The following is a 72,089-nucleotide window of genomic DNA, read 5'->3' on the forward strand; positions in this document are numbered from 1 at the left end:
CTGGCATAGCCAATCTTTTCCACTAGCTATAAATAAGCTTATATCCAAGACCTGTGGCTCAACTGTGGCTCAGAGTAGTAAAAATGAACAGAAATAAGAGATACAGAATTCAAGTATATTAAAACTAACACAGGCAGCCAAGCATACAAAGACTTCAATACATGGCAAAAATCCCTAGATGGAATGCAGCTGAAAATGAAAATGTTTGCATTTTTAATCCTCATTCAATTAAGTAGAATAGGTTAGTAAACAATTAACATCTGACTAAATATGAACTAAGTAATCTCTAGCAACGTAATATGATTTCCCCCCACTTTTTTAGTATTTTTTTCCTGAAGTGTAAAAACCCAATATTTGAATAATATCCAGTACTGATTTTTAAGAAAGACACAGTTTCTAATTTGTGTCCAATATGAATGTTGCATGATTAATTTTTAACGGGATATACTTATCTTTTATTAATTCTATATATTGCGTAACTAACTTGGTATTTTGCAACTAACAGCAGGGAATGCTATTTGACTGCACAAACATCTTTTCATTAACGTGAATTTCAAGTGTGGCTGTTAAAACAAAGTGCGTTCATATAATTGCATTAGTGGTGTAATTGCATTCCACTAATGCAACCCCTGCCTTTGCTCATGTAAACACGTATATTACCATTATCGCTAACGGAAAGAATTACTTATTTAATTATCTCTAGTCAACATTATCTTTGGGCTTGATGACTGGCTGTAGTTTACTGGAATACTCCAGAGCACACAAACAAAACATAACACCATTGTATATTAAATTAGTAATGGATAAGAATGGATAAACATTGGATAAAAATGGTACCAGCTGAGTCCAGGCAACAAATACTAGCCCAAACAGTCTTAAGAACATAAGAAGAGCCCCGCTGGATCAGGCCAAAGGCCCATCTAGTCCTGCTGCCTGTATCTCACAGTGGCCCACCAAATGCCCCAGGGAGCACACAAGACAACAGACACAACCGGCGTCCCAGTGCCTCCCCTGCATCTGGCAATCTGAGGCAGCCTGCCTCTAAAACCAAGAGCTTGCACATACCTACTATGACTTGTAACTCGTAATGAACTTTTCCTCCAGAAATTTGTCCAATTCCATCTTAAAGACATCCAGACAAGATGCCTGCTAAATTCTAGACCAGTCCTAAATTTATTTGTAAAAACAGTTCAGACTTGTTGACTCACAGTGTAGCTGCTTAGTATAGTGTACTACAGTACCCTGTAGTCAGGGTACAGACAACCCGCTATAATCCTTTAACTGTCCAGCACTTGTTAGAGAGAAATTTACCTTTTCCTGTTTCTTTTTGCTGAGCAGCCAATTAGAATGACAAAGATATATATGCTGTTCTTCAGAACATCTTTATTCTCCAGCAGATTTAACATACAGGACAAAACAGATCCATCTCAGGACATAGGACCAACCTCCCCTTACATGCAGATTTTATAGCATTGTGTAAACAAGTGCATCCCTTCTCCAATGAGACCCTCTTATGCAAGCTTTGGTTCTCATCCCTGGACTTTCTGCAATTCTCAAATCAGGAGGTCACTTTGCCCTGTACATCCTGACATGTTTCCCGTATCTTGCCATTAGAGCAAAAAGTCCCTGGCCCACAGTTGACTGGTGCCTTGGTCATAAACATGTTTTTCACTTTATCAGCTGAGTAAGTAGGCTTGAAGCTGAAACCATAACCCTCTGGCTGCTGCCATGACACTAGGCCTCATTTGTCCTATCTGCAGAGTTATATTCATTTCTGGCTCCTTAAAATATAGAATAACTCACTGAGTATATGATTTATCTATAAGGGTATATAAAAACAGGTAAAACCACTAAATTTACACACACACCGAACAAGCTGTACCGAAGAGGTGTGTGTCACATCCTGTGATGGGGGTGCAGTCATGGAGACCTCCATGACAAAGGGAATGTTTGTTCCCTTACCTTGGGGATGCACTGTAGCTGCATCTGCACTGGAATGTTGGATAGAGCTGGGGCCTTGGTGCCATTGCATGCATAGCAGGGCACTAGTCTCATGTATAACCACAATTTTTGTGCAATGTATCATATTACTCAGTCATCCATCAAAATGATCCATGTACAATATGCCTGCAGGAGGGTACTTCTCCTTTTTTTAAAGGCATCCACATCAGATGCTGAATGAAAGGAGGAAAGAAGGAGACTACATCTTCTGGCCATATCCCCAACACTCACATAGTCCCATTGGTCATGACCCTCACATTTTCAGCTGAATGTATGAAAGGGATCTCTATGTGCAAATATTCTGCACTTGTATAAGATCCTTACAGGAGTTCTGAGAAATGCAGAGAGATACTAGGGATCAAGGGCAACACCACTACAGTGAGCAGAAGCCAGGACTGCAAGTATAGTCCCCCTCCCACTCCAGATATTCATGGAGTGTGAGGTGTGTAAGGACAAAATGGCCTACTGTGACATAATGCAATAGGGGTGTACATGGGAGCCAACTGTCCCTCCAGCATGTGAGATATTGCCAGCACGCATAGATCAGCCTTGAGATTCTTCTGCATTCTAGTCATTTTCTTTTTAGCGATTGGGTTGTTAGGCCTATATAAGAAAGGCATAAAAGATTCTGAGCATTTACAGCAGTAACACACTCTTCTCATGGCTTATTTTGCTTTCCCTTTTGAATTTCATCCAAACATTCCAAGCAGGTTTTGGTTTCCAATACCACAACTTATTTTAACACTGCTATGCTGCTTTCCTTCCTGCAGTAACCATATTTAAATGTAATAAACCCAACTGAAGCAATCAAAGCTTGCACACACAGGTTTCACTTTGTTGGCAATGTGCACTAAGACTTGCATTGCTGTCATAATTATTTTATGGGCACAACCCTAACCAGCTCTACTCAGAAGTAAGTTCTATTTTGTTTAATGGGGCTTTCTCTCAGGAAAGTGTGGTTAGGATTGCAGCCTTTATCACTTATCTGTTCATTATTCAGGCCCAGCTAGGCTTGAAGCATTAAATACTGATTTTTGAATAAGGAGCTCAATACTTGACCCTCTTTCAAAGCTCTCCAGGGACACTTGTGTGAGAGCACAGAGGTCCTGGGAAATCTGGGGTCTTCTCCATGCAGCACAATTTTTGGAATAGCTCTGTATGGACAATAAAGCTGCATGTCCAAAGCTTTTTCGGTCACCACAGTTGGCTGGGAAAGTCATGCAGGCACAGGAGCGGTATGCAAGCAAAAGGAAGACAGGTCTCAGTGAAGGCAAACCAATATGAACTTTGGCATGTCATATTTGTGAAGTATTGTCATGTATTATAAGGATTTCCATTTTGAATAGGTCCAATGACTCAGATGGGGTCTAGTGATGTGACAAGACTGCCACTCACTGAAAAACTTGTGGGGGGGGGCTATTTTGCAATAGCGAAAGTGCCTTCAACTGTTACAGTGCACTTCACCTGGCATTGGGCTGTTGCAATGCGCTAAGCCTGTTTGCAATCCAATGCAAATCTACTCAGAAGATTTGAGAGTCATTGATTTAGGATTTAAGAGTCATTGTGTTCAGTGGGGTTTACTCCCAGGAAAGCGTTAAAGGATTGCAGACTGGTTCTTTTTTCCTACTGAATTAAAAACTTGGGTCAAAACACACTCTGAGCCTGGGAAACAACACCAGAGAACTGCAGTTTAAAAACCAAGCTGTTGTGTACAATCTGTTAACACTCAGTTTTTACCCTTATTTTTTTATGCCTCATTGCTTTTTTTTGATCATGTGTTTCTTTTATACGTGCCCAGGCTTTGTATTATTGGACATACCTGTTGATCAGAAAGGATTGTACAGCTCAAGAAGCACAAGGTATCATCACACAGCTGAGATGAGTAAAAGCACATTATTGTAAGAGCACTTCAAGGGTGCTTTCCGTGGAGCCCTGAAAAAGTGAGAATACAAAGAATCAACTGATGTCTTTTAAAACCAATGTTAACTTCACACACTAACAGTCAATATTGACACAAACTATAATATTAAGCAGCCTCTGTGAGATATAAAACAAATCTAAATAATTGTATATTTTGCATGAGATATTTTTGAACATACTGTGTTTGTACATGTTGGAGTATATGTGTAAAAACCTATTCTCAAGGCTTGACAACCCTTTACCATAAGCAAATGTCACCACAGTGACAGCCTCTTCCTCCTGCCAGGGACAAGTTTGATGTCAAATAGGTTGATGAAAGCCATATCTGGGTACATGGAGTTTAGGAGCTGTAGTAAGAGGGCTAACAGTCTACGAGTCTCGTATTTATTAGGCTTTCGCTTATCATGGTAAGGTGGGATAATACAACTGAAGAACAAGGGTAACCAACATTCCATTTGGTTCCTTCATTCTCTGGTTTCCTCAGGTGACATTCCCTTGGCCAGTGCTGCCTTGTGTGGAGGCTTGCTAGCCCAGCCTCTTAAATGGCCAGTGTGGGTATTGCAAGGCCCACCCCAACCAGTACCAGAGAAGACCTTCCATCCTCTGGTTCTCCTTCCACATTTCTGTGCCTCAGCACCCCAATGGTCCAGCCCTTTCAAAGCCCCTGGATCAAGGGCATCTGGGGCTTCCCTGGCTCTCGCATTATTTGCTGCTTTGTCTGGCTGTCTGGCATCTGCATGTGATATCATCAACGGCCCTGGTGTTCAGTTGACAACTGCCTCTTCCCCCTTCTGGCTTCTCTGCAAGTGGTCATAGAGGAGATGACAGGAAGAAATAGGGCCAGGGTGGGGATATGCTGATAAAGGCAGGTTTGATGCTCAATGATTGTATCCCGAGGGAAAGATAGCAGGTTCATTCCCCACTACAGCAGTGTCTATGAGTGCATGCTTTTACTTTCTCATATATAATCGAATGGTTGATGATGCAGCTGTCACTACCCACTCTGCCAAAGATCTCCAGCAGCTCATGGATCGTTTTAGCAAGGCCTGCCAAGATTTTGGACTGACGATCAGCCTGAAGAAAACACAGGTCATGGTTCAGGATGTGGACTCACCTCCCTGCATTACAATCTCTGCGCATGAACTGGAGGTCATCCATTTCTTCGTGTACCTTGGCTCAACGATCTCTGACACTCTTTCTCTCGATACCGAACTAAACAAACGCATCGGTAAAGCAGCTACCACGTTTTCCAGACTCACAAAGAGAGTCTGGTCCAACAAGAAGCTGACGGAACATACCAAGATCCGGGTCTACAGAGCTTGCGTCCTGAGTACACTTCTGTATTGCAGCGAGTCATGGACTCTTCGCTCACAACAGGAGAGGAAACTGAACGCTTTCCACATGCGCTGCCTCCGACGCATTCTCAGCATCACCTGGCAGGACAAAGTTCCAAACAACACAGTCCTGGAACGTGCTGGAATCCCTAGCATGTATGCACTGCTGAAACAGAGATGCCTGCGTTGGCTCGGTCATGTCGTGAGAATGGATGATGGCCGGATCCCAAAGGATCTCCTCTATGGAGAACTCGTGCAAGGAAAGTGCCCTACAGGTAGACCACAGCTGCGATACAAGGACATCTGCAAGAGGGATCTGAAGGCCTTAGGAGTGGACCTCAACAAGTGGGAAACCTTGGCCTCTGAGCGGCCCGCTTGGAGGCAGGCTGTGCAGCATGGCCTTTCCCAGTTTGAATAGACACTTTGCCAACAGTCTGAGGCTAAGAGGCAAAGAAGGAAGGCCCATAGCCAGGGAGACAGACCAGGGACAGACTGCACTTGCTCCCGTTGTGGAAGGGATTGTCACTCCCGAATTGGCCTTTTTAGCCACACTAGATGATGTTCCAAAACCACCTTTCAGAGTGCGATACCATAGTCTCTTGAGACTGAAGGTTGCCAACATGATGTTTGCTCCAATAGTGGGAAATATTAGGGGTGTGTCTGCTAAAGAATTGAATTTCCATTTGTTTTTGAGGATCCTGTTGATGTTCATTTCATGTCCATTCAGAGGGTTCCAATTAGTTTTGTGCCCCATTGGTTTTTAGGAGTTTGTTTGTAGCAAATGGTCTTTCTTTTAATTCAATTTTTGTGGCCACCTGAGTCACGGGGTGGCAAGAGTTCCAAAGTGCTGCTGACTCCAGGAAGGTAAATACCTATAACTGCTCAGGAGGCAGTGTCATCCTAAGGTAGCATGGGTAAGAAAGTGCTGCCACCATGACAAAATATGCAGGCACTGAAAACTTGAAAACAAATGGGCAATGAATTATGAGACTCTCCTTGGGCCAATCCACCGGTATTCATGTACCAGCACATTCCTTTCCAAACAAATGCTTTAAGTTTCATTCATTCTGAAAATAGCCATTCTTATACTCAGGGTGGGGATATGTTTGTGGGGAGGGCAACACTTGTTCTCTATTCTTGACACTGTGTCCCACAGAATGTGCCTGTGTTTGCATGTATGTGTATTTGTAAAATGTGCATTTTACAGTGGTGCTTCCGGAAGCACAATGGTGTTTTGCAGGCACCCCAACATGCCATGTAAGCAGCCTGTCCCCCTCGCCTCCGAAGTCATTATGACGATGATAGCAATGCGGAGGAGACACCTCCATGTTGCTCTTGCTGCCCAGAATGGCTCCAAAGGCAGGGGGCCCACTTACACACCATGTTGTGGCACCTGGAAAGCTTACTGTCCCCCTCCCCCTGGAATGCCACTGGCATTTCATCTCCTGGGATCCTTTTAATAGAAAAACTTTTATCCACATATGCCCTGCATGTCACAATCATGGAAATTTTGCTAGTATGAATAGATGAGCCAGAATCTGAATGGCATTCAGTCTGAAAGCATTTGCCTATAATAGCTATTTAGTTCCCAGCCACAAATTATAACATTCCCAATGATAAAATATAGATTATTGATAATTGCACATTAATTATCTTTTCATGTTAGATATTAAATATTGAGTGCCAGCTACTGGAAATTAGTAGCTGTCTGATGTTAGACCTCAAAATGTGCAAAAGAGAATTTATGGAGGAACAAAATGGTTTCAGTTGTACAGAGTATGCTTGCACAGTGGTTACTACTCCAAGTTCAGACAGAAGGACAGAAGAGATGACTTTCAAGTACATTTTGCTTGCATATTACTAGGAATCTTTTGCTGTTCAATCAATTAATATCATGGTCAAACAGTCAATTATTTCCTCCCCACCACCCAACCCCAGCATGTATCACAATAATTGCATTAGCAGTAATCACTTCTACCATTTGTCCTGCCATCACAAGCTTTTCAACCCAGAAAAAGAAAACCTTCATTTATTTTTTGTCAGAATGATTAACAGTGCAAAATCAGTAACTTCCCTGCTGTTTTAAAAAACATTAGTTTGAAAACAGAAAGTATCTCTCTGACTGGTAGGTTTCAAATTCAAGATTTACCATGGGAAGTCAGATGCCAGGCAGATAGAATCAAGTGTGCTGCATTAATGGGGATCCATCCATGACTGTGGAGGGATTCTTCCTGTGCAGTTCCTTCTCCCTGTACATGACAAGCCTGGCTACCATTCGGCAAGCTGGAAGGTGAGGTCTTTGTCAGGCTGCTTTGCAGCACCAAGGCAATACCTGCAATAGGCTCACTCACCTGCCCAGTAAAAAGTGAGATCAGGTAGCCTACATGCAGGGCCAGATAAGAATTTTTGCTCCTTTCCAGATTGGCTGGGGAGGGGGAGTGTTTTTTGTTTTTGTTTGTTTGTTTTTTTGCCTATCCAGGTTTAGGTTTAGGCTTTAGCCAAGTTGTCCATGTCTGGCAGATTGTGTGGAGCAAGGAAACGGATTAGGGGTTAGGTGTCTGCTATTAGGCAAGCAATACTCAGGGCAAAACCAATGGCTTCCCAGATCAGAGATGCAGGCTGATTGATCCTCAGGCTTGAATTGTGACACCTATTTCTGAATTTGTCCAGCGCATGGTGGGCAGAGCAAGTCAGCTTTCTTGACCCCTTTCATAGGTGAGGAAGCTAGGTGAGCCATGAGAGACCCAGATTTTGAGCCAAATGGAGGGCTTAGACAGGTCAGTTGTCTCCTCCTACTTAGGTGCCTACAATTAAGGAGGGTGAAGTTTAGTCAGGACCGGCTGCATTTTACCAATTGTTGCCTCGCATTGTAACTTTAAATACATCATGGCCCTGACTAATTCCAAGATCTGTGTCATGCATGTTGGGGGGGGGGAGATATCTGGGCAAAGATATCTCACACCTGTAGTAAATGTCAGTGGCAGAAAAATGGGGAACCATGAAGAAGTTGCTTCAGGGAACTGACTTCAGAGATAGCGACCTTTGAGGGTCTTTTTAAACTTAGTACAAAATGCACACAGATTCCATGAATGGTGAATGCCTGTATATGTCATTTGTTCCATTTATATTCACAATGTACGTTAATGGAAACAATGAGCTCCTAAGGGTATAAAGAAATCGGTAATACTTGAATGCACCATTTTGCAGTAGACTTTCTCCCTGTGTAATTAGTAATGGGCTGGGCACATACAAAAAGTGTCCCAAATGTCATTTAAACAACACCAATCCACCAACCAACCCACCACAAGGTAAGATATCATTTTCACTATTTACTGCAGATACAAAACTTTCTGAGCTTGGAATTGTCAGATATAACCTAAGAGAAGATTTTGCCCTTAAGCAACCATTCTCCTATTCCATATTTCTGCATTTGAGTGAACAGAAGTGGACAAATCAAATAACTGTTGGAACTGGTGACAGCTGGGAAATGTTACAAAAAATGTAGATGTTTAAACAGACTTCCTCTCCATAGGATGACGAGTGCAGGGTACTTTTCACTTCTTTACCTGAAAAGGTCAAACACAATGCTTGTCAAGGTGCTCAAGAAGCAACCCAGATCCACCATCCTTCCTTTGCTGCTGCAGTTTCATCTATATTCCAAAAGCATACATGAACCTGTCATCAGTTTCAAGTCACCGTCCCATGCTGACATTTCTCTTGCAAACATGGTGCCGTTTCCTCAGCCACTGTAATTTAGCATGGCAGTCTTGATTGTCAATTTAACTGTTAATTTACAGCTGCTTCACCCAGGCTTAGTGAGCCCCAGCAAATGTACTATCCTCCCAACCTCAGATATTTTTCTATATGCAAGAACATCTTAACCTGCTAAAATCTACAGTGGTGATTGGGAGACAGAGGCTGAATTCCCCCAAGAGGTCTGTGCTGCCCTGAAGACCCCTTTGGTTGCTGTATGATGACATAGCAGTATCTTTCAGCTATTAGCAATGGGGTCATACATCATCATTGACTTCTGGTTCTGTCAAGCTTTGAACCGTGAGGAGCTCAGCTTCTAGCTGTACAGCTTTGTGACCTCAGAGCTTACTGGGAACAAGTTAGAGAAGGAACTGCCCAGGTGACAGCCCAACTCTCATGCTTTCTTTCACTTTAACCTGTGCATGTTCAAATGGAGCTATCTAGAAGTATCATTTTGCCCATGACCGCCTAAACCTGTGTGTGGTTGGTCTTACAACACTGCCTTTTCCTGCTTTTTCTATACCTCTAATAAAACCTGTCTTCTTTTAAAAAACACTATCTCTTGGTTACTGTTAGCCTAAATGGAGGCACTTTGAGGTTGTTCGCTGTGCTATCCAGTGAATGGCACCCAAACAGCTATTCACTGCATGTTGGCCTCTAGTTATAAATTCCCCAGCTGAAAGCACAATCCTAATCTTTCTGGAAGCTGATGCTACAGCTGATGAGCCATCCTAGAGTGTAGCAAATGTGCAGTAAAGTACCCTGAGAGTAAGGAGCACTGACAGGGAGGCCTGCGCCATCCCACTGGTGCTGGATGCAGAGCTGCACCATGGAGCAGGAAGGAGCTGCTCAAAGCAATGCAGGGACAGGGGAGGCGGGGGAGGCATGTATCAGGGCGAAGAAGACAGAGAGGGGGCAGATCAGACCTGGGAGGGGGTGAGATTGATGGAAGAGGCCTCCACCATATCCGATTCCCCCTCCAGTGCCTTTTCCCCCCCAACATGGGGTTTTTCAGACTTGTGCCAGAAATTTAGCTGCTGCAAATCTGAGTAGCCCCTATGGGCAGGCTGGGGCTTAATAGGAGATAAAGGAACAAATGTTCCCTAACCTTGAGAAGACCTCTGGCCTGCTCAGTCCCAGTGTTGGGTTTGGGACTGAGCTGTGTGTTTAATTCTGGGCTGGGCAGACCCAGATCATGGATTGTGTATTTATACATGTGTTTTGGTAGACACTTGTGCACATGTATGTTTAGCAGCCAGGCTAGCATAGCATAACACCTCATTAGCATGACTTGGATCTTAGCATGTGTGAATTTTGACTTTAAAGGATGAGTGTTCTTGATGGACAGTTTATAGCAACAGTGATTTATTCCATGTGAAACAAATTGAGACACACCATACTCTGGAGGCTTGCAATAAAGAAGCACCCTATTCATTTATAAGCCTAGTTGTAGCTACTGGACATAAATTCAGTATTGATTCAAGTCATTTGAGTGGCTAAAGGATTCATTGTATCAGTCATTCATTGCTTATAGCTTCCAAGCCACCAAACCCTTTTGGTAGTTTTCCTTCTCAAACAAAGCACTGGCATGTCTAATTATAATATAATCAATTGGTTACAACAAGCTTACATCTTCCCATTCAAGTGATCTTTTTATCTGAACCACTAAAACACTCAAACTCTCCAACAGCAGAATTCGACTATTTCACAAATTGCCACTGAACTTACAAGATTGCCGTGTTATGTTGTCATTGACATGAGTATTATTTTTATTAATTTTTAAAATGAATTTTTTAAAACCTCCATAAACAAAAAATATAAATATACTTAACAACAGGAAATTGTGAGCCCCTGGAGCCCAATTAAAAAGTCTATTATTGATTTTCCACAGAAGAGCTCTAATTCAGATTGTAATGCTACTACAGTCATTGGCAGAACACCTATTAAATAAAATGAAGCCATAATTATCCCTTTATTTTCCTAGACAACACTCTCAACAGAAAACACTAGTTTTTCAAAGATATGCTTCAAAAACCAGAACAAAAATCACAAGTCATTTAGTCCAGAATAGTCAGTGCAGCTTTTATTTCACATCCTCTTCAGGATAAATTTAAAATTGTAAGGGAGCGATCCATAGCTGCCTTTGGGCCAGTGCAAGTCCTTTGATATCGCAAGGCGTTGCAAGGTATTGCAACAGTGCCAAGCCCAAAGGTGTCCCAAAAATTGGGAGGCTCCCTCTAGCGCTATTGCACCAGAGGAGAGATAAGTTTGTGCTGGCTGTGTCAGCCCAGTGCAGGATCTGGGGAGGGCAGAACGGAGGCATTATGGGGTGGGAGGAGGGTAAGCAGCAGGTAGGCTCAAGTGCCGCCCAGGGCTGAGTGGGGGTGGGGCCAGGATCCAGCACTTAGGCCAGATCCTTACCCCACACCGGGGTGACCCAGTGTAGTGCCGGGCTGCTTGAATCTGAGCCATCTCTTTAGGTGGCACAGATCTGAGTAGCCCCATTGAGGCTGCTGTCACATTACCCAGGGTAAGCAGAATCAATTCCTCTTGTTCCAGGCTGAGCCACAGCCAGCCCCAACCCCGTGCTGGATATGGGCCAGGCCCTGTGGCCTGCCCATTCCAGCATGGACTAGGTTTGGGCTGTAAGTGTATTAAAGATTAAGAAAGGGTAATAGGATGAAAAAGCCATCCTTATCTAAGGGTCAACCAGTATATTACAAGAAGCACATGCGTAGTGCTTTTAATATTTGCTTTTAACCCCAGTAACTGGACCCCTCCTCCCCATATCTGGACAGTGGCAGGGGTCTTGATCCCATTTTTGCCCAGCCCACAGGTGTACACATTTGATTGCTGTTGCATATATGCAACATTGGGCAGAAATGTCTTAAAGCAACACCTGTCGGGGTTCCAGTCTGAATTGTGAGTGTCTAATGGCTGCGAACACTTTGGATAAATGACGATTCCGTAAAAGTAAATCAAACACGGGAGATTGCTGCTAAGTGTTTATTGCTGCATTATTGGCAATATTCTGGCAATCAAAATGTTTTATGAGACATTAAGAGCCCAATTCTACACTCCCCTCCCTCCTGCTGATGCAGCTGCATCAAAAAGGTGTGTGCTGTATCCAGTGGGGAGGGGGAGTGGACTGGGAGTCTTTGGAGGGGAAAAGGGAATTCTTTTCCCTTACCCCTCTGTAAGCCTTCTCAGTTGGTCTCCTCAGAAAGGGGGCAAAGAGTTGCAAAAAGAGGGGATAGGATCTGGCATGCACCATTGCCACTGGACCCACCCCATCCCCGGCGTACTGCCCCTGTTCCTCCTCCTCCCCACCCCCCACCACTGTCTTACCTGCACTAATGTCTACAGACAGGTCCGGTGATGAACAGGGAGTGCTGCCACCTCTTAAAGCAGCGTGCAAAAAATGACTGCCATGCTCCATGCTGAGAACTGCATGCTCCATCGGCAGCCATTTTGTGACAGTGGAAGTTTCTTCCATTGTTGCAAATTCGTTCCTCCAACAGCCCAGTTCTGGATAGGATTTGGCTGTTATTCTGTTTATAACTCTGAGTAGACCTTTCTAAAAGAGGATGGAATTATACTTGTTATTGCTAAAAGGCAAGGTCCTTTTGGCATTGAATTATGTACAGTGGTTGCAAGGAGGCCTCTTCCTGGCACAGTGACAGAAGTGATATTTCTTGCTCGTTGAGTAGAGATGAATCTGACCCCCATTAGAACTGCAGTTTCAGAATTTTGAATAAAATTTCCCAAGCAATTGCCTTCTTTGTGACTCACATTTCTCAGCTTCAGAATGGATAAAATGTGGCACCCTAGAAAGGTCCAAATGAAAATAGTAATGAGTCAAATTCCCATGTAAGGCGGCCACTGCAGACTGTAATGAACTTGCTCATTTTCTGAAGGCAGAGTTCACGAGCTCCCTTTGACAGTCTGTTCCTCACTCCTGTCACTTCATTAAGCAGCCATCGCGGAGAGTTACATCACACACTGTTTGGACGTTGTGGTTAGCACGATGAGGTGAGCAAAATCCACCCTGTGCCCTATGGCTAGAAACAATGTTGATGTGTTAAGAACAATATATCTGTTAACCGTGATGGCTGTTCCGTTCATTTTTTTAGGGCAATCACGGGAAAGGACAAATTAAGCATGTGCAAAATTTCCAAGCTATTGTCATTGAATGGGCTACAGTTAAAACATTCCAAGGCCTTTCAAGTCACCAGTGTTATAATAAGGAATTATAAGGAAATATTAGGAATTTCAGAATCTAAGCTGTTTGCAGGGCTAGAGAATGGGCATTGTCAGGATAGGGCAGAGTTTGCTAAGTGGTGAGCTAAGCAACTCTCCTCTTGCACCTTTCCAGACATGCTTCAGGCGGCAGGTTGGGGGAGGTGGCAAAGTGAAGAGGAGTGCACTGTGCCCTCTCCAGCCCTCTGCCCACCCAGCTGCTTCAGTAGGTGCTCAGGTTCTCCTCCAGTTGCTGAGAATGGGGAGAGGGGGAAACAGGGTAGTGGTAATGCATCTCTACTCCCAACATCATCTCTGCAATCAGAAGCAACAGGGCATAACTATCTATTCTAATCACTAACTTCCCCAAGTGATGAAAATGGGATTGATCCACTGCCACCAATTACCTCATTTTCCAAAACATGTAGAGCAAGGGTGTCATCCAGGAACCGGATGTGGCCACAGAAGCTTTATATCTGGCCCCCAGGCTCTCAGCTGCTGAGCAGGGCTAAGGAGTTACTGCTGAAAGGGCAACCCACATGAAAATGGGACTCTCCAATATCTTGAAATATGATCAAGATTTATGTATTTTCTCTTCGGTCATTTGCAGCTAATGAGTTCCTAAGTGAGAAAGAGTGCTTATTTTTGGTTATGACCTTTTGATGACATCACTTCCTGCCTAACAACACCACTTTCGGCTCTCAGCAGGCATCATGAATGCTATTCGGCCCTCTGTACGTAACGAGTTTGACACCCCGATGTAGAGTCTCTCCTAAGCCCATCTTAGTTCTCTAGCTGATATTCCTAAATGGGAATCATCAAAATGGGAATCCCAGGGCTTCATCTGGGAGGGTTGAGGCATGATGCGTTCTAATCAAGATCATGCTAATAAAAGGCCACTGGTTGGAACAGAAGGCAGGACACCTGTGGGCCACCTCTTTGTCCAAGGTCTTGAAAATTCAGGCTTCCCACCTTGGCATAACCTCACTTGCAAGTGCAAATCTTCCTGCCTAAGAAATTAAGCTCAAGTGCAAAGTGGCCTGAGATTGCGTGTGTGCATGTTTATTGACACATGTGTATTGACACATGGCCGACACATGTCTCTGTGTGTGTGTTCGCTCATGCGTGCCAGCTAAATAGCTGGTCCAAGGAGACCTACTGAAGGCTAAGCAGTCAATGGAGAGATAAGTAAGAAAAAGATTTACTTACTGCTCATGGGTCATCTGGTGCCCTCTGCCATAGCATGCAGCGCATGTTCTGTCAGTGGTGCTGTGCACTATGGGCTACATACAGTAACCCTCCATGATCCCATTGCAGAATCACTGCATTCAATACTTGCAGAAGAGCAAACTTACAGTTCCAATTGACAAAAAGTGAGTTCAGAAATTGAGTGTTTTTCTTCTTATACAGCACAGGCATAGATTTCCAATAGCTCACAATAATTCACTGTGAGTAGCATTCAGTTTTGTCTTCTCCTCCAACCCCCTCCCTGCATGACATCTGCCACAGAAAACTATGGAGAAATGCACGTTTTGTGATTGGGCAACAGTTCTCCCCATTTGAGAGTGAGCACCCTCAAGGTCTTTTGCCTGAGAACCTCTCAGAACCTGGAACCATCCTTGATAGCTTGTTTAACCAAACCCTATGGCAACCCTAAACCAGGGGTGTGAAAGAAGGTATATAGATCTGGGAACCAATCAGAGTCTTACTCCAAATGATACATGATCTTGACCAGGGGTGCCCAAACCCCGGCCCTGGGGCCACTTGCGGCCCTCGAGGCCTCTCAATGCGGCCCTCAGGGAGCCCCCAGTCTCCAATGAGCCTCTGGCCCTCTGGAGATTTGTTGGAGCCCACACTGGCCCGACACAACTGCTCTCAGCGTGAGGGCAACTGTTTGACGTCTCATGTGAGCTGTGGATGAGGGTTCTCTCCACTGCTTGTTCTTTCACATCTGTGATGCAGTAGCAGCAGCAAAGGAAAGGCCAGCATTGCTTTGTGCAAGGCCTTTTATAGGCCTTGAGCTATGGCAAGACCTTCATTCATTCATAGAAGTTCCATCTTTAATATATTCATTTATGTAAACTTATGTAAATTTATTCAAATTTTAAATGTAAATTAGTTCTTTTTTTCCCCGACCCCCGACACAGTGTCAGAGAGACCATGTGGCCCTCCTGCCAAAAACTTTGGACACCCCTGATCTTGACAAAGCACATTTGCCAAAATGATATGAAAGTCTCACTGCAGAAAGCTTAAGAATTCTTAGGTATAGTTGCAACCTGTGACCAGAGAGTTTGGACCTGTAATAGTCAACATGTTCACAACAGAATTTACGGTGTAGGAATCTCATAACAGGCACATGCAAAAATGAGGGCTGGCATTATAATGTTTGAATTAAAGCATTAAGATTATAAACAGTGCTTAGACAGATATGCAGAAATGAATATTTATCTAGCAGCAAATCCATCACAGACTGCCGTCTCTCTGAAATTAGTTTAGCTTTCGTAAAATTCCCTATTACAGCCTTTTTTTAAATTAAATTTTGAGATATAAAATATGCAGCTCCATGAACTCTGGTGAAAAGCAATCAGAAAAAGAAAAATCAGTGATGTTGCCTGGATGAGAGATATTCCAATGGACATTTTCAGACAAGGGCTACCAGATGCTATGGTAGAAATGAAACATCATTTTTTTGAAATGGTGTTTCTGGCAAACAGATTCATCATGTGAAACACGGCTGTTTTGTGTAAAGAGATGACGAATGCATCCTCTCTCTCTCTCTCTCTCTCTCTCTCTCTCTCTCTCTCTCTCTCTCTCTCTGTGTGTGTGTGTGTGTGTGTGAGTGAGTGAAATCTCCTTGGTTTCTTACATTCATTCCTAGAGGGGGATTTCCAAATGGATTATGTTCAATGCGTTTAGTGTCGGGGTGTTGGGATCACTTCAGCTGAGACTCAGAACCTATTTTCAGTGCCAGGCCTCAATGGATATTCCATCATCCAGTTAATCTTGCTTCAGCTGGTTTTGTTTCAAGGACTTTTCAGTGCCAAGCATATTCCTGGCTCTATTAAAGACAGAAAGTGGAGTTGCATTACATTTCAACTGTGGAATGGGTCCTCTTGTTTTCCACTGAAAACGCAAAGAGGCCAGGTCAAATGGTTTCTGCATGATTTTAATATTCCTTCTGGAAGGTCAGTGCAGTCTTCAGAACTATTCTATCTGTGGTGACACAGATGTGGGTCATTCCATTTGGCCTTCTTAAAAGTTAAAACAAACGTGAACAACTTTGAAAGCTTTCAGGCTTTCTGTTTTGTTTTTCCATTACCATGTACTCCCCAAATAAATACAGCCAACAACAGGTATTAAAATGGGCCACTTTTATTAAAATACCAAACACTGCAAAAAAGGGCAACAAAAGGGCAACAAAAACAAACCCATCCCAAGTGCGGGGTTCTAGGCGGGGGAAACGGCCCTAGCCATCTACACCCCCCAGTCTCGTAGGGCGTCCACCTGACTCCAGATGTAGCTCAATTGTTATTAAGCCCACCTCTCAACGTCGCCCGAAGAGGGTAAGTCAGCAGAACTGCTATGCCTTCAGGTCACCCCTGCAAAGCCCCCAAGTTCGGACAAACGGCTAGCCAGCCTGCCTCCTCGAGTCGGTCAGGCATCATGGGAGCAGTTCTGGTTCACCCCATGTCCATTGCTGACTTAGATTGGACACCAAGAAGATCTTCTGCTTACCCACCCCACACTTCTACTGCCACAAAGAGAGGACAGCCTAGCACTTGGCCTGCACCCTGCACCCAAAAAGGTTCTCAAACCCTGTTGCAAGTCTGTTTAAAAAAGGCCATAACACATAGGGGAAAGATGCACTCCATCGCCATGGTAAAGTGCAGAGCAGGCTGCCCAAAACAAATTCCAGGATGATGGATAGCCGCTCCCCCAAGCTCCTTGATGACCCTGCCCAGGTAAGCATTGACTCTTTTGCGGGCAACGTCTATTCTTCTAATACTGCGCACCCACCTCCAAACCCTCCTAGGCACTACTGGGGCAGCACAGAGCAAGATGGCACCGGGCTTACTTGCCACACGGCGCCATGCGGCACTTAAAATGGCCGCTGCGCCTTAGCACGCTAGCCCCATTTGCCCCACCACCCAAGGCGGCTGAGAGGAGGCTCCTTGTGCCACTTACGCAGCCTGCACGGCTCGAGAACCTGCAGCCTTGGCTGCAAGAGGCACCCGCCGCTCGCTCCGCAGACAGGCCTGGAAGCATGCCTCGTGCTACTCGAGCCCCGTCCCCAGGGCAACCTCCCAACCGCTCCTGGATAACCAACTGGTTGTGTCGCTTGTCAGAAGCAGACTGAGCAGCCCCTTGCGCATGCACATCTGGGCTGCTCTTCCGTCCCACCCCCTTCAGCCAGCCAGCCAATCAGCTGGCAGCAAACACCTGCTGCCGGCTGATAGGGGGAAAGCCTGGCAATCACTTCCTTCCTTCCCGCAGCATTCCCAGTGCTTCTCTTCCCAGACTTCAAAGTTCTTTTCGGTCTAATGTATTTCCATGGCAATAGTAATTAGGGGAACTATATTAGAAGTATCTTCTGCTTCTTCGTGATCCTGTAACCCGCTCCATTTCCACCAAGTGTCCCTCAAAATCTGCTGATTCAAGAAATAAACTTTTTAATGTTCTCTAACTTTCTCTTCTTTAGACCCAGTAGATTGTAAATACCCACCAAATAATCACTCTTTGGGTCCAACCTCTCTGATTTGAAAAAAGGAGATAACTTTTGCCTCTCATGCACCACTTTGGTGATATTTTTGGAATATGTCTGTGCAGACTGCACAAATCACACTGATAGGGTTACCAGTTAAATGCATCCAAAAACATAAGATTTCTGAGGCAAGTTCTGATGATGTCATAAGGCAGGGCTTCTCAAACATCACAACGCCCCAGCCAGAGGACTCTGGACTCTGCCACCTTAAGGGATGGGGGCAGGGGGAAGGCAGCGACACCATCCCCAGGATCTCGTCACTAAGGGGGCTGCAGGGACTGCACTTACCAGTCCTTGCAGCAGCCTCTGCAGGGCTCCCCAGCCATCAAAAAGTGAAAGTGGGGCAATTGTGCTCCACTTCCAGCTTTGCAGAGGTGGGGCACGATTGCGCCGCTTTCACTTTCTGAAACTCAGAGAGCCTTGTGGACAGTTGCAAAGGGCTCCCTGCACCCCCAGGAGGCTGCAGCAGGGACTGATAAGTGCACAGTCCCTCCACCCATCTTAGCGACATGATCCTGGGGATCGCGTCACTGCCTTCCCTCCGCCCCTGCTGCCTTCCCCACTCCTCCGCAAAGACTTGGTGGTTCTCAAACTCTCCCAGAGAGTTTGAGAATCAGTGTCATAAGGGGAGGACAGACAATGTCATAAAAGTTGCAACTTTAAAAATAGGGGGGAATCTGTACTGGGGTGGAACCCAATGGAAAATGGATGTGGGTCAATAATCAACTGAGTTTAAATTTTGCTGCCTGTCCACCTGAGAAAGAAAAGAAGAAGAAACTGAGGAAACAGATTTGGTTTTAGCAAAATGGGACCCCTACACACTAGGCCTGGATGGACTGCAGACCAACACTGATTGAGGATTCCAAGCAATTGATACACTGAGGATCCAATATCATGCACAAGCATATCCAGTCCTAGAAAAAGTTAATATCAATGCCTCTTACTTTAAAAAAAATATCAGTGGTTTCATTTTCATAACACAATAAAAACGGAAGCAGTATATATTACAAAAATACCCTTCAATGTATTTCAAATTTTGACAATATAGCAGAAAGGCCATGTGCTTACCTCTACTGGTCTGTGAACTTTACAGAAACATTGACGGATCTCATTTTTTCAATATGATTCTGAATTCCTTAGCTACATTTCAAGAAAATAAAAAGGACCCTTCTAAATGTATACAATCATGTGACCCCTAAAATAATTTTATGTTTTGGGATTCAATTTGAAATTCTTACATTCTCCGAACCAATAACATATTAAGAAATATTTAAACTGGCTGAAAAACACCCCCTATACATGTGTAGACACAAACACACAATATATACTTTCAAGAAAGTTTCTACTCTGTCAGAGCATCTAGAGCTGTAAGTCGTTTAGGGTGCAGTCCTAACCCCTTATGTCAGTGCTTTCCAGCAGTGGCATAGCAGTGCCAATGTGACATGTGCTGCATCCTGCAGTTGGATGCAGTTCCTCAAGTAAGGGAATGTTTGCTCCTTTACCTTGAAGCTGCACTGTCCTTATGTCAGTGCTGGAAAGCATCTAGAGCTGTAAGTCGTTTAGGGTGCAGTCTTAACCCCTTATGTCAGTGCTTTCCAGCAGTGGCATAGCAGAGACAATGTGACGTGTGCTGCATCCTTCAGTTGAGTGCAGTTCCTCAAAGTAAGGGAATGTTTGCTCCTTTACCTTGAAGCTGCATTGCCCTTATGTCAGTGCTGGAAAGCATTGACATAAGGGGTTAGGATTGCACTCTTAGTCTCACATTTCAAATCCTTACCATGTTTTTCTCAAGAAAAAAACCCTGATGACTGAAAAACTAGGAACATCTGGCTGAAGAATTAAAGAAGGAATGTCACACAGTGGCAATGCATAAAACAGCTGGATTCATAGTACACACAGATTAAAGGGAATCAGTAGTGCAGGGCTCAGCAGAAACTCCAGCAAACTCCCACACTCTGTTTTATTCCCAGAAAGGAGAAGCAGAGATGTGTGAAAACCATGTTAGCGCTATGTGGGGAAAGATTAGGATGACAACTCACAATCAGAGGTTTTCATTTCACCCCACCTACTTTAATGAGAAATTTCACTAATCCTATCAAAATAATTTTGAATGCCACTTTATGCAAAATTGTGTGATAACATTGAGGTTAATCCAACTGAAATAGAAACAAGCTACTGTACTGTGGGATTAAGCCCAGGTAGCAATCAATATTTATGAATTCAACTCCAAGCACTGATTCAACTAGCCCTGGAAGCATGCTAAAATGATGGTTAGTGGTATGTGAACTGGGGCTGGTCAAGGTAAAAGGATTGTATGTTTGCTTCATTCCAAATGATGCAATGTTTGACCAGAAACATCAATGAAATATGGATGATAGAGTTCTACTAAAGAGTACTAGAACTATTGATTATAAGAATAATTAACAACTCAATCCTGTTGGGGCTGTACACTGGTGAAATGTAAGTTCTGCCACCCACAGACTGCCTTATGGCAGTTGTCAAAAGCATTCCAGTAGCACACAAAGTTGTGAGCTACAGCCTCTCATGTGCAGGCAGATCATTGTGGACCCACTGATGTAAGTAGGCCAGTGGAGGAGGCGGAAAAGAGGTGGAACAAGGGTGGGGGAGGGCAGAAGGAGGTGATGATAGGAGCAGGGATGGAGGAATGGGGTGGCAGGGGATCAACTCTGGGAAGGGGGTGGTTGAGTTCAGCGACAACAGTGACTGCCAAATCCTATCCTCTTTCCCAGACCTGATTCCATGGCATGGGTCTATGCAGACTTGCACCAGCAATTTCACTAGCATAAGTCCGAGTAGACTCCTCCATGCCATGCAGGCTTACCCAGAGGAGACCTTTGCAAGTACCCTCCCCCACAGACATAGCATGTCGCTGTAGCCATTTTGAAGTCACTGCATTAGTGGGGGGTGGGGGGAGGATAGGATTTGGCTTTAAGGATATAGGCCATTTCCTTGAAGCATCTGAACTGGGTTTCAGTTCATAGATCTTTTTTTTTTTTTTTTTCCTTTTGGACATATTTGTGATGCACACTTCAGTTGTACCCACCTCTTTGCACAACATAATTAAGTCATGTATAAAAAGCATTCTCCTACCGCACAGGCTATGCTGTTGAATCATATGGGACTCTGCTTCAGTACAGTAAATTGACCACAGAACTTCCAGGTGGCTCTCAGTCTACCATTCTAAAATTGCTCATCGAATATCAGTGGAATGAGAATATGTGTTCTGAAGAGGACAAATAGGTTCTGGACCCCTAAGGGAATGCATTTGAGCTCCAGTTTGAAAACCATTGACCTACTTAAATTTCTTTGCCAACTCAAGTATCATCCACTTCAGTACCTTTTTAAACTATTTAACATCTGTAAGGAGCAGGCACTTCAAATAGGTTTTTACTTTTAGCTACATTGTTTAAGTGGGCATTCATTTTGCCAGATCCACCTTTGGACTAGTTACTAGATGAACCATCATTGACTGCTGCACTGAGGAAACAATCAATTCCAGTACTGCTTTGACATAAGACAACTCATGATATTTTTCTAAGTAGAAAATGAGGGCAATTTGTGGAATGAGCATGGAGGTGCCTGTTTTGAACTTATACTGTACTAGGATGTTATGATCAGCAGTGTCATCTCAACATCGGAACACATAGCAAACTGGAAATATATTGCATTGCATTCTATTTAACATGGCGTTTACTATCGTATGAGCTGTTGATGCTCACTACCAGTTTAATTGACTTTAGCAAAAGATTGGAGACATTCATGGAGGATCAGTCTGATAATAACAATTAACCATTATAGCTAAATGGAAAGTTTATGTTCTGAAAAAGTATACCTCTGAATGTTGGATGGTAGGAAGAAGCAACAGGAGTGTGCTATTGCTTTCATTATTTGCTTGTAAACTTCTTGAAATCTGGAAACAGATTCTTGGATTAATTATTTTTGTTGCACTTCTAAAGTCGTCTGGGTGAGAACTTCCTTCAAATTGATGAATTGGCATTAAACAGGAAGTGCAGAAAGAACTGCCATGAAATCAGGTCTGATTGGAAATTTCCCACACCAGCAGTTTTACTCTCCATGGCGAATATACAGTCAATGTTCAGCTCATTATTCCTCTAATCCAGTGGTTCTCACAGGTTTAGAACCGGGACCCACTTTTTAGAATGAGAATCTATCGGGACCCACCAGAAGTGATGTCATGACTGGAAGTGACATCATCGAGCAGGAAATTTTTTAACAATCCTAGGCTGCAGTCGCACCTATACTTACCCAGGAGTAAGTCCCATTGACTATCATTGTTGAAAGCATATACATAGTAGCCTGTTAAAAGTACAGATCTGTAACATGTCCCCAAATGCAGTCACATACCATGGTAGCATCAAGTCTAATATATTTAAAATAAAATATTGAAATGAATGGGGAACCACCTGAAATTGGCTCACAATCCATAGTTTGAAAAACACTGCTCTACTCTGCTACAGAGACAGTCTACTGTGATTTGTGTGGATGACCACGGGGACCATCTAATTAATGGAAAACCGAGGTCGTACATTGGAATATATTTTCCAATACTTTGCTCATTCATATACTTTGGACTTCATGTTCTCATATCCTGAAATCTGGCTTCAATACATGATATAAATGAAAACTTTAGTTGAGATACCAAAAATGGGGAGTTTGATTTCGATATTGTTTCACTGGCAAGTCAGTACTTAACGATAATACTTAGTATTTGTATAGCGCGTTTTGAATGTGCAAAGCACTTTGTGTATTATCTTGTTGAAATTCTCACACTAATCCTTCCAACATGCCAATTCCTTCTTGGCATGAGGCCACTTCACATGGAATAGTTTTAAACTAATGAGCAGGGCATATCTCTCTCATCATCCTGTTTGCCTTCTTTGTGACACAAGACTGAAGAGCTAATGACCTTTTTATATACAGAAAAAAAGATTCAGGGCCCAGTCCTATCCAATTTTCCAATGCTGGTGCAACTGTGCCAATGGGATGTGCACTGCATCTTGTGGTGGGGAAGCAGTCACAGAGGCCTCCTTAAGGTATGGGATCATTTGTTCCTTTACCTTGGGGCTGCATTGTGGCTGCAGTGGTGCTGAAAAATTGGATAGGATTGGGCCCTCAGATGACTATTTGGATAGAATGAAGATTTAAGGATGCTATTTAAGGAACACTTATTTCAAATGGCCTATAAGGAAAGTACATCTTATAGCTAATAGGCTAAAGGGCTATTTCTGGCTATTCCTATTAGCTATCTCTGTGGCTGTTATTTGTATGTGGGTTTTTGTTTTCAAGATGAAGAACCAAAGGGTACTTCCTGTTCAATTCCATTGTCGTTAATTCTGGTGCAAGGGCACCACAACTCCCATTTGTGAAGAGTAATTATACAATACTGCTTGCAAATGGCAATTCTTCTCTTTGCTTTGTGGCTTTATGATTTTCCTACACTATGTCTTTGTGGTTTCAGACTTTGGAGACACTCGTCTTCTGACGCCAATCCAGGAATATTTTCTACTTAGCAGAAAGTTATACTAAAAACATACATCCAACAACAGGACAGCTGCAAAGGACATACACATTGCAGGTAGCTCACTTGCTATGGAGCAATGGAGAATCGGGCTCTACACTAGTCTGGTATTGCTTGTGACTGATCAATCCAAAAAGCAGGCTGCCAGCCATATACAGTAGTCCTGCCAAGCACTTTACAACTGCTCTATTTTTGGAGCCCTAGGCTGTTGAGCTATCGCAAGTGGGCTGCTCTATATGGAAAATGGGATGTGTTTGGTGAATGTATGCATATATTTTGGAAAGGCAGGGTATAAATAATTAACATAAATAAATTAAATAAACATGGCTTTTGCTGAGACAAAGTGTTGGTCCATCTAGCTCAGTCTTTCCTACTCTGACTGCCAGTGGCTCCCCTGGTTTCCCAGTTTCTGAAAGGAGTCTCTCCCAGCCCTGCTTGGAAACGCCAGGAAGTGAATCTGGAAGCAGCTCAGTGGGAGAGCATGCGCTTTGCATGTATAAGATCATAAGAAGAGCCCCGCTGGATCGGGTCATAGGCCCATCTAGTCCAGTTTCCTGTATCTCACAGCAGCCGACCAAATGCCCTAGGGAGCACACCAGATAACAAGAGACCTGCATCCTGGTGCCCTCCCTTGCATCTGACATTCTGACATAGCCCATTTTTAAAGTCAGGAGGTTTCACATACGCATCATGGCTTGTAACCCGTAATGGATTTTTCCTCCAGAAACTTGTCCAATCCCCTTTTAAAGGCATCTAGGCCAGATGCAGTCACCACATTCTGTGGCAAGGAGTTCCACAGACCAACCACACGCTGATGCACTCTCCAGGAAGGGCAAGGACATACCCTGCAGAGCTGCTACTATTCGACAACACAGATTAGCACTGTGTCCTGGATAACACTGTACAATGGGCCGCCTAAGTGTAAAGCTTCTTTCTTTGCATCATCTCTGTAGTTTCTCTCTACTCCCCATTTCTTATTCTCAGCAGCCTCTGAGGTGCCACAAGACACTAATCTTTCTGTTCATTTCACTCAAATTCAGGATTATATACCCACAAAACTGTAAGCAAACAGCTTTGCTCTAAAGCTCAGTCTTCTGAGGGCTGCATGGTCGTCATGAGCAAGGGACTGGTGTCAGCAAAGCGGCTTGAACAGTAAAAGGCTCACTTTGCCGGCTCAAGAAAACTGCAGCGGCAAGGATAGAAACCGTTTTACATATACACTTGATCACAGGAGGGCGAGAATGACAGTGAGATACCATTTGCCAGAAACATATGCCATGATCCAAGGTTTCACTAACACATCACTGCACATTAATACCCTTTCGCTGTTTCCTTTCGCATGTGACATCTTTCCTAGCCAGTGGAAAGCCTTGGGGGGGGGGGGGAAATAAGAGGGCTGCTAGTCCTGCTTTCAAATCCAAGACAAGTTACATTCAGTGAAACTACAACGTATCAAAAGCTTTATCAGGCTAGAGGCGCATTTTGACATAATAATGAACGGCTGGGAAGGAGCTCATTTTATCTAGGTCAGAATGAGAGATCACAGAACTTTTGCAGCATGTTAGTGGGGTGGGGGGGGGAGACAAAAGACATAATACCAAAACATCTAACATTACCAACAGAATATCGGTCTGCAGAGGCAAACTCATTAAATCCTGACAGTGGCTAATGCTTGTCAGCCAAATAAATGGTAATTACTGAGCTGGCAACAGAATGGCACCAAACTCTGATTTCAGTTCCTACAAATAAGAGGAAGCATATTTCATAGCAACTTTGTTAGTGATGAAATGCCAGTGGGGTGGGGGGGGAAGTAAACAATGGGAGAGGCAAAACAGATGACTTCAATATCACCTAGAACTTGATTTACACATCTGCAGATATTTACAGTACAACAGGTTCTCCAGGGGCCACAAAGCAAAATGAATTAAGGGAATACATTCAACACTGTCAAAAGAAGCGGGTGGGAAATAGACTGTGGACCCAAATTGTATCCAACTTTCCAGTACCAATGAAGCTGCTGTGCATCTCTGAGGTCAGGGAGCAAATATTCCCTTACCTCTTCAAGCACCTCACCACAGGAAGCAGCACACACCCTGTTGGCACAGCTGCATAGGTGCTGGAAAGTTGGATAGGTTTGGACCCTGTGGCTAATAAGGGAGGGAGAAGTGCAGGAAAGAGCAACTAATGAAACTTGTATTTTAGTCCAAATTAAAAGACACTGGAGCAGGTTTCCAAAAATGAAAACAAATTGATTTGGAAAAGGAACGCATAAGATTAAGTATTGTCGGCAATGAATTGGGATTTAAAGAACAAGTTGCAGTAGGGGGGAAAAAAAGAGGCATCCCAAACTTTTTTATAAATCCACGAATGCCACAATCCTAAGCATACCTACTTGAAAGTCAGTCCCAATGACATCAGTGAAACTGGGGAAACGTAGTTGTAACTGGGCTAATAATCGTGTATATTATTATTATTATTATTATTATTATTATTATTATTATTATTATTATTATTAACAACAACAGCAGCAGCAGCAGCAGCAGCAGCAGCAGTATTTATATACCGCTTTTCAACGAAAATTCACAAAGCAGTTTACAGAGAAAAATCAAATAACTAATGGCTCCCTGTCCCGAAAAGGCTCACAATATAAAAAGATACAAAAGAACACCAGCAGACAGCCACTAGAAAAGACACTGCTGGGGTGGGGAGGGCCAGTTACTCTCCCCCTGGTAAATAAAAGAGGAGCACCCACTTGAAAAAGTGCCTCTTACCCAATTAGCAAGGGTTCTTTAACAAGGGACATAGATTATCCCAATTCTATGCATGCTTCTAAATAAACCCTCTTTATATTAACCGGATTTACTTGCAAGTTAATACATTTATGATGGAAGCTGTATGGTGTGAACCTAGGTCTGTTGACTCTGGGCCTCGTTCTCTACTATGAAGCGACTTTCACCACCTGAGTTTGGCCAAAGCTATGGTCTGTCAGAGAAAGCAAGTCTTGTCACAGCAGTTGGATTTCTGTGCCATGTTATACATGGGGCTCCCCTTGGAGATGGCTGGAAACTAGAATTAGTACAAAACAGGTAGCTAGATTTTTAACTAGAACCAAGTCTATTACACACATGCCAGTCTGAAAGGACCTACAGTGACTTTGGGTCACTCTCTGTGCAAAATTCAAAGTATTCAAAGAACAGAAGACTCAAAATTGCCACCTCCCACATGAACCTGCCCAGGTGTTAAGCTCCACATCAGGCCTCTTCTCCAGGTCTTCACCACTGTTTCAATCAAGGAAGTAGTAACCTTGAATAGGATCCTTTCTCCTGCAGAATGCTCTGTCCAGAAAGTCTTACCTAACACCAACTCTGTTTCAGCAGCAGATCTTTACTTTCTTCCAGGCTTTTCCGTTTTTGTTGGTTTATTTGTTTTTAGTTTGTTTTAGTTCTATCATTTTACTTGTCTTAAAAAAAAAAACAAAACCTTTTCTGCTGTCTGAGTGCTTTTGTGTATTTTTCATGGATGTTTGGGGTTTTTTCAATTTTGTGATGTAGATATGTGACATTCATGTGGAAAAGAGAATATAACAATAGTTCCTATTTGTACTGCACTTTCACATGTATTGTGATGATGTACTCCTATAACAATGCTAAAAGGCAAGTACAATTACTATCATCCCTGCATCACAGCTCATGCTGAGAGGTGATGGCTTGACCAAGGGCACAATCCAGTCCTTAACTTGGGCTGGTGTAAGTCCCTTGTGCTGGCCCAGGAGGGTCGCAAATGTGCCGTAAGTCATGTTTGCGCCTCCTTAGGAGTTGCGCCGGCCTGCAGAGGCTGGAAAAACCGGTGTAGAGAGGCCTGTACCAGCTCAGCCTAGCATTTGGATTCATTTGTGAATTCATGGTGGAGATGATCTTCAAACCAGGAAAGTCCTGGATTGCAACTCAGGCTCTTAACTGCCTCCTAAGGAGGAAGGTGCCCCAGATCTGTACTATTTAACACTTTCATCATTGTTCTTGAGATTGCAGCCTTAATTTTCCTGACCATTGTTAATGGTGAAGAGGCAGCATAATGTCATTTAAGCTGCAATACTATACACACACCTACCTGGGGGTAAGCCCCATTGAACAGAGTGGGACATTCTTCTGTGTAGACATGCCCAGGATTGTGAAGAAAGGACTGTGTTAGACATTATAGGAAAAATTAGTTCTGTTCATCTACAATGCACCTCTACTGTGAACATGTGGAAGGAAGCTATATTAACATCAACATTTAAAGCAGACAGAATTTCAAGTTACTTTTGGCAAAATGTCCCATGTGAGTAATATTTCAATTTTCTGTCCTTCTGCCACAAGGGGATGCTACCACAAAAACATTAACACTTAAAATGATTGATAGGAGTACCCTTTTGCTGACTTTACTTCAGCAAAAGTGATTGTGTCTAAGCCAGGCTATAATCCCCAACCTGTTTGTGCCAGAATTATTGTCTTAAAGTGAACAGAACTGCCCTGAAGTATAAGGGTGTTTCACAGATCGTACTAATAACTTCCAGAGGCATAGCCATGTCTGTCTGTTGCCCCAGAAAGCTAAATCAAATTAAAAGAGCTTTCCAGCACTTTAAAAGCTGAAATTCTATGCACGCTTACCTGAGAGGAAATCCAACTAATCCCAGTGGGGCTTCTTCTAAGTAGACATGCCTAGGATTGGGCTGGCATTCATTTATTTTAGCATCAGCTTTCATGGGCTTCAACCCACTTCATCAGATGCATGAAGCGACCGCATCTGATGACGTGACTGGAGCCCACAAAAGCTGGTGCTGAATTAAATGGGTTTGCGCTGCAAGACAATGCTTTGTAATGTTTACCCTATGAACACTCTTCTTAGCAAATGCATATACAACAAAGGCGCAATATCAAGTTAGTTGCAATGACAACTCCCTTGAAGCTTGGCCCTCTGTCTCCCACCTTTAAACAAGACATCAATGCAAGATTTGTAGGTTGGACTCTATAAGCTGCTTCATCCTTAGAAGCACGGCTGAAACCCAGACACAGAGGACAGAGTTTGTGGATTGCAATGAAGCAGGTAGACTCAAGTTCACAAGGAGAATCTTCTTTGGTCTGCTACTTGCCAGCACAGCAGGTGAGGACAACTGCAGAAAGAGGACAATTGGTCTGGTAGGCCAAGGTAGGCCTGGTCTGCATGATCCAAAGTATGGCAGAATACACTGCTCTTTCCCCTTCCTTGCTGAACCTTCATTTTCAGGAGACTTCTTCTGCATTTTGTTTATAACCCTAAACTGGATTCCTGGGCTTTTTTGCAGATGCTGCATGATGAAAGCTATGCCGGCCTCCACCACTTCGCCGCATTTTGTAATCAGGAAACAGACTGTGGTATCCCAAATCCTCAGAGCAGCTAGAAATTCCTATGCTTGCTGTATGTGGTTTTCTTTAATCCTGACCACAGCATTTGCTTTATTCGCATAATATAGTGTGTAATGTTATCCCAAAAAGAGATCTTACTGATCCAAATGTCTCACTTCTGAAGAAAACACCCATTTCTTCAGCCATTCAGCTTCCTGGGTGGCCTTGGGCCAGTCAGTATCTCTGTCAGCCTAACCTACCTCACAGGGTTGTTGTGAGGACAAAAGGAAGGAAGGAACCATACACTATATATACACTAGCCTGAGCTCTTTGGAGGAAGGACTGTATAAAAATGTGAATAAACAAACATGAGGGGTACTGATAAGGAGGGGAGCAAGATGAAACAAAGCGCCAGGATTCCTATAGCAGGAAGGCCTATGGTCACATGCTACTATCTAGGCCACAGTCCTTCTGCAGGGCAACTTGGGAGACGATAGGACGTTCATGTTACATTAAGGCTACAATCCTATGCTAATTTATCTGAGATTATATTCCACTGAACACAGTGGGAGTAACTTCCAATTAAACAAGCATAGCTTAGAATGCACATGCACTCTCTCTCTCTCTCTCTCTCTCTCTCTCTCTCTCACACACACACACACACACACACACACACACACACACACACACACACACACACAATTATATACAATATCCATACTATATGGAATAATTTTAACCAACTTTTTTTTTTCCCAGTTTTGGAACACCCTTTGAAAAACTATTGCAACCCACGCCAAGCATTTATGATGAAATGACTTGTCTTACAATCAAATACAGTAAGCCTCAAATTAGAAATATGTGGGAGAACAGATAAGCACTCGACTGAATAAATTTATGGGTTGTTGTTTTTTGTTGTTGTTTGTGTTAGTCTTAATGGGGCAGCATAATAATGAGCCCCTGAAATGTCAAAAGTTATAACTACACCACTGAACATTTGGTCTCTTTACTAAGGTTGCCAATAGGTAGGCAGAGCTTTGTCAAAATAGGGACAGCTCTCTCTCTCTCTCTCTCTCTCTCTCTCTCTCTCTCACACACACACACACACACACACACACACACACACACAGAGAGAGAGAGAGAGAGAGAGAGAGAGAGAGAGAGAGAGAGAGAGAGAGAGAGATCTGGTTCCTGCCACTCCAGTGATGTTAGGCAGTCATAAAACACAGTTTAACTGGATGGTTAGGCTAAGTTTACAGCTTCTCAGCACCGCCGGAGTAGTTAAAAGCAGACATAACATACAGTGAATCTAGCCCAAGGGAGATAATTGCTGCCAAATGGGAAGTCTGTTTTGTGAGACAAACAGTTGCTTGCTGAAAACGAGGGCTGAACCCCTGCCTCCTCCTCCCAACCGGTTTCACGTTGGCCACCAAATCACCAGCAGACGGTAGCGACAGTGTTCCTCAGCTCCCCGCCTGGCTCAGATTCCTACTGATCGCCTGGAAATGAAAGGTCCCTTATCCTATTACCAATCCCTTGAGCTGTCCAGTGCCCATCTGGAGAGAATGTAGAGATACGCAGAGTTTTATTGCAAAGGCAGCCAGAGTAATTATGAGTTTTTGTTTAGAGGGGAAGGGAGGGTGAGGAAAAACAAAAAGAGCTTACTAGACCAAATATCTCTTCATTTAAAATAATCTCTCTCTGCAAGTGTAACAGACTGTACAGACATTTTACAAGAATAAACCAGCTTCTTTGATTCTTATCTACAAGTGAAGAGCTGAGGAGAGGGTGGGGGGAAGATCCTTAGTGCAAACTATGGCTGACCTGCAGCATCTAAATCAGTAAACTTTGGATATCCTAAGAGGTCCATTAGAGTTGAGCAGATGTCTTCAATCTGCTTAATTTCCTCCCGAGGCATATTGCGTTGCCAATCATGGATGCTCGCCGGAGACACTTCTCCTTCGTAAGGAAGGTAGAAAAGGTTGGTGGACGTGGCAAACAAGATTTGGTTTAAGCTCGTCGGAGACAGCGGGAGGCCGAGAAACGCATAGACGGCTTCAGCCATTTTCTGGGGAAAGTTGACAATGTCCTCAAACTTGAGCAGCTGATAATTTGCCGGTGATAAACCCTCATTGATTCTCAGCGCTGCTGCTGTGTTTGCCAGCCACAAATGGGACATCACGGAGACAGCATTGGAATTGGAAGCTGAGAGTTCCTCCCTCAGCGATTCGTACTCAAAGGCATAGCCGGAATTCAAGCTGCACTTTTCTCTCCTGCCTTCCGTTTTAAACATCATAGCTAAGCGCTGAGGAACCTTCCTCGAGGTGTAAAGGCTTGGCTGACTTTTGTACAATATCAAGTAGATCCAGGCCCGAGGATCCCGGACTACATAGAGAGCTCTCAGTGAAGCGCCTATGATTTCCTGAAAGAAAGGAAGCTTTAAAGTCCAGCTTCCACTACTGAGACCCAGCACTGGGCGTGCACTGGGATAAAAGGCAAGGTGTCGCCTCAGTTCCCGAATGTATTCTGCATCTTTGTCTGAACTCCCTCTCAGCCGGCTTCTTTGTTCTGCGATGGATTCTCGTCTCCTGGGCCGCTTCTTCTTGTCTTTATTGGTGACAGAATGCTGGACTGACTTACTTCTGCTGGTTTCGTGCAAATGGATATTTTGCAGATGGAGTTTGGTGTCTTTGACTAGGGAATGAAGCCAGCCCTGGAGTAGACGGAAGTGGCCACTTTGAACATCAGAGGCTTTCCATTCACAGGCATCTACAAAAGGGTCAATCTCAAATTCCATTTCAGGAATATCTAGGTAGCCTGTCGGGATCCGGATATAGATGAAGTCACTACTGTTGAAAAAGAGTTGCTTCAAAATTTCCGCACCCGAACTGGGGAGAGAGGTAATGATAACATCGGGCAATGTCACAGGGTGCCCGTGGTCCTTCCCTGCGTGGTGCTCAGGGCTTGACAAGTCACTGGTCCATTTGGCACAGATGGGCTGGGTGCACGAATGCCACACATCAACCAGCTCAACAAACCACAATGTGATCACCAGGATTAGAACCCAACGCAACAGCTTGCTGAAGGAAAGGTAAAACCGCCACTGAAAAGCCAATACAGCCAAGCTAATCCCCAAAATCAGCCCCGCCATTATATTCACTTTAAATCCAAATGGAAAGACAGTCCTGTTGCTTGGTGTCTGCTTTTCTACAGCTTCAGTGCCCAAGCCAAATCGTGTCACTTTTCCTTGCGTGGCGACCTTGGCATAGCCACCAAAGCCTAAATAACTGAATCTTGTCCTCAGATTTAGATAGTCCGTTACAACTGAGACAACAGTTTCTGTATTGTTAACATGCAGAGAAATCTGAAACCCTGATTGGGCATCATCAACAAACTTACAGCTAGTGACATTGACATAAGGCCCATAGAACACATAGGCAATCCTTGAGGTGGTGCTCTTTGCAGAGAAAGTGACATTTACAAACTGTGTCCATCTCTTTTTGAACTCAGCTGCCTGTTCTGCTTCTTGTATCTTAGCAACAGGGCTATTTCCACGGTGGTCAAACCAAAACATTTTATAGTGAGCATCCCACACGTCCATCATGGCTCCGTTATATTTGTTCATAAATTTATACGGTACATATTTAAAGTCAATGTCAAGGTTATGAAAAAAGGCACTGATGGAGTTGATAGGAGAGTCCACCTCCTTTTCCACATGGTCCACGACTAGCAATGTCTGAGGATTCAACAGGAGCAAAGAACGGTAGACACTTTTCAGTCTCATTGCTGAGGAATATGCAGATGCTGCCTCACCACTCACAAACATCATGTCCTCATGCTGAGAGGACGTTATAATCTCCCCAGCTGCCTCTCCAACTTCATCCCCTGTCCACTTAAGCCACTGGGTGCATTCCCCAAGTTGACCTTCCCAAGGCTGATTGCACTGACTTGTTGGAGATGGAGCAAACACCAGGACATTATTCAAGTGGCTGAGCTTGGGGCCATAGAGGGCCTCGGAGACAAATACCTGCCCATTCGGCGCAAACGTAAAGGAGTTTTGATCTGGATGCTCGTGCCCAGGGTTGAAGCTCCTCCACCCATCTATCCAAGGATATGGCTGAAAATGAACGATGTCATAGACAGCGCGGCCACCCAGCTTCCCAGATTTGAAAGAAACAAAGGTGTTTGTCTGAGTGTTTGGCAACCCTGCTCCATAGGTGACAACCCCCCAGTTAGGGAACACATGCATTTTTGCACTGCCATAGTCAGGTGGTGGGTGGGGAGTTAGCCCTGGGTCATACCAAATGTACTCTGTGTGAAGGGTACTCCACCTCTGGGCAGTGGATGGCACCATTGGACCATCCTTGGGCCGGTGCTTTCTAATTTGTTGTGCAAGCCAATTTCCCACCCCACTCTTCAGTACAAATTTATCTAGGAAAACGAGCTGGCTTTCAGGACCATAAAACCAATTGTAGTTGGAGTCGGCGATGCCAACAGTCCGTTGAAAGCCTGGCAAAAGTGTGGCATAATAAAACCAAAAGTGCATTTTGAGCCAATTGTTGTCAAGATTGTTAATCTCAAAGTGGCGCTGAGCCAGAAAAATATACTGGGTGATGGATTTGGCAGTGTAACTCCCATAAGCCACACCTTCATCCAAAGAGCCATCAACAATGTGATTGAGTAGAAACATGGTTTTCTCCATCACATCGACAACTGCATGCTTCCAAGCATTTGCTTGGGAGTCTACACCTCCTCCAGTGACCAGGGCCCCAATGAGCAACGCTAGCATGTTCGTGGCTTGATGATTATGAAGAAGTTGCTTGCCCCAGGCACGGACTTTGGAATATTCATACATTTCTTCGCTCACAGCCCATATCTTGGCAAAATATTTCTGCCTCCTGACATCATCCAGTGATGCATATAAGAAATCAAAAGCTGTGGCAAAGCCAGTCAAGGAGTGCCCCAGAGGTACTTCATCACCTGGGGCATTCTCAACCAGCCAGTCTTTGTATCCAGCCATTCTGTCCATATAGTCAATGACAAAATCAAAGGCTGCTTTATCTTCTGGGCACAGGAGACAATAAAATGCTAAGGGTGGGAGGTTGTTGCCATAGATTTCATTCCACTTTGCAGCAAAATCAGCGTGCTTGGGTGGAGGGAGGTAATAGGATGGATTGGACAGCATCGCCGACACTGCACTCCGGATTGCTCTAAAGAGGTGCAGATGGCTGGTGCGCAATTTCTGTCTCAGTGGTGTAATCTCGTCGGCATTAAAATATAAGCTGGGATGCGGGACAGCTTTTTTCATCTTTTGGCTAGCCCTGAAATCTTCCACTTTTTGTTTGTCATACTGGTTCACATCCTCAGAAAAAGTCACCCAGTCAGAGTAATTGCTTACAGAGTCTTCAAAAGTGGAAACTGCCAGCATAGCTAATGCAAGGAATAATGAATGTCCTGTAAACATTAGAGCCATGATCCATTAGGCAGTTTCCTCCTTTTAGGGATACACCTTTTGGGGAGGGGGGATGCAAAGCTCAGGTTTCAAACAGGCACTGAGTTACCAGTGTAGGAAAATAGTTTTGAAAGCTAGTGAAATAAAGAGAAAAAAAAGGTTCACAATTCTCAACTGATGCGTCTCAAAGCACAGCACTGAAAAAATGTTACATTGCAGGTGCACTGTGTAAACACCATGCAGACACAGTGATAAATAAGGATGGCATAGAGCTAAAGGAATTTCTCACAAACTTTCACATACACCCGATTAATAAATACTTGATTTCAAAATAAAGTCTATCAAGACATGAAGTGCAATGACAAAAAATCATGTCCAGACGTTTAGCTTGGCATTTAGCAATGACATTCTTTTAAATAAAACCTGGCTGATGGTGGGGAAAAAAGTCACTGATAACATTGTACATTTAAAACAGCTGTAACTTTGTGTAGGAGACAGAAAATCTTTAATCCATGTCCGCTTCTCCTTCTCATCCTGTCCAAAAAAGTTTGTTTGTTATTTGGTGGGAAAAAGAAGACTCGGGAAAAGACCGACGAGCCAAGTCTGGCTGAGCTACCATAACTCATTCACCTCACGTTATGAAAGGTGTGTTTGGTTTGATGATCATATAGCAGGCTGGCAGCTTTCATGTCTTCTCTACGTATCCTCATCATCAGTCTGTGACATCCAGTCCCTGTCTGAGAATTTCACTTAACTGTGTTCCCCTCAACAGAAAGGCAAATTAAAAACACAAAACGAGATGCATGGATCACATCTTTTTTCCCCACCGACAGCTGACTCTGGATTCTTTTCACTTTGTATGTTGATCTTACCTGTGGAAAAAACAAAACAAATGCCCTTAAAAATGCATGGGAAAAGTTGTTCAATAACTACTGAAAAGAATTATTATTTTCTTAAAAACCACCTTACTATCAAGTTTGTTCAGCAAATGAATATCAGAATTAAAATTACGTTAGCTCTTGAAAACTTTCTGTTGTATTTCTCCTTTAAAAAAATACTTTCCTTCTCCTTGTTCAACCTTTCAAAACTAGAAGATCTCCAAAATAATGTTCTAATGGCACCACAACGTTTTTGACCCGTGAAATGTATGGCATGATTTCATCCCAGCACAGTTACCTAGCTTTCTTTCGAAGCCACATCTAAAACGCTGTGCGTTGGACATCTCCAGGTATGATTATTTCCTTCAGATCCCTTCAGCCAAGTACTGAAGATGGGATCTTAGAAAAAACAAAACCTCAATAACTTTTGTGGTTAATAAAAAAGTGCTAAATTTCACATCTACAGCACAAATTGGCTTGTTCTTGAACATATTTTTTTTTTGGGGGGGGGGGGCGGTTATTCTCCAAATCCAATTGTCATGCATTTATTTTGCATTGCACAGCCATAAAAGCTTCATTCTCGCCTGGGAGTGAAATGTACAAGGCGTGTGAGCGCGCAACGCACCAGAGGGCGCTCTGAGCTCATGAGTACACCACAAACTCGTCTCTGGGCTGCGGAACTTGGAGGAAGTTTTCTTTGCCAAGAAGCAGCTGCACATATTTAAAAGTCATCGTCAACAGGAGGTGGGCCACGGAGAACCCCAAATCCGACCCTGCTGAGCTTCTGGATTGTTGTCTGAGAAAAGTTTCAATCCCTCCAACTCACCTATATATTTTTTTTGGTGTGTATCACATCCCATTCAAGGCAGATGCCAGTTCACCAAGGGGGAACGCCGGACAACTCTTTGCTTTCGCCTCGAGCGACAGATCTGGTCCCCGCCCCGCTGCCTCTACAGTCACTTCGAACGCTCCGGCGGAGCAAATCAGAGCGGAGGCTGAACTTCCCAAGAAAGTGCGCTCAGCTCGGGATGCAGGTCCTTTCCTCGCCCGCCTCTCTGCGCTCCCAAGAGATGGTGCCAGATGAATTCCGGGCACCCCGTTCGGTTGGCACCACCAAGCAGCCTGGGTGGGAAGCCCCCAAAGTGAGGATCGCGCCCAGGCAAGAGATCAGGAGGAGGAGTCCAGGTGGTGGGTCGAGGCGGAACCCAAACTCTGCGCGCTCTCGCCGGGGCGGGCGCAGATCCAGCAGGGGCGAAGAGCTGGACCTCCCCAGGCGCGATGCTGGACTCTGCCTGCGGCAGACTTGGCGGGCGCCTCGCCTTCAAGGGCAGCCGGCGCCCGGCGTCCCTGCCTCTCGCAGGGTTGGCAGGCAGGGGAAAGAGGCAGCGGCGGAGGAGGAGGAGGCGGCGGCTGGCGGCAGCAGCTCTCTCCAGCCAGGCGGAGCGAAGGCGGGTCTTGATGCTGCCTTCGCCAGAGCCAGCAGCCTCTCTGCTCGTTCTCCGCCCGCCCCCTCCCACTGATCATGTGCCGGGGCTCCGCACATGCCCTTCTCCTGCCCGCGGCTCTGCTCTTCCAGGGGACCGGAGGTCCAGTGCCGCTCTGTGTGCGAGATCCAACAGGAGGAGGAGGAAGAGAGCAAGAGACGAAGGCAGCGTTCCCTTCCTGGAGGGGACGCCGGTTCGAGATGAGCATCAGTGAAACTGGAGGTGGATGGCAGCACACTCGGGGCGGAGCCAGTGTTTGTGTTGGGGGAACGTGAGCAACTCCAGAGCCCAGGTCAACCAGATGGGGAGACCTGGGCTCCAACCTGACTTGGAGCCCAGATCTGCCTGCAGGGCAGGCCTGGCTCCCAGAGCTTATGGCACTGTGGCCACAAGCTGGGTGGATAGACCTGGGCTCCTGGCTGGAATTGGACCCCAGATCTACCTCTGGGGCAGACCTGGGCTCCCAGAGCTTATGGTCTCTGTGACCGTTTGCTGGGTGGGTAGACCTGAGCTCCTATCTGAACACAGAGACTTGCAGGTCTACCTTGCAGGTAGATCTGGGCTCCCATTCCAACTTTGCTCCATTGACCACCAATCCACCAATGCCCCAACCAGTGGGTATTCCTCTGGCTTCCAGCTTTGCTCCCAGCTGGTGCAACAGTTTTTTTTTGGGGGGGGGCACGCAACATGCCCCCACTTGGATCCGCCCATGCCCTCACTTAACATGCAGATAGATCCTTTCAAAGCAAAACAAACACCTTAAACCAGAAATTAAACAGTATACAGTTCAGAATAAGCAACACACACATGCAGATGACTCAATTTAATTTAAAAAAAAGTTAAATTGAAGAAATACAGGGTGACCCCCCAAAAACAGAACCCATAAAATTTTTATTAAATCCTACAAAGGTCCAGTAAATTTCAAGAAACATTTCCTTGGTTGACCAAGACATATTGGGGAAGATTATTGTTCCAATATTTCATGCACAAAGTTGACTTGTATACCCTGAAAGAAAAAAGAAGAAAAATTAAAATTAACAGTTTTATTCAAAGATTTGTGGGCTCTGTTTTTTTTTTGGGGGGGTCACCCTGTATAATCAGTAGCCAAAGCCTTTTTTAAAATAGATGTTCTTTTTCATTTTCATACAAAAGCCAAAAAAAAAAATACTTAATACATTATCATTAAGAACATCATTTCATAACCTCAGGCTGACTGTAGGCAAAATTCTGCTCCTTGTAGTGCATTACAAATTTGGTATCCTGATGGACCCTGGATCCAGGCTTTTTCTGTGCAACATGGCAGAGGCTGGGAGGGAAATGTCATAGTGGGAGAGGTAGTCTCAGATCATATGAGGCTTTCAAGGTGAGAACCAGCCCTTGGTATGGATCCAGAAGCTAAGTGGCAAGTGAGAGAGTTTACCACAGAGTGGCTTGGATACATTTCCACCATCTGTCATCCATCAGGAAACAAATAGCAACTATCAATCCTAGATGTAGCATCCAAGGGGAGGCCCACATACACTGTGTTACAGTAGTCATTTCTAAAATTTTCAAAAGCACGAGCCGCCTTGCAAAGCGTATAAACGAATGGAGAGAAATGATGAAGAAACAGAGGCTTAGGAACATCAGCTGTTCAGTGAGAAACCATCAGGGACAAAGGTCCTTGAAAAATGGGACACATGGACACAGGTTATGATCTTTAAAGGACAGGTGGCTGGAAGAGATGGTTTGCTCCAAAAGGAAGTGAAGTTCAAATGCTGAAGAGTTCACCAACAAAAGACACAGTGGTGGAACATGTGTGTTTGTGCAGAGGGAGAAGAACTTACACTTCTGGTCATCACTTCAAATCAGGAGAAGAGAATTATGTAAATTAAAATTTTTTTAAAAAAACCTAGAAGGACAAAGTGGCAAGAGGGAAACCACTAAACACTCTCTTCTTCAGCACCACAGCCATGATTGGACACTACCAGCCAGCCAGCAGCCTCAACTCAAAAAAGTGTAGAGACCCAATCTAAATAATTATTCTACTCTATTGCTTATAAACAGTATCCAACCATTATAGTACATTTTGTGAACAGTTCTCTTATTTAGTTTTGTTCTTATCAGTTACATTGGAATGAAATTAGTCAGTTGACCAAATATTTCAGGATGCTAGGCTCCAGGGGATTCATATCACAGTCTTTGCAAAGTGACACTGAATACTGCAGCATGACATGCACTCACATTTGTGACACAAACTAAGCTGGTGACTAGCCAAAGAGATTCCCTAAGGGTGCAACTGTGTTTAGGCTTTAAAAAAAAAAAAAAAAAGATTTTTTTGTTTTTAAAAAAAGATTTTCCTCTTAGTGCTATATGTGTATAGTGCCAGCGGTGTGATAGCCTGTTGTATATACACTGGCCATGTGCTTTGAAAGTTGTGTGGAATACCAAGAGAAGATTATATGAGAGGCTCATGAGTTACTTCCTGGTTCTTCATTTTTCAGAGCCACAAGCCCTGAAAAAGAGCAACTGCAGAAAATGTTCACTCACTCACTCACTCACTCACTTGCACAGAGCTCAGTTCAAAAATCAAAAACAAAGCAGGATGGCATATGTAGTTGGGTTGTTTACTACTGAAACTGGTCAGATAACAGAAACAAAGAAGGCATACAGCTCTCAAGCAAGGCTAGACCATTCTACTAATAAGACCATCTTCATGGCAGCAAACATGGAAGTGGCAGTCTACAGGAATGAGGGCTACTAGCCAGTAAAGATGGTCTGCAGACTAGTCCTTTCAGCCCATCTTCATGCTAGAAACAAAGCTGGAATTCTGTTTATGCTCTGTGGCATCAAGGCCTACACCTATAAGAGATAATAATATATACATATTATATCATATAATATAAAATATATAAGAGATGGAGAAGTAGCTTTGCTAGTGAATAGCTTTTGTTGGAGAGAAAGAAAATTTCATAATGGGATTGGAGAGCGCATAGTAGAGAATTAAGTAATGTGATAAAAAAATACATTTCATACTGCTAGTGTGTGCGCGCCTATATGTCACCTTCTTCTTTAATGACCAGTTTAAGAAGCACCCATCATTGTAATGGATGTGCTAGGTGGGAGAAGAATTAATTGCACTTCCTCAGTGACAAATGGTACAAATATATGGGAAATACGCTAGCCCTGAAACAGAAGCACTTTCTGTAACCTGCACAATGGATGACTTAGGAACGGCACATTTGTTGCACTCAGAAAAATAACAATTGCTCAGATACATGTTTTTTACATGGATGATCAGTAACAGTCATGGTTATTTTCGTAAGGCCACAGAATAATGTAAGCTATCCACCTTCCTGGGAGTGATTTATTGGAGAGCCTTGGGAAAGTGTCAGCAAATTGTGTTATGCTGTGAAATATTCCGAAATCTTTCTCACAATGTAGTGCTGACAAAAAAAATCCATCTGCTTTCTATCTATCTGCTATTCTGGGAAGTGTCCCCCATGACAATGAAGTTTGATTTTATTTGCTTAGTGTGAAAGTCCCCAGCTCATTTTCTTAAGCATCACCATTTATACAGTGTGTTAGAGGGCTTCACAATACATTAGCCAATCAATAATCCTCACGACAGCCATGTTGGTATTTGGTTTATCTCCACATTACAGATGGGAAGACAGAGATTGATAGACACTCTGGTTTGCCTAATTTTAGTTGATTGTGTTTCTTTCACCAGTAAAGAGTGATTGAGAGCAGGAAAAGACTATCAAGTGAGATCAGGCAAAGACAAATGCTAGTCTTTATGCCCCAACTGCACTATACTTTTCCTCAAGCAACTCAGACTGGTGCACGAAAGCTGTCCCCCCACCATGTTATTCTTACTACGACCCTGTGAGGTAGGCTAAACAGAGACATTAAGCACCTGGTCTAACCAAACCCCATGGCTGAGTGGGAACTTGAACCAGGTTTCCCTCAAATCTACTCTGACACCCTAATCACTGCACCAGACTGCCATACCAGTCTATTAAAAGTGAAGGTTACACCTCATCTCCTGAAATAACTGCACAACTCTCAACATCTTCAACAACTTGTAGATTTCATGCTGGATTGTAGCACTTTTGCATCTGACAGACAGGAAAAGGTTTCAAAGTCATGAATGTGAAGCAGAAAATGACTTTGTGAAATTGTACAGTTTCCAACATTATGATAATGAGACATTTCCAATGTGAATGTCTGCGACTGATTCCATTCAAATACATATCTAGTGTCCTAGTTATAATTAGTATTCTGGTTGGACTGGATACACTATACATAGCTGCAGAATGAAGCTTACTTTGGATAGGGATACTAGTGGGAGGGACAGACACTTGTTAAATAAACAAAGGTTTAAAAATTTGAGATAAAAGGACCGCCTTGGATTTTTTGTTCTAGGTTTCTTTCTTTTTTTTTTTATTTCAGCAAATTTCAGGTCCTTACATGTTGGCTATAAAAATAAGAACTCAGTTGTTTTAATTATAATATTGCCTCAAAAATAGAAGATAAGGGTTTGCAGCCAAGAACTCCTTTTCATTTTTGTACCAGTGCCAGTCTAGCATAAGAATCTCTTGAAACAAAGCCTGCCAGGAACAAATTTTTTTTTTTTTTTTTTTTTTAAAGGAGAGGCTGGATGTGCATATCAGTTGCTAATCTGATAAACAGTCAGTATCTTTGGAATAGGGTTCCAAGAACATGGGCAGTGTCCTGAAATAAGCCGAAGAACGTCATCTTGAAAGCTCATGTATTGCTGGAAAAAAAAATGCAAACTGCATCCCCCACTGCTGAGCCCTGCTTTCTTAATCGGATTAAAGTATAAATGAATTCTTTCATACAGTGTCTTGTTGTGGGCTGCACAAAGAGAGTTCACACACCTGCCTTCTCCTGATAATCATGACTGGAGTGGCAGAAAGAAAGATGTACCCAGAAGGGGATGCTATTGAGGACAATGAAGAAACATACTGGCACAAGAGCATTAATGTGCATTAGAGTACACTGGGACCTCTGGATCCCAGGATAGGATGAACCCATTCTCTTAAGTCACATTATCTCCCTAAGAGTGACCAGCACATAATAGAGGATAGTGGAAGTCAGGTAGTGGAACTGCTCAGATAGTGGAACTGGGGAAAGGTGCAGAAAAGAATGACCAAAATGATTAGTGGGCTGCGGCACTTCCCATATGAGGAAAGGCTACAGTGTCTGGGGCTCTTCAGTCTAGAAAAAAGGTGCCTGAGAATGAACATGGTTGGGACATATAAAATTATGCATGGGACTGACAAAGCAAATTGAGGGAAGTTCTTTTCCCTTTTGTGCAATACCAGAATGAGGGGACATTCACTAAAATGGACTGGTGGGACAGTTAGAACAGACAAAAGAATGTATGTCTTTACCCAGCATGCAATTATCTGTGGAACTCCTTTTCCATGGAGCCTTGCGCAACTCCAGGGCACACCAGAAAAGCCTACTGAAGCTTTCCCGGGCTCTTAAACTGTGCTTCCGGGAAACCGGAAGCACAATTTCTGACCACATCGGGAGCCTCAAAATAATTCCTGCACGGTCCTAGCAGTGTGCAAGGCTCTGTGACCAGGGCATTTGCCCCGTTTCATCAATGGGAGGTCCACTAATACCTCACACTTAGCAGAAGCTTTGCCTGGCCTTTGTCCCAGCCCCAGGCCTCCAACGTGTGATTCCCCTTAGCCAATCGATCAAGAACTCTGAGAACGAGGGAGAGCTCTGCTTCCAGTTGATCTCCCCTTGGATGCTTAGGGACATCAGTTAAGAGTGACCATTCAGTGGGAGAGACTAGCCTTTCCACCTTAAGTGATTGCATGCCCTGCTGAGGGGCTCACATCTTGCCTATAAATCTTAGTTCAGGCTACAAAGAATGGCAGCTCAGCCCAGTCCTAATTAACTCCCTGTGCAGTGATGCAGCTTCCACTGTATCCCACAGGGGAGTTTTGGAATGTTGGGGATTCCGCTGAGCAAGGGAAGATTTGTTCCCTTGCCCCTGTGCAAGTCCCAGCCGCTGCCATGGGTTAACTCAGTTCTATAGCTGGCGCAAGTCCATGTTGATCAGTGAAGGTCCAGGAAGGGGATTAGGATTCAGTATGTGTTGATGGCAAAGAATCCATTCCCCCTCCCAGGGTTTAGAGTGGGACAACAACAGCCAGACAGGATGCTGTGATGTCTTCAGTCTTCTCTTGAGAAACCCATAAATGCTTGGAGAAACCACATACATGCACAGGGCATGTTTCTGGCAGCCCCCGTGACCACACCTTCCAGATTAGCAGGATTTCACAGCCAGATCAAATTGGTTCAAGTTATGACAATAACAATCTTGCTTTTACTGCTAAGAATTTCCATTTTAAACAAGCACATGTTGCCCGTGTGCCTAAGAAAGGAGTAGGCTTCTTTTTTCATTGCCTTCCGTTGCTTACAGATAAACTGCTGAGGCCAAGAACTCAGAGGTTAGTGTTACCAGTAGCTGCGCATTAACAAATTGAAGTGGGAGGTTCTTAATTGGTGGGCAGCGAAAGGTCAGAATTAATATTTTAACCTTTCTGGGGAAAAAATGGAATAATAGCCTCTACCACTGAGAAAGATTCTCAAGGGCCTGTACAAGACATATAGAACACTTAGATGTAGCAATTAAACTTGTACTGCTGAGTGCAAAACAATTATGATCTACACTTCTTTCTCCAAATTATTGTATTAAGGAGACACGGTGTTGAAATGGAGGTTATGGGCAAGAAACACATCTCCTAATCGCAATGAAGCACGCTTTCCCTAATCATATCCACTCAATCAGCGTGCAGATCCATATTTAGTAGCTTCAAAAGCATTAGGCATGTGAACCTTGAGATTACAACCCATTTGGGTATGCTTAGCCTGACAACCTGCAGCAAATTTCTGTGCCTCTTTTCTTTTCATAGCAATTGGAAAGTAGCTAGGAGAGACCTCAGTGCCGCTCAACACTCGGCAAGATCCTGATGCTGGCTCTTCTGAATGAATGAGAACAGCAATTTGGATGGCAACTCAGGTGTCATTTAGAGCTCTTGTCATTATATAGTGCTGATTTGCAAATTCTTGGGTGAAAAAAGGGTTAGACTATGCAAGGATTTCAGAAGTTATAAGCGTGGAATCTGTATTATAGCCCAATCCTGAAGCCGGTGGCTCCACCGGGTGCAGTGGCACCAAAACAGCTACTGCTGCATCTAGCGGCACCGCTGAGGCCACCAGAAGTCTCCTTGAGGGAAGAGGACTTCCATTTCCTTCCCCTGAGTAAGGGCACACGGGCTGCAATGGGTCTCCTCCAGTCTGCGCCAGTTATTTTGCCTGGAGGACCTCTGTGTCGGGCTTTTCAGCCTGACACAGAGCATAGGATCTGGTGGAGCTCTCCCGGCAGGGCCTATGAGAGGAATTTTAGCAGGGGATACAAAGTTTCTTCTGGGTCCCTTCCCAAAGAGGAAGGGGGGCAGTGTGGGCAGGCAGAATGGGGGGGATAGGGCAGGGGAGGGTGCTGATGGCCACCATAGACTTTGTAGCTCAGGTCTACTAGGCTTCCTGGTGCAGAGTCCAGGTCTACGTGACAATGCAGCATGAGCAGCTAGATAAAGTAATATGGAAAACCAAACACACTCCTAAGTCTCTCTAAAATTTTTGAAATGCCAAAGAGCTCCTGTAGCAGGCCCGTTTCCTCCCTGATTTGACACTGTGATAAGGAGAGTCATGGATGCATTCCTGGGCCTGGTGTGAATGGCTTGCAGCATTACTTAACACTGCATGCACATGGTTGTGCCCCAGCAGTTAATTCAGGTAAGACAGGAAAATGTCAGGTCCCAGGAACTTTCTGGGCCCCCTCCTTTGGCTCCTGGGCCCTCTTTCTGACCCTGTGCCCAGGTACAAATTACCCCCTTTACCCCCCTCTCCTAGGCCCTGTCTCCCGGTCCTGCACCCTCCTCCCACCCCAGCATTCCTGTGAAGACTTGAGATTCTGTTGAACCATAGTGCAACACCATATGTAGCTGCAGGACTTTCGGCTAGTCATTTCATTGACTATTGTGCAATAGGGTGCAACTTCCTGTTGGTTATTGGGAGTTGTGAAATTTTCCTACACCCAAAATTTTCCTATTTGGAGTTTTGTCTGTCCCAGAAGCAAGAGGGCAGTGAAATAATGTCACTAGTGGATGATTTGATGCTTACTACTAATACTGATGACCTGAGAAGTTCATAGGATAGGATTGGACCGTTAATCAGTCATAAGGAAAACTCTATATTGAGTTTACTGGATAAAGCAGTTGTTGATCACACCCAAGCTCCCATTGCATTCTTTTTTCCCTTGAGCAATCCTTGAACGAGGAATAAATGGTGCCAATCTATAATCATCTATCACCTGCAAGAAAGAGTGTTGCCTTAGGAGGCCTTGGAGACCTATTCTTAGTCATGTGACCTCTTAGGATGCTGAAGTAAAAAGGGCTGAAGTGGGCCAAGGCATAATTTGTTATCCTTTCCCTCCTGTGACCATTCGCTTGTGACATTTGCTGCATATACCAGAAGTGTACAATGAGTAGAAAACACAGGATAAAATCTACAGATTAAATAATGAAGTCCTATATGTACAATAGCCCCACATATACAGATCTACAGATCTACTGCAACAGAAGGCATCTATCTCCGGACCAGATCAGACGGAAAGCTCTTCAACCTCTCCAGACTGAGAGCAAAGTCCAAAGTAGTAGTAGTAGTGGGCGATTCAATTATCAGGAACACAGAGAGAGGGGCCTGTGATGGAGGTGTTAACCACATGGTGACTTGCCTGCCTGGTGCAAAGGTTGTGGGCATCACTTCTCATCTAGATAGGCTGATGGATGGTGCTGGGGAAGAGGTAGCTGTTGTGGTGCATGTTGGCACCAACGACATGGGGAAGTGTGGCCGGGAGGTCCTGGAGGTCAAATCTAGACTATTGGGTAGGAAGCTGAAAGCCAGGACCCAAAAGGTAGCATTCTCAGAAGTGAGAATGAGCCATTACTGAGCCATTGGGGAATAGTGACCATGCTGCAATTAGTTTCACCATGTATGTCAGGGGAAGAGTGTCAAACAAATCTAACACAAAAACCCTTGACTTCCAAAGGGCGGACTTCCCTCAAATGAGGAGGCTAGTTAGGAAGAAGTTGAAAGGGAAAGTAAAGAGGGTCCAATCTCTTCAGAGAGCATGGAGGCTGCTTAAAACAACAGTAATAGAGGCCCAGCAGAAGTGTATACTGCAAAGGAAAAAAGGGCTCGACTAAGTCCAGGAGGGTGCCCGCATAGCTAACGAGCCAAGTTAGTGAGGCTGTAAAGGGCAAGGAAGCTTTGTTCCGTAAATGGAAATCTTGCCTTAATGAGGAGAATAAAAAGGATCATAAACTGTGGCAAAAGAAATGTAAGAAGGTGATACGGGAGGCCAAGAGAGACTATGAGGAACACATGGCCAGCAACATTAAAGGGAATAATAAAAGCTTCTTCAAATATGTTAGAAGCAGGAAACCCACCAGAGAAGTGGTTGGCCCTCTGGATGGTGAGGGAGGGAAAGGGGAGAAAAAAGGAGACTTAGAGATGGCAGAGAAATTAAATGCGTTCTTTGCATCTCTTCATGGTAGAAAATCTCGGGCAGATACCGCTGCACAAATGCCCCCCCCCCCAGGAATTAAGTTGAATAGAGGTTAAGAGAGAAGATGCTTCAGACCTAATTGACAAATTAAAGATCAATAAGTCACTGGGCCCTGATGGCATCCACCCAAGAGTTATTAAGGAACTGAAGAATGAAGTTGCTGATCTCTTGACTAAAATATGCAACTTGTCCCTTCAAACAGCCATGGTGCCAGAAGATTGGAGGATAGCAAATGTCACACCGATCTTTAAAAAGGGAAGGAGAGGGGAACCGGGTAATTATAGGCCAGTCAGCCTAATGTCTGTTCCAGGTAAGATGCCTCATCAAATGGAATGCCTCATCAAACATTGAATCTCAAAACACATAGACAAACAAGCCTTGTTGAGAGAGAATCAGCATGGCTTCTGTAAGGGTAAGTCTTGTCTCACAAACCTTTTCAAATTCTTTGAAAAGGTCAACAGGCATGTGGATGCGGGAGAACCCATGGACATTATATATCTGGACTTTCAGAAGGCATTTGACACGGTCTGTCCCCAAAGGCTACTGAGAAACTTCACAGGGAATTAGAGGCCAGGTCCTCTCCTGGATTAGGAACTGGTTGAGGTCCAGGAAGCAGAGGGTGGGTGTCAATGGGCAATTTTCACAATGGAGAGAGGTGGAAAGTGGAGTGCCCCAAGGTTCTGTCTTGGGACCTGTACTTTTCAACCTGTTCATAAATGACCTGGAGGCAGGGCTAAGCAGCGAGGTGGCCAGGTTTGCAAATGACACCAAACTTTTCCGAGTGGTGAAGACCTGAAGAGACTGTGAAGAGCTCCAGAAGGATCTCTCCAAACTGGGAGACTGGGCAGCAAAATGGCAGATGCGTTTCAATGTAAGTAAGTGTAAAGTCATGCACATTGGGGCAAAAAATCAAAACTTTACGTTTAGGCTGATGAGTTCTGAGCTGTCTGAGACAGATCAGGAGAGAGATCTTGGGGTCCTTGTGGACAGCTCAATGAAAGTGTCAACCAATGTGTGGCGGCAGTGAAGAGGGCTAATTCCATGCTTGGGATCATTAGGAAAGGCATTGAGAATAAGACAGCTAATATTGTAATGCTGTTGTACAAATCGATGGTAAGGCCACACCTGGAGTATTGCATCCAGTTCTGGTCACCACATCTAAAAAGGATATAGTGGAAATGGAAAAGGTGCAAAAGAGACCAACCAAAATGATTACTAGGCTGGGGCACCTTCCCTATGAGGAAAGGCTACAGTGTTTGGGCCTCTTCAGTCTAGAAAAGAGGCGCCTGAAGGGGGACATGATTGAGACATACAAAATCATGCAGGGGATGGACAGAGTGGATAGAGAGATGCTCTTTTCCCTCTCACATAACACCAGAACCAGGGGACATCCATGAAAGTTGAGTGTTGGGAGAGTTAGGACAGACAAAAGAAAATATTTCTTTACTCAGCGTGTGGTTGGTCTGGGGAACTCCTTGCCACAGGATATGGTGATGGCATCTGGCCTGGATACCTTTAAAAGGGATTTGGACAAGTTTCTGGAGGAAAAGTTCATTACGGGTTACAAGTCATAGTAGGTATGTGCAAGCTCTTGGTTTTAGAGGCAGGCTGCCTCTGATTGCCAGATGCAGGGTAGGGCACCGGGACACAGATTGTGTGCTCCCTGGGGCATTTGTTGGGCTACTGTGAGATACAGGAAGCGGGACTAGATGGGCCTTTGGCCTGATCCAGCAGGGCTCTTATGTTCTTAATGTTTTATGTGGTCTGGTGGAGAGTATCCTCTGTGTTAGTAAAACGTCCCAACAACATTCAGAGATCTGTATTTACGATCTCGTATATATTGACAAGCTAATTGATGCAGAAATTGTACTTACAGTTGTTTATCTGAAAACAAGCCAAAATATTTGAGAATGCAGTTCACTGTCTTGGGAATAAGCTTCATTGAACATAATGGGAATTTGAATATTCAGGAAAGTACAGCAAAATCCTATGCATGTCTACTCAGACATATGTCCCAATGTGTTCAGTGGAGCTTACTGGGTTTTGGGACACAATCCTATGCTGTTTCCCAGCATTGACACAGTGACACTGCAGTCCTGAGGTAAGGGAGTAGACATTCCCTTACCTTGAGGAGGCCTCCATGACTGCTCCTCCACCGCAAGATACAGTGCATGCCCTGTTGGCATAGCTGCATCAGCGCTGGAAAGCTAGATAGGATACACTATACATAGCTGAGGAATTTCAGTGCCACTTTTTTTTGCCTACTCAGAGGTAGTTTAATTCATAAATTGCAATTTTGCGGAGTAAAGTAACCTACACTCTTAATCACAGTATTCTCATGTATGCCAAAAATCACTAGTGTGATTAAGTACCAAGAATGGTCATTATTAGGCTGTTAGATTTGTTATGGCAGTTGAAAAGGAATAAAAGCCACATCTCAATAGTGAAACAGGTGCATTGCTTATCCACTCCTAAAGTAGGCTGCGGGGGGGGGGGGAGGATTTATATTTGCTTGTGTGTTCCTATAAGTTCACTCATTAAGCAGTAAGGCTTAAGGACCCATGGCTTCTGCTGGAGATTAATTATCATCTGGGGAAGCAAATGTTTCAAATCTTTTCCACAGGCCAGTTACTCCATCTGGTTATTAATTCAGAGAGCATAAATTGGTGACTTTTTGGACATGACACTCAGATGATGGATGACGATGATGGTCAGAATCATTATCATGCTTGTTTTCTCTATAAAAAAAATGTCACCAGGAGCAAATTATGCAGTAGGTGTAATTATCTATAGGTCTGAAATGTGGTAGGGTATAAAGGCAAGTCCTGAGCATGTGCCCTCTCCTTACTAAGGGCACAATCCAAAGGCACCCAAGGGCTGGCGCAAGTCACTTGCCATAAGGCACATTTGCACCTCCTTGGGAGGAAGCTAGATCGGCGCATGGAGGCAGCCGGGCTGGTGCATGGAGGTGTGCCGGCCTGTGGAGGCTGACAGAAGACTCTGTGCTGGCTTCCTCGGCAAAGTTTGCGTCGGCCCAGCTGGGCCAACACAAGCCTCTGGGGTGGGCGGGGAGGAGGCGGGGTGGAGATGGGAGGGAGGTGTTCCTGGGCAGGGGGAGGGCAGGCAGTGAGCGGCCCCAGGGACAGGCAGGTAGGGAGCGGGAGGCGGGGCTGGGATTCAGCACTTATTCTAGTCCCTGGGGAGCTTGGAGTGGCTTCAAGTCGCTCCGCTCTCCTCGTACTTGCGTCACCTCAGGAGGTGGCGCAAGTCCGAGGAGACCCATAGCGGCAAGGGTGCCTTACCCGGACGTAAGGGGAAAAGTTTCCCTTTGCCTTTGGCTGAGCCACCTTGGGCCCCTATCCTATGCTGGATACTGCGCAAGCCTCTTGGTTTGCCTGTTCCAGCGCAGGGTAGGATTGCACCCTTTGTGCAGAACAAACTGTGTGAAGGAACATGGGCCCTACCAATGTGATATAGCTGCTGTCCAATCTCACCTCCCTCCCAGGCCTGACTCACCCTCCTTTTCACCCCTGTCACCACCCCATTCTATCCACGCCTCCCGGCCTCCCTCCACTCCCTTGCATGGGCTTACCTGCTTTGGTGGGTCTGTGGATCTGCTGGCACTCTGGCCTCCCCACCAGCAGGCCTGTAGCACGTGCTGGTTGAGGCTGCTTTGTAACTGCTGTAAAGCAGTCTCCTCTGGCACTATGCTATTTATGCCGACTGAGGAAGGGGATAGGATTTGGCTCTCAAAATGGCTTCCAATGGCTACAAAAATGCAGTCAAAAATGCAAGAAAGAAACCCCCCAACCAGTACGTCACACATCATTACAAAATTGATGCGTTGTAGAGTTTTACAGCATTTTCAGCCGCATACTGTCAGGACGATCACTTTTCTGTTTGTCACCTTCCCGCATTACTATCCCCTCATGTCCCATCTGTGTCTGCCTCATTCCAGCCATTTCCCACTCACAGCCATGGCTTTGGCATTCTAGATACTCCTTGAGTTGCATGGAAAATTGGCCTAAGGAGCTGAAGCTCCACAGTCTGTTTTTGCTGCAGGTTCTGCTGACTAGTGCTGGATGCTGTACACGATTCACCTGGAGAGCTGCAGCTGGCCTATTTCTGTAGGGGTGAGTGCTGTGTGCAAGTCCCTGATGCTGTTTCCCAGCCATAATCTTCTTAGGAGAAATGTTGAAAGTTGAATTACCCAGACTTGGATAAACTATCTTTCTTTGGTGCCGTCATATCCTGGTAAGACACCATCCTAATAGTTTCTTTGCTGGTATATGTCAGTCCTTTGTGAAAAGGGAGGCAGAAAAGCCCAAGCGGGTTGTGCCCTTTCGTTTGATAAAGAGCTTTCAAGCCAGGAAAAAAGCAAAACAAAAGAGAGACACATTTCCTCTGCAGCCCTGGTGGAAGAAAAATATTTCCACAACACTTGCCTTCTTAAATATCAGACTTCTGAGCCAGTCCACAGACAAATGTGAACAAAAAATCCATGCGTTCTAAACAAAATCTATTAAACTAAAAGGTGCGAAACGAACAGGACTCATACATTAACTTTGCTGCTCTGTCACTTTGCTTAATGGAAACATTAACTTTCAACAGAACCTATGTGCGCAAAAAAAAAAAAGGGAACGCTCAGGGCCTCATTCTCACAGAGATGATAATCCTATGCTTAGGCTGGACTAGTCCAGGCTGCAGGGAGGATCTCACATGACTCAGTGCCACCACACTCACCAGATTCTGGCCTGGGTGGCAAAGGCAGGACAACATGGCCTGGTGGAGACCTGCAGATTGTGGCATGGTCACTATTTCTGTTAATTCTATTAATTCAAGATGTGCAGGCGACACTCATCTAAACTTGGGTATCTGGAGCTAGGTGCTTGCTGGAGAGGAAAGGGCCAGGTCAATAATGTGACTGTTTTACAAGACTGATGGCAAGAGGCCACAGATTCACCAGACAGGCAGGCCATATTTTATTTGAACCATGTAATCAATACTTTCTTCCTCCATTTATCCATGGAGCCGTAATGCTCCAAATTCAAGAGGAGATTTGTTTATTCCTTAAATATAAATGGATCTTTCGTGCCTTCAAAACATAGATAAGGCCTTCCAGCTCCAAAACGAGCTGGAACAGCTTATCTGGTGTCTTGTGACTATAGCCACCACCCTGGATTCCTGAGGGTTGGGAAAAGCAATTTTGGTAAAGCAAAAATACATCCCATGATCTTCATGAACCCCATGATTAAGTTCAGCTTAGGAACCATCCAATGGACTATCCAAGTAGTTGCTACACCCTCAACTGAGTGGGAAAACAAAGGCAAAATCCTGATCTTCCCTGGGCAAAGAGGGGTATCAAAGATAGAAAGTGGGCTGTGCATGGCTGGCACTTGGCCAAGCTCAAGATCAGGCTCAGGCATCTTTTCATATGTTCCTTTGACCATCTCAGGTCCTCTCAAATAAGGCTGTTCTATTTGATTCTGGTTATAATCTCCCTTCAGAGGCTTGGCATTTGAGTTAAGAGAGTCTGTTCAGTGGGAGAGACTAGCTTCCCCACTGCAAGTGGGGGAAGTATATTCACAGCCTGTCTCTAGGCTCACCCTGTGCCTGTGGCCTATAAGCTACAGAGAGCCTTCCCAAGCTGCAGTCTTTTCAGCTACCCAGACCACCCCAACCTTCTCCTTTCTCTCTCATTAAGTTTCCCCCTTTCCTTCTTTCTCTTTGGTTGCCACAACCCTCCCTCTGTTCCTGAGGGTTCCTTTGGGAAGCCCTCTGATCCTTTTCCTTCTAAGGAACTCCTCTCTCCTCTAATTTCCTCATTTCTCTTTCTGCTACTGCTTTCCTAGGGCTCCATGATTGTGTGATGTTAGCTGTAGACTCCTGCTGTCAAGAGAAAGTGTGAAGGCCCAATCCTATCCAACTTTGTTGCACCAATGCAGCTGTCAGTTCAACAATCATTCTCCAGGCAGAACAGCTTCACTCTGAGCCAGCCAACTCTCTCTTCCCCGTGAGCACATGAAAGAAAGATAATCACTTTGCTCTGGGTGAAAGGAAGGGTTGCTGGCTCAGAGTGAAGCCTTTCTAAGCGCCTGGAGAGAGACTGATTGATGGATTGTCTGCCTAATGCCTCTGTCTTTCATCACAAAGGTCAGCAAGGCTGAGCAAAGGTCAGAAGTTGCTGAGCAAAAGAACATTGTTTTTTAAATGGATTTGCTTTAGTGCAATTTTTGCCATTCACATGAGTTCTGGGAACGGAACCCTTGGGAATAAAGACACTCAACCTGTAAGCTGTATATAGGTCTCAAACCAGGGGTAGTTCAGATTGATTGGGTTCAGTTTAGAGGACCATCCCAAAACAGGTCTTGATGCAGGTCAAGATTCAAATCTTGCAATGAGGTGCCCAGTTTCTACACAATCCTTTTGTGCAGCAGAGATGTTCCTGGGTGGGGTCCAAACAGTAAGTGTCTTTGGGCTCCCAGACGCCTGTGTAAAGCGTCCCCTCCCCCTCCACTTCTGAGCCATTGGGGAGACAAGAGCAAAGTGGAGACACACCTCCACTTTGCTTTGGTAGCTTCCATTGGCTCAGAAGCAGAGGGAGAGGGGTCACTTTACACAGGCATCCATGCACCTGAAGACACTTAGAGCACAGTCCTGGGCATGTCTACTTAGAAGTAAGTCCCATTGTATGCAGTGGTGCTTACTACCAGGAAAGTGTGTATAGGATTGCAGCCTTAGTGTTTGGCCTGCCTTCAGGAATGCCTCTGTTGCGCAAAGCTTTTTTGGAATACAGTGGAAGACGATGAGGGAAAGAGTTGGAAAAAAAAAGTCACTCCAGAATGCCCCAGAAAGCTGAGAATTCTGTTTTCCCTCAGCAAACAGTTTATTGGCTCTGAACACTTGTAAACAACATGTTCATGTCAGATGCAGGCTGTGGCATATCTTTGCACTATGTCCTTCTCTTCTCTCAACAGCAGCAGGGAGTACAAGGTCTAGTAGCCATGGTTGGGGAATTCCTCATTTGCATGAATCCAACCTTCACCATTTCACGTGTGTGTTATTTTCAGGCTCTCCATCATAAAGAATAAACACCGTTTGCACCAGATGTGGCCTTATCGGATTGCAGGAAAGCTGCTGGAGAAGGAGATTTGTGTGATACCTCCCTGACTCAAAGCCTAAAGAATTCAGCTTATGGAAACGCTATATTAAACATACTGATTCCAGATAACACCATGTGTTGATTCTGGGAAAGAGCCAAATTACTGACACTGGGATAGCACTAATGGAAAGCTTTGTGCTGTGATGAACATATGCTTCTCTACAAGCAATATAATGCTGCTTACACAGAAACTATATGTGCACAGCTGGTAATTTTCCTCCTTGGCTATTGACAAGGCACTGTTGGGGGGGGAAGGGCAAAGTTTCTGTGCTTTTAATAGCAGCTGATGGGCACAAAGTCATCAGGTGAAGCTTCCCCCCCTCCCAGGAAGTCAGTGTTTGATAACAGAAGAAACTTCACCTGTTGGTTTTTTGATATTTCTATAGCTTTTTTTAGGTTTTTCTTATTATACATTAATGAAATGGTTGTCATTATGACAGGAAGGCAGTTGAAAAGAAAAGACCAATATATATATATATTTTTGCAAGGACCCTTGTTGAGTGTGTATGTGTGCTGGTGGCTGGTTGGGTGTCAGTGAGTGTGTATGTATGGAGGAAAACGAAGGTGGAGAAGCCCATCACAGGTTACAAATCATGATGACTGTATCAGACTTCTGTGTTTTGGAGGTAGCATATATCTCAGCACCAGATGCAAAGAACTGGCAATAGGAAATGGGTATCTTGTTGTCTTGTTCATTCCCAGAGGCATCTGGAGGGCCACTGTGAGATACAGGAAGCTGGACTAAATGGACCCTTGGCCTGATCCAGCAGGGCTTGTCTTATGCTCTTATGGGTGCATGTGCATGAATATAGTGTATGCTTATGCACTCCTGAAAGAGATACACACTCCCCATTCAGAACACATTCCCCATTCATACTCATCCCCATTGTTATAAACATGGACAGGATCTATGGTGCCCAGCAATGGGAATGTGCTGACAAGCCCCACCCACGTCACTAATGCACTCGCTTGCCCAAGCCTAGAAGCAAATCCTAGTTCTGGGGAGTGGGACTACAGAATGCACAAGTGCCACAGGGCAGTGCTTTTTAGCACACTGTCATGGAGATAAGAGACTTTCCCCTTGATATGAAATGCAGGGTGCACAGTAGTTCAAATCACGGAAAGATTCTTTCCTGAGTACCTTGTTTGCCTCTACAAGTAAATGCTGTACCTCCAGGAGAGCGGGAGGCAGAGCTGCAGAATGCTTTGGTGCTGGGGGGTAGTGCATACTGGTTTTGGCAATGGAACTACTGGTGCTTGCCTACCAAATACCCAGCAAGGGACTCTTATGACAAACATGTGACAGTGTAGAGGGGTGGTGTTTGGTGTGGTCCACCCCCTCTGTGGTTTTCTGGGTGTTTCCTGGGTTCTCCTCGGGGAGGGGGTCTCAGTGCTTGCAGCTCAAGGCAGGGAGTGGTGCGCCCTCTCTCTCCTTCGTTTGGCTCTGAAATGGAGTCACTCTGGATGCAGGGGAGGGTCTCAGGCGCAGGCGCAGGGGTTGAATTGTAGTACAGGAGGTGATGTCAACATGTCACCCCCTGGGTGCCATCAGACCCTGGAATGCTACTGCACATGAAGACACTGAACATGTGAAACGTAAGAAAGGAGAACAACGACAACAACAGTGCAATGTAATGATTGTAATGAAAAAGCAGCTAAATAGCTGGTGGCGGAGTTGGGGATGTGTGCAAAAAGCAGGAGAGAAACTGCCAAAGAGGGCAAAGCACACAGCTCATAAGAATTAGTAAGCAGGTGAGAAATTCAGTCCCGAGCGTGTGGAGAAGCAACACAGAAAAGAGAACAGAATGCAATTAATGCCTCTTTCATTCAAGCAACATTGCTGAGGAGAAAAGTAACCAGGTCCTCATTGGAACTAGCACAATATGTATTCTTTTTTGCTGGGAAGTGGGATGGAGTCATGCCCTTTGCCGGCGAAGCAAAAAGGTGAGTTTTTAACTTTCCTTCCCCCCCCAAACACCCTCATGTTTCTTATTCTGTACTTGCAGAAACGTTAAGTGGCTTTTTGTCTCCTGTGCGCTGTTGGCCATTACAAAGACTAATGAGCATTGTAATTAGCATAGTTATTTTCTCAAGTTTTAATTATTTCACTTTCTCTTTATCTTTTCCACTTAGGCCTCATGGCATGATACCTGCCTAGGAAGTAAATGTATTGATTTAATTTTATTTAGTTTAATTACTGTTGCCCTTGGCTAGACAGGAATAAACTAAGCAAAGTAGAATCTCCACTTTTCTCTCCCCTCCCCTTTATGCAAAATTGACCAAAAATAAAGAATCCATTGGCCAACTCTCTCTCTCTCTCTCTCTCTCTCTCTCTCTCTCACAAAGGTCAGTAATACTTATTGTTGCAGCTAATAGATGTAGATTTAGGGCCAGTTCTTATGCTGGGAGTCATGTAGTACAATTACAGTAAACAATAGAAGATCCATAGCAGTGATTTATCGATGGAAACAGGGTACTGAATTGGGCCTCAGATGCAGTGGCATCACTAGGATTCGCATTGCCTGATGTGGGAGGCCTGCGCATCACCCCATGCAGTGGGCGGGGCAATGCCCCAGGTGGTGGGTGTGGTGATATACCATTGCCCCACCCCCACTGGTTTTTTGGCTGTACCTTTCGTTAGAACAAAGACAGAACACATTCTGCATGAAATTACGCATTGATTGATATATAACATGATGGTACTATTCCTCCAAGTTCTGATTTTAGTGATTTTGAAAACTTGTAGTCTTTCACACACACACTCCGTGTCAACTTACTAACACCTTATTGTAGCAGTTCTCAAACGTTTAGCACTGGGACCCACTTTTTAGAATGACAATCTGTCCAGGACCCATTGGAAGTGATGTCATGGCCAGAAGTGACACCATCAAGCAAATTAAAATAAATAATTAAAATAAAATAAATAATTAAATAAGGGGGAGCCAGTCCTGTTCCACCAAGTGAATCTACTCTGAAGTAAGTTCTATTGTGGTCAATGGGGCTTACTCTCAGGAAAGTTTGGGTAGAATTGCAGCCTGTGAGCTCAAGCCTATGCATGTCTACTCAGAAGTAAGTCCCATAGTGGTCAATGGAGCTTACTCTGTAGTCTGCCTGCAATAACAAACCCCCAAAAAGAATCAGTGAGATAGATTTCCAGTCCTCCCCAGTGCCCAGTTTAAAGTTCTTCTGTTTCAAGCAGATCAAGATAAAGACCCACCTGGCTTTATGAATGCAAAATAGAAAACATTCCCCTTACCAGCTGAAGCCTCTTTTTCTGTCCTTTTTAGTGGGGGGGGGGGGGGAGGCTGCCTTCTGGAGCATTTGTTGCACTCCAGCTCCATCAGAATGGGACCATTCTGGTGTTCTCACATTCCCCTTTGCCTGGCCTGACCACCAGCCAAGGCATGTGTGCCTACTCGTGAGTAAACACAACCGTGAGGCTGCTTTGCTTTCCATAGGGCTCAATACATTCGCAGCTGGGAGGGAGGGACCTCTTTCTAGGGTGTTTTTGGGGGCTGCATTCATTGGATCAGGATGATTCTGACCTTGTTGGAGTCCTCTCAGCCTGCCTTTTCCAACGGACTAAGGCAAGTTCACCTACTCGTGAGTAAATGCTCAATACAGCTCACTTTCACTTTCCATAGGGCTCCATGCATTTTTTCTTTCCGGTTTTTTGGCCATAACTTTTAAAGGAAAGGAGCAATTTCAATTCTGTTCTTTGCATTGCACTCCACTGGACATTCCACATCCAACTGTATATGGCATGACAGGGTAGCTCCTAATGCCACAATTTTAGCATGTCACAACCCCAGGATGCGTCACTCTCCCGGTGTGTCACCCGGTGCAGCCCGCACCCCCTGCACCTCCTAGCGACGCCACTGCTCAGATGCATACAAGATAAGTTATGTGGAAAGAAACTGCATTTGGGATGGCGTGCCTCATATCTCTTGTTGGAGCGGGAGTTTGTACTTGCTGCTAAAGAAATAGCAGCAAGAAATAGCTTGTGCACCAGTCACCTGTTTATGGGAGAATGGGATGAATTGATTCCAGTCAGTTCTTTCACCAACAGGCTTACAAAACCAAACAGTTTTCAATCAGGTCTTCACACTTAGCAGCATTCCTTGATTAGGGCTATGGTAATAGATAGGCAGCCCAATCCTACCTAAATCCCTACATGGCAATACAATGGTGCTGGTATGGCTTCTGCTGCATCTTGTGGATTTTTGGCTGCCTTGGGATAAGCGTTTGCAACAGCTGTAAAGAAGCCTCTGCCAGGTCAATGCTAGTTCCACCAATGGAGAAGGGCTTTAGGATTGGGACATTTGTCTTCTTGTACTGGGGTGAGCCCCAGCATCCTCTATGGGGCAACATGGACTGCCCCAGCTCAATCACTGGGACAAGTTTGTGTTGCTCTGTGCAGGCAGATCAGGCCCAGGAATGAGGTCAGGATTCGACGAGTGCAACCCCTGCAAATCCTGCCCCATTCCCAGGCCTGATCCTCCTCCCTGCCCCGTCACTGCCCCATTCCGCCCATTTCCCTACCAAACACTTCCCCGCTTCCTTCCAACCCCCTGCATGGACTTACCTGCTGGAGCGGGTGTCTGTAGCTCTGCCGGTATGCAGGAGGCCTCTCTGGTTTCCCCACTGGTGAGCCTGCGGCATGTGTTGGCAGAGGCTGCTTTGTGACAGCTGTAAAGAATCCTCTGCCAGCTCAATGCTAGTTACACTGGTGGCAGAAGGGGTTAGGATTGGGGCATTTGTCAACCAATGGATCATAGTTGCCAATTAGCTTTCTCAGCTCAGGTGAGATTACATTGCTCAACTGTGCATAAAAAGCATTCACCCCCTTTGTCATTCTAGAGGTATGGGCCATCATCTTCAGATATTAAAAACCTTGTTTGCAGATATTGCTGTCTATCACTCTTTGCTTGGAGTTGGTTACTATGACTGCAAGCACTTATTGGAAGATTATGGGACTGAAAAGCTTTGCACCACTCTTGGAGACAATCTTTCAAATATTAGCATTGTTTACTGAATTCTACTTATCGGAGAGATATAAATAATGCACCTGTGAGAGAGATGTACTGTATACTGTTCATATTATTAGTTTTATTTATTTTGAACTGTAAAATAACCAGGTTGTCTGTTCCAAAGCATTTGCGTTATGAGTGGTGTCAAAGGTTGGACAGGTCGGGCAGTGGCTGAGGGCCCACATTCCTCTGGGGACCCAAAGGCTGATCCTGTATGTTGCTCTTGTAGGTTCCTGACCTGGGATCCTGTGATGCTGACCCAACTAGTCATTCTTCTGCTGCCACCAGTCCCTAGCTTACCAGGATTCCACTTTCCATGGAAGCTTGAGGAAGCAAGGATGCTTCCCTTCTGGGTTCTCAACTCAAGTTCAACTCACCCTCTCAATCCAGCTCACCCACCCGATCAGTTCAGCTCTACCAGAATGCAAGGATCAAAAGCCGAATCAATACAACTCTTCAAACAAAACTGGGTTTATTTACAGATAAAACTTTGGTAGTGATATTCCTCTCAATTAGTTCAGCAATACAGTTCTCTTCCAACTCCAGCTTCCTACGCAAAATGGCAAGGAGTTGTACCTTATATAATCTTTTAGGAGTTATAAAGCTTGTTTCCCTTTCAGTTAGCCAGAGAGTGAGTGGGGTGGAATTCATAACCAACCTGCCTTTCAGGACTTTTGTTGTAACTTTTAAGGGTTTTGGAGGGAAACTCATATCTAGATTTCTAATAATTCTTTACCCTTACGCATGACAGCCCTGAATCCTTTTTTATGGTAGGCTGCAGCAGAGTGAAGTGTGCTACTTTTTTGATGCAGGAATGATTAGTTGGGGTAGTAATTGCTAAGTTTCTAACAGGGCCGGACTTAGGAACTGCAGGGCCCAATGAAAAATATTTTTACCAGTGGGATCTCCACCAGGCCCCCCTCCTCACCCAAATGAGTGGCAGCAGTGAGGCACCTGGGAATGGTTTCACCAGCAGCTGCTTCCAGATGGCCAATTTAAAGTCAATCATACCCGGGGTATGCAGGAGAGAGGGCCACCCAGCAGCAATGCCTTACTTTCCATGCTCTTCTCATGACATCATGACATGGAAGATTCCATGACCGAGCATCAGCTGCACTCGCTGCCCCAGTGCAGGGCCCTTCCAGGTGCTGGGCCCAATTTGGCCAAATTGGCCATTGCCCTAAGGCCAGTTACTAATAGTAAAGGTCCAATCCTAACAGGCCTCTGTGCTGTTGGGACTCATATTCCAAAACACAGCACAACCAAGCCACCACGGAAAACAGTGAACAGTTGCGGCCTTGCAATGGTGGCAATCCCGGGTGCTCCAGTACCAGTAGTTTGGCGCGGGACTTGGGCAGAATGGGGCAGAAAGTTGGAAGAATGGGGCAGAGGCTTGGGTGGAGAGGAGGTGTGTCTAGGTTAGGAAGGGGGTGATTATCAGCAGCAGTGGCTCTGACAATATTCTGTCCTCCTTCCTGGACTCAATCCACTTCTCAAAGTTGTGCAGGCAAAGAGCTGGCGCAGGTCCGAGTAGGCCTATTGAGAAAGCAGAGGCTTACCCTGAGGTAAGGGAACAAATGTTCCCTTACTTTGAGGAGCCTACATGACTTCCCAGTTCCCCACAGGATGCAGCTGCATTGGCACGGGTGGGTTAGTTCAGATTGGGCTGTAATATTCTGAATTTTTGAAACATCTAAATATCTGTTGCAACCATGGCATTTTCCATCAAAGAATCTGTGCCACCCGACCCTCCAAGGTGCTCACCATTGTCTTCTTTGTCTTTCCTTCCCTCCAAGCTGATCTGAAAGTGCCAGTTATGATTTGTTCATGCAACAAAGGGGTTAAGCAAAATGTAACCAAAAAAATGAATCTCAACTAACAAAACAGAGTAAAAGGAAAAAAAGAATAGGAACCAAAACATCCCTATTCTATGGCCCACTGGCAACAAGCTCTGCTACACGTTGGGTGGATGGTCAGGTTGCTCCCACCAGTGGCGTATCCAACAGCAGTGGCACCCAGGGCATTGACATCACAGCATTATGCAACATTGTGACATCACGCATCACACTGTCACCTCTGAATTTGGAGCAGGTGGCTTCCCAATGTGCCTGCTGCCCCATGTTCCTCCTGCCGAACCATGGCAAACCTCCAAGCGCAGCGCTGTGTTCTGAGGTTTGCCACAGTTGGGCAGAAGATAAGAGTTGGCCTGGATGCTTCCGCCCAGCTGTGGGTGACTTCCAAAGGCAATGCTGCACTTGGAGGTCTGCTATGACTTGGCAGAAGCCAACTATAGGCCACAAGTGCACCCTCCCCAGAGGCTGGGAACCACCTGGAGCACTGTGGAAGAAGGACGTACTGCCATTGCCACTTACTACCCAGTAACTCTGAGCCTGGTGCCCCTCCCCAAAAGGCACCAATGGCAAATGCCCTGTCATACCACACCTTAGATAAATCTCTGGCTATCACACCAGGAACTGTGATTTGGGGACAGTGTGACCATCTTAAAGTAGTGTGGCTGCACCTGTTCGAAGGCAGCAATTGCCAATCCAAGTTGCTCCCATGCCCCATCCCTTGATGTGGCAGAGGCACAATGTCCTTTCCCCCACAATATGTACAAGTAAGCATCTTTGTGCTATTTCCCACTCTAAGGCTAACATTAACTACGTTCTCTTTGTTAGTATGATAAAATGCATGCATATGAAAAATAGCTCTGCAAAACAATAATTTTTTAATATATTGAACACTATAATTCATTCTGCAAATGAGTTTCACCTATTAATACTTCCGCTGCAGTTTCTTTGGAGAGTCTGGAATGTAAAATGGAAATGCTTTTCTACAGCGCCTTTTTTTCCTTTCCCTTTTCCTGATTTTCTTGGAACAAAAAAAAAACACAACTTGTACTAAGTTTGAAGCACATTTAAACCAAGGATGCCCAACTCCTATCAATAGGCCCATGTTATTTCCTGAAAGTTTTAAAATGGCCTACAAGTTCTAAATGAACTCAGCTCCCTTTGGTGATCAAGGTAATAGCGTGTGAATCTTACTGGGCTGCAAAAGAAAAAAGAAAGGCAGCAGATTGATTTCATCATTGTCATTCTTGTTTTTTCCTCCTTTCAATATTAGAAATCACTACTTATTTCCATTCCTTTCTCATTCTGGCACACAAAAGTCTCATCAGCTCTTTACCAGCACTTTGTTGAATGAAAGAAGATGCATTCTAAGCTGAAGTTATATAACCTCTTCTTGCTCAGAGGCATCTAATTAAAGTTGATTCAATCAAACTTGTGCCATTCAGAAAGAGCCTTGCTTTCAGGACAAAAAAAAAATGAAAATGAAATCTCAATGAAATGAAAAGAATGGTTGGCCACGATTCATGAAGTGTTGACCATATTTCATAATACTTTAATAGACTGAGATAATGGGAGATTACAGTGAATTGGCACTGATCTCCCATTTCTATGTAGACCTATGACAATAAATTTCTAAGAGATTTGTTCCCTTTGTACATTCCAGCTCTTTCCAAGGATACGTATTGTTAAATGGGAGAGTTAAAAAAAAAAAAAAGGTAGAAAAGCAACTGGAATCAAAGTGTCTTGGTTGTTGTAGATCACCTTTCAGAGAAGAAAGGAGTGGTCAGGAGACAATGTGCTTTCAGACATAATTTATGTAAATTGATTTGAGATGAAGACACTTTCCTTTGGAACACTATCTATATATTTATATGGCTTTCAAGAGAGAGGCAATTGAACTGACTGTGCAATCCTATGCATGCCTATCAGAAGTAAACTGATTCCACAAGGACTTACTCTCAGGTAAGTTCATAGAACTGAAGCCTTAAGGCCCAATCCTAATAGGACCTTATTCTACTGGAACTAGCATTCCAGCAGCTTAATGTCCTTTATGGCTGCCACAAAGCAGGACCTGCAAATTCTCATAGTTCGGCTGCTTCTGCAAGTGGCAAGCAGCCAGATTTGTGCACGGTTGATCCACGTCCCCCAGCACCAGTAAATCAGCACAGGAGGCAGGAGGTAGGTAGGTGAGGAAAAGGAAGGGAGGAGGTCAGGGCAGGAAAGAGGGTGAATTGAGGCCAGCGCAGTATTAGTGGCAGCAGTACCGCAGATATCCTATCCTCCTTACGGGCCTTAATCCACTTTTCCCAATCCACTTTGGACTTCACCAGTTGTATAGCTGGCACAGGTTTGAGTAGACCCATTCAGATGACATTATCCCTAGACAAGGGAACATGAAACTCCCCCACAGAATACCGTATGTGCTTCACTGGCGAGTCTGCATCACCGTATGGGGCATTATATAGGACTGGGCTACCCATTATGCTTAAGTCCCACTGGAATTGTTGGAGAATAAGAAGATCTGGAGTCATGAGTCATAATTAAGTTGTTCAAACCGATTTCAGTGGTACTAAAGTGGAGCATTCTAGGGATGAATGGTTGAATAGTATTCTAGATGTGGAAGGATTTCTATCAATGACTTCAGCAAAACTCAGAATAGGTTCTGATTGTATTTTAAGACTCTGGTTTATTTGAAAGAAAGGAGGAAGACTTCTTAATGCTATTCTTGAGGGAGGTTGAGAATCTGAGATCACTTCATTGGTTCAAATCCATTTGTTAAGTATGGCTGTGTGCCCTACTCAATACAAATAAGTAAGAGTATAATCCTGAGCTTGCCCCACCAGCGCTTTGCCGGCAGTGAGTGTCGCAAACGTACCATAAAGCACATTTGCAGCCCTCAGCATCAATCCAGCTCCGGTACTAGCTCAGAGCTGGCCAGCACTAGACCAGCACCAGTGGATCACCGGTGCTCCGCAGCTCAGCGGTTGTGAGGACCACTGGGTGGCAGTGAGGTGAGTGGAGGCATGGGGAGAGAGAGGGAGGCATGAGTTCTGGAGCAGGGAGAGGCAGAGGGAGGGCAGAGGTAGGTGGGGAGGAAGTGAGGCAGGAGGGAGGTGGGACCAGTTGAGCTCTGCTCCAACAGATCCTGAGCCTCTGTGTCAGGTCCAACGCACAGCATGGAGACTCTTGATTCTACGGCGACACAAGGGTTGCCATAGAATCAAGTAGCCCCATTGCGGGGCCTCTTATCCAGAAGAAGGGGACAAATGTCTCCTTCCCCCAAGAAGCAGCTGGTGGTTGCCTGGTTGCTCTCAGGATGCTGCAGCAGCCATTTTCAGCACCACACTCTGGTGTGTGGAAATTTTCAGCTCCGCACTCTGGGCAGCTCAGGATTTGGCTGCCTGTCAATAGTTTTCTGATCAGATTGACAGACGTGCCATATGTATAGTGATAGCTTATTTCTTCACCCAGGAAGATTGTCTCTTTCCTTTTGCTGTAGGGATTCCAAAGAGTATGGGCTAGAGACCAAGCATCGTACCAATCAGACACCAGCTACAAGCCTTCATGGCAAAAAAACACTGAGGGAAAGCTAAAGAGGCTAAGTAGATTGTAGACTGCATTGTTCCCTCCATGAGATAAAAGAGGCCACAGGTTCCCAGGGCAGAATAAGAGTGGTGTTGAGTTGATGAGTTTTAATCCATCTGCTCTGATTGTGGCTTCAGTACTATTCATCTCTTCAGGGAGAGCATCAGAATATATTCTCAGTAGGATGCTAATGAAACTCCCGGACAAAGACTGATCAACATGAAAATGGATCTGCCAACAGGAACTTGTTATCTCCAATACACACAGAAGTACACATGCACACGCACTCTGCTGCACATGATAAAGGTAAATTTCTAATGCCACCTGGTTGCCATGGGATGTACGTGAAGAAATGGAGCATTATTCCAATGAGATTTTGAATGAGCTGGATCTTTCCATGCCTGTGTAGCTGCTTATGAGTCAGGAGACATAAAAAGCGACACTTCTGAGTTTACATCAGCAACATGGCTGTAAGCATTCTCCACAGGTTTCATGACGAGGAAAAAGGTTAGACCATTGGCTAAAGCTTTTGGCTTTTACCAGCCTAGGTGACTGCCCCTCCATTGTGAGTTTGGAAGAATTTGGGAAAGTATGACCTAGATAGGGAGGGGAATGGCACATGAGAGGGCTGGCACCAAGTAATTATGAGTCAAACCCAAATTCAGAATGAGGGGCAGAAAAACTCTGCTGATAACACAAACCTACAGAAAACAAAACCAAAAAAACCCACTTTTCAGTTGCCAAGGGTACTTGAACTAATTTTAGGGTATTTTTGGAGTGCCGAATCCAAAAATGGCCTTGATTTTGGCTCTAGTTCTGAGGGTATGGCATAACCACCTTATATGCTGATTCACGCACCTTCCTCGTGAGGAAGTCGACACAATGTCTTCCTCATGAGGAATTGGTTGAATCAGCAAATAAAATGGCTATGCTGTACTCAGTAGCATACAAAGAGCAGTGCAAAATGATAAATAGTGCAGGTTCCCGAACATGAGTATAAGCAGTCCCTCTCACGTGCCCTTGGAGCCATTCAGACAGCAACAGCAACTGCTTACACTCACATTCAGGATTACCATTTTGCACCACTCTAGCTACATTAATGGCCGTACCCCCAAAACTAGAGCCAATCAAGCAAAACTGATGCCATTTTTGGCATTCAGCACCCCAAATATATTCAAGAATTGGTCTAACTTCTAAGAGAACAAAATGGGTGTAGGCCTTTTTAATGGCTCTGGGACTTACAGACGGGCAGCCCAATCCTGAGCGGCTCCCGCCACATCCTGCGTGCCTCAGCCTACCATGGGCGGTGCCTCGGGAGAAGGGGACGAAAGGTTCCCAAGTAAGGGAAGCAGCCTCACAATGGGGTTACTCACTTTACCACCTACTGAAAGGTATGGTAAAGGCACTTGTGTAGGGCGCTGAGCCCCACATGAACATCAGTGGAGCGGAGCTCCATGGTACCCGCCTCCCTCCCTCCCCCAGCACATTTCCCACCCGCCCTTTCTCCACCTCCTGCCTCCCCTTCACACCTCCTCCCCACCCTCTCTCCACCCTCCGCCTGCCTCCCCCCTCCTCAGAACGCCTCCTCCCCACCCCCCTCCCCGCCCCCGCTTACCGTGCCACGGCTCGGCAATCCACAAGACTGCCAAGCAGTGGAGGGCGAGTGCCCACCTGGTGCTAGCCCAGCACCGGCCAGCGCTGGGCTTGCACAGGTGCTGGCCTGGCGGTAAGCCCCGCAGACATGCCTTACGGCACATTTGCGACAGTACACTCTGATGGAAAGCCAGAGCACTGAGCTCAGGATTGGGCTTAAGGGAGTTCAGTTCTGATCTATCGCTATCCCCTTTGGAAATTCTACACCATCTCTGGATGAGATATAACTGAATGTAGGTAAGGTATGTAAGAATCCAGATGAACTAAAGATTGGTTATTGCAGAAAATTTTCTCTCTGTGTGTGTGTGTGTGTTGATAATGCATGGCTATGGATGCAGCAACAGATCCTGAAGTCCCACTTCAGGGATATTAGGAAAGCAGTCAGCATCACACCAAACACTGGATGAACCAGGAATAGCAAGAAATTCTACTCACGGTCCACCAAGCTCCACTTGAGCATTATCCTGTTTTTATCCTTGTGGGATGAGTATTTCACCAAGCATGGACAGCACTGCCTCATATAAGATGTTACTAGTTCTGCACATCTTGAATAGTGTTTGTCATCTGTCAGTTCAGAATTCCTCAAAAGCTTTGATGCAGAAACAGAGTTTCCAGCAGTGCATCATCTGAGACTGTACTGTTTATGCAATAGAGACATTCACTTGAAGCTGTCCCAATACTACTGTGAGCAGGTGAGCCATTGAGCATATGGGAATTCTTTATACGCCTGGATCTACCTTAACACATCAAGTTATTTTCTTCTATTTCAGCAAAGTCGAAGGATGTAGCACTGGATTGCAGTTCCTAAAACGAAAGAGTCTGTGAGACATAGGTTTGTGGTTGTCAGCCTTGGTGGTGGCTGTCTAAGCCTATATCTTCCAATTTCTATCTTCCTGTGTGCGGCCAAGACAACATTTTTAAACTCTAGATATAATTATGCAGTGTTAGATAAGATGGCGGGGGAAAATGAGTATTTATAACAATGTATCAGTATGAGGGCACAAAAATAAAAGTGCATGCAACACATTTTTTGCTCAGCACCAAATTACATGGTCAGTAGTTGATAAGAAACTTCATGACAAAACAAATGAAGAGAAATGTGATTAATATTTGGCACAGATATTTTGATTCTCACTGACAACATTGCCTCACCAGCTATTTGCAAACGTGACTGCTCTATAAAGAGGTGAATGTTTTGTACAGTGCCAGAAGTTGGTCTAAACCACCAGGATTATCTTATACATTAAAGACATGCACATGCAACAATTCATTCTAAAGTACTTTTGTACAAAAGAAGCATCTCTGAGCAAAAATGCATGCATATATTTAGGGTTTCAAGTAACTCTTAGGCTTAGAATTGTAAATTACTGTTTTTTTTCTTAAATAAAACTAGAATAGCCACATATAATAGAAGTAGTTAATATAGTTAATTTTATCTTTATCAACATTTTTAGAATATGGTTTAATCAGACTATAGATAGTCAACAGCATTTAGAAAAGAGTTTGATTTAATTAAAGATACATAGTTTATTTTTGACTGTACAGTGGACCCCCTACTTAAGGATGGTAATCTGTTCTGGAGATGCCATTGTGTTGAAAAAATATTGCAATGCAAATCCAATAACTTTTTTTTCGTAATTTTTTCCAGATCTCAACTTCTGCCATAGTACTAAGATTTTGCTTTCTAAAAAGTGATTTAAAAGGTGCCTACTGCACTCTTTAGGGGCCATTGTTATGTTAAACATGGTACTAGGAGCTGAGAACTTCTTCAAAGGCTTTGCCTTCCCATCTCTCCTTCCTTCAAACATACAGAGCCAGGATGTTAAACAGCTGGCAGGAGCTATTTAAAGGGTTTACATTTCCGTCCCCCTCAATCCTTGCCTCAACACACACAGCCATAATGTTAACAAGAGCTGAACACTCTTTCAGAATCTTACATTCTCATCACCTTCCCATATCTTCTTCCCTCAAACACACACAGAGTCATAATGTTAATCATGTTGCTATTGACAGAGAACATAAGAACAGTTCCGCTGGATCAGGCCATAGGCCCATCTAGTCCAGTTTCCTGTATCTCACAGCAGCCCACCAAATGCCCCAGGGAGCACACCAGATTACAAGAGATCTGCATCCCGGTGCCCTCCCTTGCATCTGACATAGCCCATTTCTAAAGTCAGGAGGTTGCACATACACATCATGGTTTGTAACCCATGATGGCTTTTTCCTCCAGAAATTTGTCCAATCCCTTTTTAAAGGCATCTAGGCCAGATGCCATCACCACATCCTGTGGCAAGGAGTTCCACAGACCAACCACGCGCTGAGTAAAGAAATATTTTCTTTTGTCTGTCCTAACACTCAATCTTAGTGGACGTCCCCTGGTTCTGGTGTTATGTGAATGTGTAAAGAGCATCATTCTATCCACTCTATCCCTCCCATGCATAATTTTGTATGTCTCAATCATGTCTCCACTCAGCGCCTTTTTTCTAGGCTGAAGAGGCCCAAACGCTGTAGCCTTTCCTCATAAGGAAGGTGCCCCAGCCCAGTAATCATTTTAGTTACTCTCTTTTGCACCTTTTCCATTTCCACTATGTCCTTTTTGAGATGTGGTGACCAGAACTGCACACAATATTCCAGGTGCGGCCTTACCATCGATTTCTACAACGGCATTATAATATTAGCTGTTTTGTTCTCAATACCTTTCCTAATGATCCCAAGCATAGAATTGGCCTTCTTTACTGCAGCTGCACATTGGGTCGACACTTTCATCGACCTGTCCACCACCACTCCAAGATCTCTCTCCTGATCTGTCACAGACAGCTCAGAACCCATTAGCCTATATGTGAAGTTTTGATTTTTTTGCCCCAATGTGTGTGATTTTACACTTACTTACATTGAAACGCATCTGCCATTTTGCTGCCCATTCTGCCAGTTTGGAGAGATCCTTCTGTGCTCCTCACAATCATTTCTGGTCTTCACCACTCGGAAAAGTTTGGTGTTGTCTGCAAACTTAGGGCACAATCCTAACCTCTTATATCAGTGCTTTCCTGCACTGACATAAGGGCAATACAGCTCCGAGGTAACAAACATTCCCTTAATTTGAGGAGGCCTCCGTGAGTGACACCCAATTGCAGGCTACAGCACATGTCCCATTAGCACCACTATGCCAGTGCTAGAAAGCACTGACATAAGGGGTTAGGATTGCGCCCTTAGCCACTTCATTGCTCAACCCTGCCTCCAGGTCATTTATGAAGAGGTTGAAAAGCACTGGTCCCAGGACAGATCCTTGGGGCACACCACTTTTTACCTCTCTCCATTGTGAAAATTGCCCATTGACACCCACTCTCTCTTTCCTGGTCTTCAACCAGTTCCCAATCCGTGACAGGACCTGCCCTCTAATTCCCTGTCTGTGGAGATTTTTCAGTAGCCTTTGGTGAGGGACCATGTCAAACGCCTTCTGAAAGTCCAGATATATAATGTCCATGGGTTCTCCCACATCCACATGCCTGTTGCCCTTTTCAAAAAATTCTATAAGGTTAGTGAGGCAAGACTTACCCTTACAGAAGTCATGCTGATTCTCTCTCAGCAAGGTTTGTCTTTGATGAGGCATTTGATGAGGCATTCCACCATCTTACCTGGAATAGACATTAGGCTGACTGGCTTATAGTTTTCCAGGTCCCCTCTCCTTCCCTTTTTAAAGATCGGTGTGACATTTGCTATCCTCCAATCTTCTGGAACCGTGGCCGTTTTAAGACAAGTTGCGTATTTTAGTCAAGAGATCAGCAAATTCATTCTTCAATTCCTTAATAACTCTTGGGTGGATGCCATCAGGACCCAGTGACTTATTGATCTTTAATTTGTCTGAAACATCTTCTCTTTCCACCTCTATACAAGGAAACATTAATTCCTTGGTCAGGAGGGGCTGTTAGGGCAGCGGTATCTGCCCGAGGACTTCTGCCGTGAAGATAGATGCAAAGAACTCATTTAATTTCTCTGCCATCTCTAAGTCTCCTTTTATCTTCCCTTTCCCTCCCTCACCATCATGTACCATTTGGTACATCACAGAGATGTACCAAATGCTTGCAGTCATTGATTGTCTTATCTTTCATGCAAGAGGTTATGTTGGTGGCAATCAATAGCCCATCATAAAGGGTATAGTGAGCTTTCTTTGTCTTGGAGAGTCCGTCGTAAAGTTATTTCATCACATTGTAAACCCATCTTAAAGTGGGGATCTACAGTCCCCTGATCCCTGCAAAATTTATATATTTGGAGGACATCTGTCAAGATATAGAATCCTTCACAAATCCTCCAAGAAAATGTATTCATGGACAATCCCTTATGAATATACCACCTTACAGAATTTCAGAGAACCTAAACACTCTGTGCACTGAATTATATTGAATGGTTTCCTTTCTGCCTTCAAAATAACAATCTTCTTTCTTGATTTCTTCCTACCTTTGTTTTATGAAAGAGCAGCAGTGTGAGGCAGGCTCTATCCAGATAAACACAAAGTGAATGTAAGCTTTCAAATGTGAGAAAGCACGTCACCAGGGAGAAGACAATAAAGGTATCCAAAGGAGGCTCTAGACCAGCACTCCTCAAACTGTGGGTTGTGACCTGCCGGAGCTTGGCAACCCAATTTTTGGTTGATCACAGACCTGCCGAGGCCAGGAAGCTACACAGCAAAATGGTGCATGATCCGGCAGTCACTTTGGGGTAATGTTAGCATGCAACCTGCTTGATTGGCAGATCCATGTTGTGCTGTTTCCAGGTTCAAAAATTGGATTGCAGCTCACCAGTGGATCGTGACACACAGTTTGAAACTGGCACAATGTGGTCAGTGAAGCAGGTCATATGCCGGCATGACCCAGAAGTAACTTCTGGGTTCTGTGTCATTTTACTCTGTAGCTTTCTGGCCTCAGCGGGCCCCAGATCCACCACGAATGACACAGTGGGTTGTCAAGGTAAAACATTTAGAACAAACTGGAACAATACCACCATAACAGCTACCGTGGGGGAAGTGATCCTGTAGGCGGTGCTTTCATCATGCAGATTGCTAATATCAAAACATGAATCTTCTTACCTTACCTCGAGCTCCACTTCACCCCTGCCACTAATTGGATAAAGAGGCATCTTTTAAGTGGTGGCTCTCTTGTATCTAGCAAAGTGAAAAGAAATGTCCACATTCATGCCAGTATGGTGCCTTTTCCAAAGACTGTGATTTTTTTTTTTTTTTGGTGAAAAACAAAACAAATCAAAACAACAGCAACAGCATGCAAACCCACAATGTAATTGTGCTGAGAGGTATAAAAAGTGAATGCTTTTTCAGTGGTAGAGATGCCTATGGAATAGGGCTTGACAGGTTCACAGTACACCAGCATTGAAATTCTTAGGATATCAGGTAAATATTTTTTTTTTTCATTCTCCAAGGATTTTAGTTATAATTCATAATGTTGCTGATCATGTCTGCTACTCTTAATTCATTTTATTGCTTTAATTGTCAAAAACAGTACCTTGTTTTTATGATTTTTTAAATTAAAAAGTGGGCTACTTATGTTCTAACTAGCCAAGTAGAATTACAGATACAAAGAAGAAAAACCTTGCGTAGGTGAAATTTATCCACGTATTGCCTATTTTTAAAAAATCACCCTTTTATAATTTACTTGTGCATAGTGGGGTAATTATGTACAACACAGAGGAAATCTTCCTCCAAATAACAGCACAGTCCTATGGATGTCTATTCAGAAGGGGCAGCGCAATACTAATTTGTGCTGGAACACGCAGGCCAGTGGCCATGTGCTGTATCCAGCACAAGTTTGGGGCCAACTGCAGCTCAGCCAGGAGCAAGGGGAAACTTTTCCCCTTACCCCAGGGAGAGCTGCAGTGCCCCAATGGGTCTATGCAGATCTGGACTACCTGACAAGATGGTGCAGATCCGAGCAGGACGGAGCAGCCAGGAGCCACTCCATGCTGCCCAGGAATAGGGGATAGGATCTGGCATAAACACTGGGTCCTGGCCTTTCTTTCCACTCCCTGTCCACCTGCCCATGGGCCTGGTCACCCCCCACCCCGAAATGCTCTTCCCTGCTCTCTGTCCACCTACCAGACCCCTGCACTTGCCAAGCTCAGCTGGTGCAGACTTTCTATCTCCTGCCACTGTGGCAGCTGGATTTGGTCTCCATGGGCCAACACACCTGTGTGTGCTGGAGCAGTTTACTTCCACAGAGGCACAAACATGCTTCATGGCATGTTTGTGATCCTCCCGGGCTGGCACAAAAGCCTTGTGCTGGCCCAGAGTGCAGTTAGGATTACGCCCTTAGTCCCATTGTGCTCAACAGGGCTTACTCACAGGAAAGTGTGCATAGGACCACCATCGGGCATGCCACAGTGATTGGTGAAAATGGTCAGAAT

General features: G+C 44.5%; 1 protein-coding gene across 1 annotated transcript; it reads right to left on the minus strand.

Annotated features, from left to right (window-relative positions):
* Positions 1-30,513: 30,513 nt before the first annotated feature.
* DSEL (dermatan sulfate epimerase like) lies at positions 30,514-36,620 on the minus strand. Its single transcript, XM_066624362.1, has 2 exons — positions 36,086-36,620; positions 30,514-35,253 (listed from the first exon to the last, which is right to left on the minus strand). Exon 2 carries the CDS (start codon positions 34,400-34,402, stop codon positions 30,743-30,745), a length of 3,660 nt encoding a protein of 1,219 aa, XP_066480459.1. The 5' UTR covers positions 34,403-35,253; positions 36,086-36,620; the 3' UTR covers positions 30,514-30,742.
* Between the last annotated feature and the right edge of the window lie 35,469 nt (positions 36,621-72,089).

Source organism: Tiliqua scincoides, chromosome 4 (assembly GCF_035046505.1).
Source record: "Tiliqua scincoides isolate rTilSci1 chromosome 4, rTilSci1.hap2, whole genome shotgun sequence".
In the NCBI taxonomy this organism is placed as follows: Eukaryota; Metazoa; Chordata; class Lepidosauria; order Squamata; family Scincidae; genus Tiliqua; species Tiliqua scincoides.

Excerpts from the sequence above, each read along its gene's own strand:
- DSEL (XM_066624362.1), bottom strand. The coding sequence starts at position 34,402 with ATGGCTCTAATGTTTACAGGACATTCATTATTCCTTGCATTAGCTATG.